Source organism: Dipodomys ordii, unplaced genomic scaffold (genome assembly GCF_000151885.1).
Source record: "Dipodomys ordii isolate 6190 unplaced genomic scaffold, Dord_2.0 Scaffold13, whole genome shotgun sequence".
Taxonomy (NCBI): Eukaryota; Metazoa; Chordata; class Mammalia; order Rodentia; family Heteromyidae; genus Dipodomys; species Dipodomys ordii.
Window position 1 is genome coordinate 12,129,150 of NW_012267229.1, and position 58,262 is coordinate 12,187,411.

Genomic DNA, 58,262 nt, shown 5'->3' on the forward strand with positions numbered 1-58,262 from the left:
CGCGGACGCGGCGGGCCGGCTGGCTGCCGGGGCTTTCTGCGCGGAACTTTGGGTATGACAGCGTGGACCTGCGTGTGCGTACCCGCGCGCAGGAGGCTTTGTGTACAACTCATGCGTGCGTGTGTCTGCCGATTGGATTTGTGAAGCTTCGCCCATCCTCGCTGGGCTTCTGTTTCCCTGGGTGCTAGGGTACCTACGCCATGGGCCGGGTGTTGGGGCCTGGGCAGGTCTGGGGTGGACATGGCTTGGATCTCAGCCGTCCTAGGAGGACCAGGGGAATCTTTCTGAATGGTCTGTCTGTCTCTCTGTCTCCCTTTCTCTCCTCACTCTATTCCCTCCTTAGTACCAGAGTGGCCCGCGGGTCACACTGCTGGCTCCCCGTACCTGGGGGTGTGCCTTTCAGGACCTGCCCCACTGCAGATGTGTATGGTGGTGGTGGTGTGTAATCAATGGGCACCAGAACATGGCATGGCATGGCCTTGAGTAACTAACTGGTGGGCACCGGGACCTTAATGAGAAAAAAACATATTCTAAAACTGAGGGTGGAGGGAACCCCCCCCACACACACACACTGTCATCCTATGGAAAAGTTTTGGGTTCTTGCAGGGTGAAAGAGAGCCCCAAGCCAGGAATTTGAGCACCCAGATTTCCTCTGGGATATAGGGTTATCAGGGAAGAGGTAGGATATTCAAGGGGACTGATGGGTGGGGCACATCTGAGCACCTTAGCACCGTGGACCGTACCGTGGACCGTAGCTTATGGTGCTAAGAATAAAAAGTCAGCCAGCTCTCCTGTCTTTCCTGAGCACTCACCAGGGAGTGAGAGGGCCCTAGGCAGGACCTTCGGGGCTCTATTACAGTTGGACCAAGTGGAGGGCAGGCAAGGAGCAGGATGAGCTGGGGAAGGAGGGTGGAGTGCTGTCACCGCACACGAAGCACAGCTGTGCAGGCTTTAGGGTACAATCATCTTAGAGCACCTGCATTCAACTGGCTCCCTCATGTGTGCCATGGAATCTGGGCATGTTTCCTGTTCCCTGTGAAGATTAACCAAGATATTCTTCATCCTGAATGGAGGGTCCAGAGTCCAGCACATAGTGGGTGCTCAGTGAACACTTATTAAATGAATGCTCCGGAAAGAGGGACAAAGTGACAGAATTGTCTGTAGAAGCAGGTCTTGTGCTCAGATGAAAGGCCCAGTGCTGCCCGTCCACATGGTTCGGAAGGTCAGAAGAGGAAAGCCTATGCCTTCTTGCATGGAACCTCTTGTCCTCAGCATGTAATACTTCCATTTCATTCATGCTCACTTCATTCATTTGCTCAGATTCACACATACAACTGCAGAGCATGAGAGAATAAACACGAGAATGCACAGCATCAGGTATGTGTGCATGTGAGTGCATGTGTGCACATGTGACAGATAGCAGCACAGAGCCATTCTGAATCTAGGGGATGGTGTCTCTGGGATGTGTGAGCACTTGTGTGTTCAGGGGGCCTGAGTATCTGTGCCCAGGGCCCAGCAGAGCTACCTGCTGTGTGGCTTTGAAGTGAAGGAGGGGCCTGTGGGAAAGAGACAGGATCTGGGTGAGACAGGACTAGGCTGATAGCTGTCCCTGGGTGTTAGGAAGGAATGGCACCAGAGTGGGCTGATTCTTCCATTGTTCAAGAGAAGAAAAAGCCAGGCATCCAAAAAGTAAAATGGGCTTTTGCTATACATATAAGTGTGTGTGTGTGTGTGTGTGTGTGTGTGTGTGTAAAACTAATTCACTGAAACCAGACTAGAAATAAAACAAAGCAAAAATTTGTGTGAGTCAAATCTGGCCATGGGACTGTAGATAGGTATTGTTTGACAGATGTGCCCGTGTGTGTGTGTGTGTGTGTGTGTGCGTGCACACACACACATGCATGCGCACTTGTTTGAGCATGGTGGGATATCCCAGCTATCCTAGCTTTGCAGCTTACGGAGTCCCCCTTCTCCCTCCTCCCCCTTTTCTTCTTCCCCCCTTCCTTCCTCCTCCTCCTAACCTCTCCTATTCAGTTTCAGTCCTGACTCTCAGGTCTGCACCTCCCCGCCTCGCTACTCCTTATCCCAAGGAGTGAAACACATAGCTTGTTCTAGCCCCAAGCAGCCTCCCTGTGAGATGAGCCACCACAGGGCCAGTCCGTGCTCAGGGACCAGTGTGGTGTCAGCTCCCCCAGCCCCCTGGCTTCCTGGTGGACCCTGCCCTCCATTCTCCTTCTGCTTCCTTTCCTACTATCTGTCCTGCTGCCTTCTGAAACTCACCTGGATCTCAGCCCTTGGAGTTCTAACGCCATACTCCCCTGACTCCCCGGCCTGGCTTTCAGAGCCCTCTGAGCTGCCTCTGGGGCCCTTCTTTTCCTTTCCTGAATTCCCTCCTAGATCACCTTACTTATGGGGAGCTCCATAAGTCTGGCCCCAGGAACAGCAAGTCTCAGAGGCTTCCCTGGTTCCTCTCCTTTGTTCTCACCCCTCTCCATCCTCACCACAAATAATGATGCTCATGCATTGAACCAGCCAGGGCCTCATGTGCATTGTACTTGAAATCCTCACAGCCACCTTGGGAGGAAGATGTTTTGTTTATTCCCACTTTACACATGAGAATAGTTAGTCTGGAGAGCCACCCACACCATGTGCCTAAGCTCAAGATGGACTTAAAGCCTATGGCTGCCCTAAGTCCCTCCATCGCTGACACTTCTGTGTGTTGCCTCCATCCCACACTAGGCCTGTGCAGCAGGGAGTGCTGCTATCCTGTCACTCCATAGACGGAGACACAGAGGCCTAGAGAGGCTGAGGGACTTGTTCAAAGTCACATACCAGCCAGTGCTGGAGAGGATCTTTGCGTGGACCATACTGCTGTGTCATTGTTCTTGTCCCCATCTCCTCCTCTGTGTGTCCAGCCAACCCCGGGTGGAACCACACCCATGGACAAGTGTGACGTCCCATCGCAGCAGGCATTTACTTGGCAGAAGTCGGCTGAATTCAACTAATGTGCTGTTTTCTCTTCTAGCTGCCAAGGGGCCAAGGGATGAACTGGGGTCTTCCTTCCCAATGGCATCGATCCCTGGACTGGAACTGAAGACATTGAGCAATGGTCCCCAGGTCCCAAGGCCACCCAGAGTGGGTGTGGATAATGCCTGTTTCTCCTCTGAGGAGCATGAGACTCGATTCCAGTACTCTGGGGATGCCAGACTGGGTGGCTCCCCCAGCTCCCCAGGGCATGTTTCCTCACTGCCCCGGTCTCAGAGGGACGATTTGTCCCTGCATTCAGAGGAGGGGCCAGGGTTGGAGCCCATAAGCCGCCCGGTGGATTATGGCTTTGTTTCTGCCCTGGTTTTCCTGGTGAGTGGGATTCTCCTGGTGGTCACAGCCTATGCCATCCCCCGTGAGGCCCGCGTCAACCCAGACACAGTGACCGCGAGGGAGATGGAGCGCCTAGAGATGTACTATGCCCGCCTGGGCACCCACCTGGACAAGTGCATCATCGCGGGCCTGGGGCTACTCACAGTGGGCGGCATGCTCTTGTCTGTGCTGCTCATGGTCTCCCTGTGCAAGGGTGAGCTGTACCGCCGGCGGACCTTCGTCCCAGGCAGGGGCTCCAGGAAGACCTACGGCTCCATTAACCTGCGCATGAGACAGCTCACTGGGGATGGAGGCCAGGCCCTGGTGGAGAATGAGGTTGTCCAAGTCTCAGAGACCAGCCACCCCCTCCAGGGCTCTTAAGTAGGATCACACCCTTGGTGGCTGCTTCAGCTGCAGGTCTAAGGCCCCCAGAGGCCTGAGCTCCACATAGTGCCCATGGAAGGAGTCTTGGTGCCAGAGAAGGAGACAGAGCCTGGGCCAGGCCACATACATGCAAAGTGCTCACTGATCTGTTTTGCAGCTTGAGGTTTTGCATAAGGTTTTGTTTGGAGGGGGATGGCTTCTGCTGCTAAAAATACAAAGTTTGGAAACCACTGCTCTTGGAAGATGAGGTCTCTTGGCATTTCTGAGGGCTGAGAGTTGTTTGAAAGATTGCCCAGGCCTGGGGGAATTCTGAGACCTCCACCAGCCTCTTCTGCCACGGTTTGATCTTGGCAGGGTAGGGTGGAGGGGGATTTTGAGCTCTGGCCATCCACGGTGGCAGATAGCTTCTTGAAAATGGGGATCCCATTCAGCATTGGGGTGACTCCTGAAGCATTCCACTGACTGAACTATAATCTCCCCCACTACAGACAGCTGTTAGGCTTGTCCATAAAGTGAGAGGTTAAACTGCACAAACCCTTAGGGCCAGCTCTGCCCTGGAAATGAGAACCCCCCAACTCTGACCTGGGCCATTCCTCCAAGGACCAGCAGGCACGAGTTATTCTCAGTGACACATTCTGGCCCACCCTTGGTGATCACCACTTGGTGACTCAGGAGTGGTGATCTTAGGCCTTCTAGAGTCCTTTGGTCCAGTTGGGCTAAATCTATCATTTGCCAAAACCTTAGTTTTGGTCTTGGGGTATCACTTCCCGTAGTGCAGGTGAGTGGGAGGCCGTGAGGGCTTTGCTGTGTCTGTGGCACAAGGTGGGCCATTGTCACTTCCTTTCGCAACCGTGTGTCCCTAGGAATTGACCTCATCCTGGTAGTAAAAAATGTTGTTTTTCTTTTAAAGAATTTTTTTAAATGCTGAATTTGTAGCAAACTATAGATATGATCCCTGAAAGTATACCCTGAAGGTATAAATGCTGAATTTGTAATCTTTATTTCTCCTCTTAGTAGTTAACATGCAGCCACATTTGGGGAGAAATCAGGCACTTTTAGGTAGATACTCCAGCCATATTGATCACTGTTTGTTTTTGGTCCTGTGGAAATTTTGCCCCAAACTCCCTTTAAACTTCTAACAGGGAAGGGACACAGATTCTAAGGGCAAGGGGCTGTGGGTGTGTAAGGATTGGGGGCTTCCAGAGCCCATACCGTCTAAGCCACTGGTGAGTTGTTTTGGTGATCCCCTAGGGGCTGAGGATCTGGGCTGTCATGGGGTATGGATGGGGTGGGTGGTGGGGGGAGGCAGGGGGAGTCTGTGGATTGGAGATGTCCTGAGTCCCTGTAACAAGAGCCTTCAGTCTAGCGAGTTGAGCCTCTGGGGCAGTGTAATGTCACAGCTTCTGAGACAGATCAAATATCTGCTTCTGCTGGCAGTCTTTGCCCAGAGCTGAGGGCCCAGTGATTGCTGAGGGGACAAAGATGGTAGAGCTTGGCCTCCCAGGTTTGGAGGTAGTGGTGGTGAATGGGTGGAGCTTGCCCAGCATGTGCGGGAGGATCACAAGTCCTGGGCTTGTGTAGACAAGTCAGTCTCTCTCCCTCAGGCTCCAAGCAAAGGAACAACGCAAAGAATTCCACCCCTGGTGAACCACAGTGGAACTGGACCATCCCAAATGATGGGCCCAGGCTTTGCAAATCCATAATGATAATAATAAAAATGTGAACCTAAGCCATACTGGTTCCTGTGACAGTGGCGGGGGGGGGGGGGGCTTATTTGGTTCTTAAACCTGTGAAGAAGCTGAACCTGAGATCATCCACTCACATCCATTGAAATGCAATGAATTGTATTGAGGGGGGAAAAAATCCATGAGAAGATTAAATTCCAGGAATCTCAGGTTTTTCTCTAAACCACAGAAGCCTGCTTTGCATGCTGATGCGGAAACTCCTTTAGAAAATGTGGATAATGGATCGAGGCAGTCATTACCTTGTCAGTGAATTAAGAAAAACGTGAGAGATGCCAAAAAACATTTCCCTAGATTGCAGCTGAGCTCTCCCAAACTGGCAGATCCCAGACAGAAAGGAGTCAGGTAGAGGGTAGATGCCTAAGAAGGTCCTTTGTAGGGTTTTTCTCTCCCACACAACAGGCTACCATGGTTCCAAAAGCCGGATTTTCCTCGCAGTATCTGAACACATCGCGATTTTGGAGAGCAAGCCCTGGGGATACTCATGGCTAGCCTTCGGCGCCTTCTCACTCTGTACCTCTGGCCCACTGGCAGATCATGCTGGTTCCACTTTTAGTCTCATCACAGCTCATTCCTTGGCCACTGATACCCATCCAGGATACTCTCTGGGGGTCTTGGCTTTCTTTCCTCCCCCTCCCTCCCACCCCGTGTTCAGCTAGGTCAGGTCATCCCTCTGCCCTAAGCCCTGCTAAATGTCTCTTGTTCTAAGCAAAACTCAGCCAGAGGTGGATGGAGGCAGGACTAGCACAGCTCATGCGTCCAGATCCCTCCCTTGCACAGCCCCCTTCTGAGGCCTTCAGAGGCACCCAGTCCTGGGCCTTTGGAAGTCTCCACTCACTCATCTCAGGTGCTGGCTGGGATCCACTGCTGTTGCTCCCTTTCTCAGGAATATTACCTTCCCTGGGATTCCCTTTAAATGCCCTCCTCCTTGCACACATGCATCTGCCTACATGCATGCAGGTGCATATGCACATACCGTTGTGTGTACACACTCACATCCTGTAACACACACACACACACAGCTTCCTCTTGTCTGACCTTGCTCAGAAGCCAAGGACACATGCTCTGGGAAAGCAGCACCAAGCCAGGGCATCTTTTGGATGATTGACGATGTTTGCTTTCTCTGCCAGCTACAGGCTGTGCGGTTCCCAGCATGCCTCCCTCCCCACTGTCAGATCTGCCCTTTCCAGGGTGGGCCGCCATCTCCTTCCATACTCTCTGCACTGCTTCCAAGCCTCTTCCCTTGGGGAGAAGAGGATGATGTCTAAGACGTTTACCTGGGCACTTTGGGAGGGGACTAGGTGAGCCAGGTCCTGCCCAGTGTTGACTTTGGGCAGGTAGGTCTACCTCCTTGGACTTCCAGAGTAAAACTGGGCAGGTAGAATGTGGTTCCTTGAATGTCAAAGGGCAGAAGCAAGAGGAAGATGGAGTGTCAGTAGCACTGAGGAAGGCAGAGACACTCAGAGGAGAGAAGCTTGCTGAGATCGCTCCCAGATGCTGGTGGTGAGTACCTCATCACTGAAGGGATGTTAGCAATCAGGCACTGTATATTCAGGCATGGAGCTTGTAGAGTCTGGTGAGCTCCCTGAGCTTTTACACCTCCTGTGAGAAATGCCAATGCTCCATTGGCCAGAGCCTGGCTAAAGACAAGGACAACATTAGCCCAAACACCCTCTTCCAGGCCTAGTTTGCCCAGGGACAGATGGGCAGAGGTACCAGGCCACCTGTGAAGTGCAGAGTGTGACAGGATGGCCACCTCCCTCCTCCGTGTGTGTGTGTATGTGTGTGTGTGTGTGTGTGCGCGCGCGTGTGCACATGCGTGCACATGTTGTGATTCCCCAGGGGAATCTAGGCTGAGAGCAGAGCCTTCCAGAAGGACTGCATGAGATCTGTCTGATGGAAAAGTCAGTCAGTGCCTCTAGACTGCCAGGGTGCTGAGAAGGTGCCCAGTGTCTTGTAGACTGTTTCCTGAGCTGTGTAAGTGACAGTGCGAATCTCAGTACCTTCCCCAGAAGCCTGTCCAGGAAGCACTTAGCACGGTGCTTACTCACTTGATGCTTTCTGCGCCGGTGCTTCCTAATTGTTTGGTAAATGTCAGCGCTCAGGTTCATTTATTCAGGCACATCTAATCTCCATTCTTCACACACAGCCCCTGTCCTGGAGCCACTGCCAGGCTGGCTGGGGAATAGGGCAGTTCAGTGGTCCCTGTGGTGATGTGGGAAGCAGGGAGGCTTGTGCATGGGGGGGGGGTGCGGATGAGGCAGCTGTGTGAGCTGGAGTAAGGCTGTCCTGGTAGGGGAAGGCTTAGTAGGAATCTCAAACAATGAAGCAGCACCCATGTGGGATGAGGAGAAAAGACACCCCAGACACACACAGAGGCCAGCGTGAGCCAAGTCCTCCACAGCAGGCAGAGTGGGGATGGGGGGGGGGTAAGGTCTACAGGTTCTGTGCAGGACGGAGTGGGAGATGACATGCTGGAGTATGGGGGGGTGGGGGTGCGGGTGGAGTTAGTAACTGGCTTGCAGGTTACTGTGAAGACTTCTACAGGCTCCAGGAGTAGCAGAAGCTCTGTTTGCCCTTGGATGGCTACAGATGTGTGTACCAGGAAGGATCTGCAAGGGCAGATGCAGTGGGGGAGGACTGTAGCACTGTGGCTTGCTGGGGGAATTCTCCAGGGCTCCCGCTGCAGTCCTGACCCCAGCATGACCTCAAGCTCCCTCGTGTGACCTCTTACCTCCAAGGTCAAGACACAGCCACTTTCACTGAGTGAAAGGGAGCTCACTAACCAGCTCTGCTAGCAGGAAGACTGGCCTCAGGGAGCAGGGAGGGAGCCGGGAAGGTGGCGGCTGCCTTGTCAACCTCTTCCCAGGAGGTATGGTGTCTGGGCCCTCACTGACTTAGGGCCAATGACCTTCAGCCACTCCTTTCCAATCATCTCTTTCTTCTTCTCTTCTACTCTCCCTACATCCTTTGATCCCTGTCTCTGTGTCCACCTCTCTTTCACTGAAGCTGCTCAGGAGCGGCCAGGCATCCAGAGGTGAGCTGTCACTTTTGCTGACTCTCCTGCCAGCCGCCAGCCACTCCTGAGCCCCCACCAGATGAAAGCTGGGACCAAGTGCAGATGTCTGCAGGGCTTGGCAGGGACATCAATGAACGCAGCGGGTGGCTGTGGCAGTGGTGGCAGGACCAAAGGGCATCTGTTCCAGCTCTGGCCAGCTGTTCCCTGTGGTCACCAGAGCCCCGGGTTTCTCAAGGGCAGCTGAACAGCTCAACTTTTAAGTGGGCGCAGAGATGATGCCAGGCATTATCACATTGCCGAGGCCACAGCTGGGGACAATGAGATAGCACATGCTGGGGCTAGAACAGCACCCACTCACAGTGATGGGGGCACAGACCATCTGAGGTGCCCAGCCAAACACCATTCATTCATTCATTCTCTGGTGCTTGGAGATTCAGCACTAAATAGACAAAATCCCAGTGAGTTTGTTTGTTTTTTCAGGGCTTTGTGCTTGGCAGGCAGAGGCTCTACCACTTGAGTCATGCTACACCCCTTTTTGCTTTAGTAATTTTCTAGATAGGGTCTCCTGACCCTCTCCCCCTCTCACCTAGGCTGATCTGGACCACAATTCTATTTATGCTTTCCTTATTCCTACCACTCATGAGTAGTTTCAGTGAAAGAAATGTGGACATGGAGGAATCCAAAAGGAGATTGAACACCTGTCATCACCTCCATTTCACAGATGAGGAAGACCAAGGCATCTGCAAAAGTCCACACAGCTGATGAAGCAGGGACAAGACTTTTATAATCTCACAGGTGGCCAGATCCTAATCAGCTCCATCCCTACCTTGGTTTTACAGATTGGCAAGCAAAGGGGACAGGACTTGCCCAGGGTGTCTATGGCTCAGGCCCATCCCTTTTCATGAGCTTCTCATGGATGCAAGAAGCCTGAGGATGAATCTGCTCCTGTAGTTCTGAGGCAGGAATCCTAGGCATAGTTTTCCTCCCTTCAGGGATGCCTCCCTGTTCTTAGGAGTTGGACAATCTGGGTTCTTGGGTAGACTGGTCTGGCATAACCAGGCTCAAAGTTCTCCCAGGGCTTTAGGGCAGGCAGGCGCTGGCCAGGGTGCTGAACTAGTACAATGCTCTCCTAACTACTCAGGAGAGCATCAGAACCTCCATGACTGTTTTGGCCAGTGTTTGGTGGGAGAGCCTTGGAGTTGAAGCCAAGATTTTCTAAGGTCAGTGTGGCTCTGGGAAGGTCATCCTTACTCATCTGCCCTGGACTTGCTTTTTCACTTGTTCGTTGAGCTTCCATCTTACTAAACTCAGAAGGCTGAGGTGAGCAGCCGCTGGGGGCAAGTGATTGCTATCCTTTAGAGCCCAAACCTGGTTTTGACACCCAGAGAAGCCTCCAAGGAGTTTACCATCCAGAGGGCTCTGGGCTTGTCTCCTCTGCAAGGTGGAGGCTGTGCTGGGTGGACCAGAGTCCCCTTCTGCTCCAGGCATTCTGGAACAGTAGCTGTTAAGATTAGGAGTATGAGGAGCATTTTGCCAAAGAATGTTTTTGTTTATTAGGATCGCACAGCATTGTCCTTTTTCAGACAGGCCTTGATTCTTCCCAGCTTCTGGGATGGGTTTGGCCAGGGCATGAGGTCTAGGACACCTCTATTGAAAAAAAAATGCTACAGCTGTAGAATCAATGATCCCTACTCTGCCACCCCCCTGGGGACATCTGGCACAACAAATGTCACTAGGAGGGTTTATCTTGGGTTTAGGGAGCACTCCTTGAGATGGTATGCCTAGCATACTGGGCACCATATTAATGCTTGTCCCCTGCATTGGGGAAAGCGCAAGGTTCCTATTCTTTGGCTCATTGAGTCTCATCTCACCTACCCATAAGACCTTGGTAATAATTGTGACTGGCACCCACTGGGCCACAATTACCTGCTGATATGACACGTTTGCCACACACTGGCAAAAGGAATGTGGGGTCACATTCACGCCTGCCTTCTAGGGTCTGTCCTATCACCAGGGCTGGAACACCACACTGCCTCACCCCCAGTGCTGGCTTAGACTTGCCTTATAGCCTACTAGCAGAGGCAGATTCAGGGCTCATCCTAACTGGAGTGAGCCAGGGTGTGTTTGTGGCAAACAAGGTCTGGGACCCAGATCCTGCCTGGGTCTCTCTGGAGCAAGAAGTCAACACTACCCAGCAAACATGCAAGTGTTAGGACAGCAAAAGGTAGAGGTATGCTTGTGGGGTAGTGAGTCCTGTGTTTACCAGAACTGCACCACAGTGTTTGAGATTAGGTGACAGAGAACATGACCTACTCCCTGTGTCCCAGTTGTCCTCCTGTGAAGACAGCCATGGGTCTGTAACACAGTGTTACTAATGAAAACAGATAGGAGGCCCCAGGGAGGCTGGGCCCTAAAGAATGAGTCTGTGTGGGACTCGCCACACATTCTTTAACTGCATCCACAGGCACTGCTCAGCTTAAGAATATACTCGGCATTGCAAACACTATGCATTCTTGGGATGGGGCTTAAGAGACTCATGACTTGGATTGGAGGTGTCCTGAAGTTCAGGATGGAGAAGGTAACACAAGGGGCCACTAATCTAAGAATGGGAAAAACCATCCAAAGAAGAGAAAGTGGAATGCGGGTCAGTACAAGGTCTGCGGCACTTCAGCACCACTGGAAGACAATGGTTTAGAACCAAACTCATATTCTACTTGTGTAAGCCTCTGATGAACTATGATATTTCAAACCATGCAAGGGTGGTGCTGTGGACCTCACTGTATCAGAACAGGTCATAGGAACTCACCTGAAGGACTGTCCTGTATCACATCTAGCCAAGAACCATCCCCCAAAGTCACAACTTCTCTGTGTCTCACTGGCAATGGCTTGCCCCAAGATGGCTGTTCAAGCCATGATCTGCTCCCTGAGGGTAAATGCTCTTCTTTCTTGCATGACATAAATATAGGTAAAAAACAAAACAAAACAAAAAACCCACACAACCAAAACCACAAGGTGAGCTGAGAACCACTAGGTTGGCTGGACCAGAAGCTGAATAACAGAGCTGGCGAGAATGACTGGAGTTCTCCACACTTCTGGGTGTGAGGACGGTGCGGTGCTGTGGAAAACAAGAGTTCCTCACCAGCAAGAAGACTCCTTCACTGCCCAGACAAACACAACTCATCTGCCCACATAAAATCTTGTACACCACTTTTCATAGTAGTATTAATTGTAATAGCCAAAAAGGAGAAACTATCCAACTAGCCATCAGCTGATAGATTAATAAAATGTGATATAGCCCTATAATGGATTATTCAGCCACAAGAGGAATGCAATAGGCTACAACAGGAATTAATCTTGAAAAAGCCGGACTGATTCCATTTATGAGAACTGTCCAGAATATGCAGATTTTTAGATAGTGGACTAAGAGTTGCGGGGACAGAAGAAAAGGGTGTAAACTGCCTGTGGGCATGGAGCTACTTTTTGGGGGGCAGTAAAATGTCCTGTCGGCAGATGCCTAATACTATAAATATACTACAATTCACTGAATCACAGTACTTTAAACAGGACAGCTTATAGGTAGTTTCTCTCTCTATAAAGCAGCTACTTTGAAGGAAACAAAGAAAACAGGCTATTAATGCTGATGTTTATTGTCAAGGCTGTTTTAGGTTCTACAAGACATGGCCTGAAACATGCCACTGCTGCTTGTTACCATTCATAGCTCAGACAGAAACAGCAGCAACAGCCTGCCGGGAAATTCAAGCCCCACTCACTGCCTCCCTCCCCCCACCCTCCTCCCTCCCCACCCAGTCCCACGGCATTGCCAGTGTCCTTGATGCAAAACCACATGAAAAATGGCTGATTCTGCAAATGAATCACTGTCTTCAGAAAACAGGACTTTATATATGATTCTTTTTGACCTTTTGCTACTAGAAAATCAGTGGCCAATTTATTGTTTACATTTCCTCTTTTCCTAAAATCAGAGTTCTAAAAGTTACCTATATTTGCTGCAGATATCTGTCCAATGGCCTTTAATCCAATACTCCTCTAAATGTTCCTCTGATTGAAATGGGTATGTTTATGAGGAAATTGCTCCTTTAAAGCCCCGTTAGCTGCAGGTATGGTCCAATTCCAAAACAGAGACAGACATTCCACCCATCCACCAGCCCTCAAAGGCAGTTAAGAGCAATGATGGCATTTGCACTCATGCCTTTCTTTCTCCACAGCATATGTTCTAAAGGCTTCAAGGTGGTCAGCACTCTGTCTCCAGGATTTGTGCTAGTGTCTGATGTGGGAACTGCCAGAAATACCCGGAAGACCAAAGCTGAGATTCAGCTCAGGTAGAAAAGTTTGCCAGATTCCAACTCAATGGAAGAAGCTGGAGTGGAGTATACTTCTCAGATGTGTGGGAGGCTTGAGATTGGGAGGATCATAGTTTGAGGCCAGCTTGGGCAGAAAAGCATGAAACTCCATCTTAAAAGAAGCTAGATGTGGTAGCATAGGTCTGTCATTGCAGCTACAGTGGGAAGCCAAAAATAGGCAGATCAAAGTCCAGGCACCAGCCATGGCAAGTAAGACCCTATCTTTTATCAAAAATAGTGCAGAAAAAAGCTGGAGGTACGGTTTAGCAGTATAGCACCTGCCTAGCAAGCATAAGGCCCTAGTAGTTTAAAATAAACACCAACAAAACCCCCCAAAAAACCCAAAACAGATTCAGGGAGCCCACTCATGCTAGCCTGGTCTCAAGTCAGTTTCTACCTGAGACTAGCTCTGGACTTGTTCAGTTTTTCCTGCCCATTCTTGGGCTGAGCAGACAGGCAGTCCTAGGCTATAGAAAAAAGCCTGCAGCGCTTCAGAAAAGTGACAGCAGCCTGTTGCTGCCTACAGGAAATGCTGTGTTTCATTTTCAGGGAAGGAAACAAGGAAGTGAAAAGTGGAAGGACCCACTCAGCCGACAGTGCCAAGCCCACACCTGTCAGCTCAGGCTGCCAAGGATCCAGAGATGGCCAAAGGTCAGGAGGACTGGACAGAGATTTCCAGAGGCTCCCTGAATCCCAGGGTGCACGACCACACTCAGATGGAGCCTATGTTCCTGTGTTCTCCGCTGAGCCCCAAGAGAGACAAGAGACACAGATGGACTTAAGGCCTCAAACTTTTACTCTTTTCCTTTTGTTCCAGCTCCTAGGGTTGTTGCTATCCACAGAAAGAGACTTCATAATGTTTCAGAGTAGAAAAGGCAACTCTGATTTTACATGGGGCTACAAGGCTCAGAGAGGACTTTTTTTTAAGGACAATACAGAGCAAAAGTAAGATCAGCTTCAGGTCTGTTCTCATTATTCCTCTTCCTGAAGGCTACCGCTACCGAGGCGCACATGTACCTAGAGGTCTGCTCAGAAAAGGAGCATTTGGGAGGAGAATAGAAGCAAATGGGAGGATTCTGCCCTCATGTAGAGGGAACAGTATTTCCACATTGTGCTTATCCTGGTGACAATCATCCTGGTGGCCTATTGGGGGTTCCATGCATGCCACCCATCTGGGGCCCATTTTAGTAATGTCAGGAGCAACAGCAATGTATGAAAGGAAGGTGCTTGGGAAGCAAGAATGGTTCCTGGATAGGCAACAAGTCCTTTAGCCCTACAAAGACACAGAAGTCTCACAACTGGACAGCACTGTGCATTAATATAAATAAAAAAAGTGGAGTCCGGCAACATGAATTCTGTATTGACATTTGGTTCTTAATTATAACATCCAAAATGCATTTTGTTCTTATACCACAGTGAGTGGGACTGCATCGGGACTGCTGCCGGAGTCTCCCTTGGAAGAGGGGAGGAGCTGGTGGTGTGTGGACATACTGATTTCTCTTTGGGACCTATATGCAGCCGGGTGGAGAGCTGCGGCAGAAGCCTCGGCTGTGACAAGGGAGGGCGAGGCAATCCCAGCCAGCCTGCAAACATATGGGCAGAGTCCCTTGCTCCGAGCCTGCCAGAACACTGTTGCTGACAGGGCCAGTGGCGGCAGCTCCTGGACAGTGGAGGAAGGACTGGGATGTTACATTCTTGAGGATCTCACAGGTACATGTCATCGTAGCCAGGTGGGGGGAGATGGTCTGGGTTAGGTCTGAAACGGAAAGAGGGGACTAGTGAGCATGAGGAGATGCGAGGGAGGACCGGGTGCACACACAGATGCGACCCCCTGCCAGCTCTCCAGAGTGTTGCCTGGATCATGGAGTTTCAGTGCATGCACTCTACAACCAGAGGGCCTAAGTGTGAGCCCCTTTGGCTAGGTTATCCAATCCTTGGGGGCTTGATTTTATATTTATAAAATGTGGATCGTTGTCATCTACTAAGCCCATCACAGCAGCATTCAGTGTTTCTGCCACACTGTCACTTTCGGTTAAGTGTAGTGCCTCCTCCCCGAGGGGAGGTTAGGGAGCAGGCATGGAGGGTAGGGGCTCCCAGAAGGCTCCAGGGAGGCAGTAAGCAGGGACTGGAGGATGCGCCGCCCTCTTGGCAGTGGCTGGTGGTAGCAGTGGTGACCATGAGCTGGATGCAGACATCTCAAAGGCTGTTGTGTGGGGTGAGCTGAGCTGCCTCCAGGTCCCACCACTGGGCATGATGGAGTAAATACCTACCCGGATGGGCTGGTCCCAATGGGTCCAAAGGGGTCAAAACGAGCTCCTGGGGGCACAGCGCCGGGAGGAAGCCGGTTTGGGAGGCCCGAAGATGGGTCAATGAGTGCTCGTGGAAAGCCAGATCTCAGGGGATCCACAATCATGCCACCTCTCCGGCACCTGAGGCAACAAGGAAGCTGGTTAAGCAGCTGGGCAGGGATTGCGCTGGATAAGGAGGTAAAGAAGGTGAGAAGGGACCAGGTGGATGTGTGGGGCTCAGCTGGAAGTGGGCCAGAGCCCCAGCACAAGAGTGTGAAGGGTACACTGTTACTGTACAGACACCTAGCACAGTCCAGGAAGTTCTGCAGGGATGGTTCCACAAAGTACTGCTTAGCTTTAAGGACTAATAGCACAGAGACTACAATGCCAGTGCTTTTCCTTTAGGGTGTCAGGGTGGTAGCTTCTGCCCAAGTCTGGCTCTACACAGCATCTGTCCCTCATGGAGTTCCATGGGCCTGACTACAGGCACTTGCAATGGCAGGGATGAGCCTCACGTTCTCAGGTCATTGGTGGTCAGATGATATAGCTGGGTCACTGCAGCAGGGATGACAAGCTCATCTGAACCTTTCAAAACACACACACTGCACAGCCGAGGCTGTAATTCCTTTGCTAAGTGCATGACAAGGATCACAGAGAACCTAATGGGACTCAAAGACTCCCATTACAGAGGAAAAAAGCACTGAGGCGGCTTGGGCTGCCCTCAGGCCTGTGACCCACTGAGTGCTCTGCACTATATACCCAATATCCTTCCATCCAGGGGAGGGCTGCTGTCCCCTGGGTGGGGTGGGGGTAGGGCATGACGGAGGACCTGAGGTCCTCCCCAACACTCAGGGCTCTCCTGGCTTTTCCACGTATGGCAGAACACAGAACATGGCTGTGTTTTCTCAGCCACTCAGCAACAATGGCCTCCTTCACCTCTAAGGAAGACACTGACGAAAGCTCTAAAATTAGAAAATGAGCTGGGGCTGACAGCCACAGAACTAGTTCTGTGGCTGTCACCTTGCCAGCAGTACTCACCCAAAGGGGTCTAGGTCTTCTCCCCCGACAGTAAATGGGCCCAGGGGATCACACCTGAAACAAACAAGGGACAATTACTGCAAGTCCCTCAACAGCTGGGCGCCTGGGCTCCCACAGGCTCGAAGCTGATGCCGGCGGAGTCACAAATGCACGCCCACGCATAGGAGGCAGGGAAGACACCCACCCGCAAGAGACCATAACACAAGGGTATTTTAGCACAGATTAACAGATTAACACTGATGGCAATTACAGAAGAAGGGATGAGGCAAAGCAAAGTTACGTAGAGGATGACAATCTGTATCAACAATGGTTACCCATACGTACATTGTGTTTTATTCGCACTTACCTCAAGTTCCTAAACTTTAAAGAATCAGAATGTTTACATCTGAAAAGTATTACTCTAAAGCTAAAACCCCAAACCCCAAAGCTGAGATTTACAAGACAGGCATGTGCTGGAAAGCTGATGATCCTCAGTGCATTACAGTTAGTCTCACAGGGGTCCTCTACACTCTGGAACCTGGTTGTGCAGGTAGCCTGTTAGATGACCACAGGCCAAAACCTCAGCAATCTCCAAGATTTTCTCCTCTATTTTCCTTCACTGAGATGCCTAGGCTAGGAGCATAAACATCATGCATTCTGGAGGGCATTTCTGATTCATCTCAACACACACAAAGTATCATCGATCTCTTTGTCCTTTAGCTAAATAATTTTGTGCTTCAGTATCCAAAATATATCCACAAAGGACTTTAATGAGAAAAAGTGGACTCAGCCTAAATGGGGACCGTCAGGTTCTCCATGGTTTAGCCTCTAGGTAGCCATGGAAACAACAGAAACAAGGTTTTGAGAATGCAGAAAGTACTCATGCCCTGGTGCTAAATGTTGAGGAGCGCGTGCGGGGGCGGGGTATGAGTGTGTGTGGGCGGGGCCTGAGCACAGGGAGGAAACTAGGCAGCAGCACACTCTAGCCGCAACTGTGACAGGCACTTCTGGGGGTGGGTTTCTCTTTATACTTTTCACAAGGGATGTACACACAAATGTAATAACGTAAGAGAGATTCAGTATTTAAAAATGTGTGCTTGGAACCCTGGCAAACCACATAACCCTGACAGTTCTGGGGCACAGGCAGCTTCCTGCCAGAATAGAAGAGCCTTTTCAGCAGCAGCTAATCCAAGCTCACAGGTAGAGAACTGGGAAGAAACCCCAAAGTGCCTCTGCTCCCAACAAGTCGCACCTGCTGGGCTGGAAACCAAGGCCAGGCTCCAAAGGAAGGAAGTAAATTGTTCCTGACCTAGGTTAAGTTGCCAAGACATGGTTCACAGAGCCAGACACAGTTTCTGGTGCCCTTATACTCCTCCCCAAACCTGGCCTTTCTGGAGACAAGCCAGATGGTGCCTGAGGGAAGCTCTTCCTAACTCTATGAAGTGCTTGGCCAGACCAGCAGCTGCAGGGGTTACTAGTGTCTGGGCAGATGTCTAGAGTAGAGCCTAAGTGAGGATGAGAGAAGAAACAGCAAAAAGGCTAGCCAGGCGGCTGCAAGGCCGTCCCAGCAAGTTACACACTTGAAACTGTCACAGCACATTCAGTAGGCTCTCAACAGTGTCACTGCTACCCATGCATACTTGTGGGAACACATTCTGTACACACTGCTCCTTTAAAGCAAATGGGCCAGGTTCTGGTCTTCCTTTCCACAACTCCCTTAGCCAGTCTTAGTCCTAAATGTGCTCAATGGGGCTCCAGGGATGGGGAAAAAAAAATCACTTTCATACAAGGCTCCTGAATTCAAGTCCCTACTCTTTTCTGGTGAAGACCTGTTGACAAGATCTTCTGGATCTGTAATGGGCTCTCTTGTTCTTGTCCTCTAGCTAATGAGGCACGAATGACATTAGTTTCTTCCAAAGGTGCCCATGAGACACGCAGATGTGTTCCCACTTTTTAAGTAGATGAGGTGTGTGGCTCTCCCTACACACCTCATCTTACCACACCTCTGCAGCAGCCCTCTCAGTGTGTCTCTCATCCCTTGTCACAGAGGACACAGGCCCATAGAGGCAGTTGTTTTTTGGTCAGTTGTGGGGCTTGAACTTGGCCTGGGCGCTGTCCCTCAGCTCTTCAGCTCAAGACTAGTGTTCTACCACTTGAGCCACAGAGCCACTTCCGTTTTTCTGAGTGGTTTATTAGAAATAAAAGTCTCATAGACTTTCCTGCCTGGGCTGGCTGTGAACTGCTATCCTCAGATCTCAGCCTCCTCAGTAGCCAGGATTACAGGCGTGAGCCACCAGCACCCAGCTGGCAGTTTCTTGTATGAGGCCACAGACATTAATAAATGACAAGATGGAGCCAAGCTCCACAGTGGCTCACACATGTAATCCTAGATACTCAGGAGGCTGAGATCTGAGGATTGTAGTCCAAGCCAGCCCCAGCAGGAAAGTCTGTCAGATTTTTATCTCCAATTAACCACCAGAAAACCAGAAGTGGAAGTGGGGCTCAAAGTGGTAAAGCACTAGCCCTGAGCAAAAGAGCTCAGGGACAGAGCACAGGCCCTGAGTTCATGCCCCAAAACAAACAAACAAGGTAGGGGGGCTGGGAAGGTGGCTCAGTGGTAGAGTGCTTGCCTTGCATGCATGAGGCCCTGGGTTCAATTCCTCAGCACCACATAAGCAGAAAAAGCTGGAAGTTGGACTGAGGCTCAAGTGGTAGAGTGCTAGTCTACAGCTGAAGAGCTGAGCAACAGTGCCCAGGCCCAGAGTTCAGGCCCCACGACCAACAACAAAAAAAAAACAACAACAAGATAGGAATCATATCAAGTCCAACTTCAAAAATCAAGCTGGGCTGGGAAGTTGGCTCAGTGGTAGAGTGCTTGCCTTGCTATGCCTGAGGCCCTGGGTTCGATTCCTCAGTACCACATAAGCAAAAAGAAAAAAGCCGGAAGTGGTGCTGTGGCTCAAGTGGTAGAGCACTAGCCTTGAGCTGAAGAGCTGAGGGACAGCGCCCAGGCCCAGAGTTCAGACTCCACGACCGGACCCAAAAAAAAAAAAAAATCAAGCTATTTTAACTGGGCTGTGGAGACTGTTTAGCTTTATGTAATTATTGTTTAGATTTTGATGTCATTTTATTACTGGATTTCCTAATGCTCCCTCTCATTTTTATTTTCCCCTTCCCATTCCTCCATTTTAATTTGTTGTGGTTTTTGCTATTTCTCTTTGCAACAGTTTTGTTGGTTGTGTTTTTTTTTTTCTTAGTGGCTGCTCAAGAGATTGAAAGTTATCAGTCTTCTTAGAAATAATCCTTAGCCACTTCAAGGGGAATGCAGGGACCTTATATATTCTCTGCTTCAGCTCTGACACACATTTTAGAGAACCCTAGAGAACAGTCTATTATGCTTTTCATTTCTTTCACTCTTCTTCCATTCCTGATGCTTCCATCTTGTACCATTTCCCTTTTCCCTTCTGTCTGAAGAACACTTCTCTTTGAGAAGACTTACTAAATTCTCTTAAGCTTCTTTCAAAAAGGAGACAATCTTTAGAAATGAAGGTGAAATACTCACTGGAATCTGGGTTGAGGATTCTTTATTCTCTATACTTTAAAAAGGCTGTTTTACTTCTTTCTGGTTCCCATGGTTTCTGATGAAGAATTCATAACCATCCAAATATGTCATTTTTCCCTAGCTGCATTCAAAACTTTTCTTGGTCTTTAGTGTTCAACAGTTTATGAAATATTTAGGACTTCATTTGTTTGTTTGTTTTTTGTAGGTCGTGGGGCTTGAACTCTGGGCCTAGGCGCTGTCCCTCAATCCTTCAGCTCAAGGCTAGCACTCTACCACTTGAGCCACAGCGCCACTTCCAGCTTTTTTCTGTTTATGTGGTGCTGAGGATTCATGCGTGTGAGGGCCTCATGTGTGTGAGGCAAACACTCTGCCACTGAAACACCTTCTCAGCCTCCAAGTTTATCTTATTTAGGATTTGCCAGGCTTCCTGGATCTGCTGGCTGTTTTATTTTTGCAAGATGGAAGGAGTTTCCAGTCATTATTTTCTTCCATCATTTCTTCTGTATTGTATTCTCCCTTCTTCTTGGACTCCAATGGCCCCAGAGTTAAGATCTTTTACAATTGTTTCCCAGGTGCTAAGAATTTTTTTTTTTTTTGGGTCCGGTCGTGGGGCCTGAACTCTGGGCCTGGGCACTGTCCCTCAGCTCTTCAGCTCAAGGCTAGCGCTCTACCACTTGAGCCACAGCACCACTTCCGGCTTTTTTCTTTTTGCTTATGTGGTGCTGGGAATCGAACCCAGGGCCTCAAGCATGCAAGGCAAGTGCTCTACCACTGAGCCACCTTCCCAGCCCAGGTGCTAAGAATTTTAAATCCTCTTTTCTCTCTTGTTCAATTGGATAGTTTGTTAATTTCTAAGTTAATTCTACAGTCAAATAAATTCTATTAATCATTCAAAGAGATTTAATCTTAATTCAAATTCATTCTGTACATTTGTGGAGACTTTTATCATTCCAGTCGTTTCAAGATTGGCAGGCTGAGAGTCATGGAGTCATAGCTGGAGAGTCATAGCTTGAGCCAGGAATCCTAGCTACATGGTAGGCAGAGGGTAGGATTGCAATTCAAGGGCAGCCCAAGCAGAAACACAGAGACTTCCTTAGAAAACAAACTGGGCATGGTGGTACAAGGCTATAAACTCAGTTATACAGGTAGGGTGTATAGGAGGATCACAGGCTAAGGCTGTCCAAGACAAAATAAAAGATCTTACCTGAAAAACTAAAGCAAAAAGGCTAGGGGCCTGGCTCAAGTGGTAGTGTAAAAGCTTGCCTGTGTAAGGCAAATCCTAGTGTACAAAAAGCAAAAGCAAAACAAAAACCTGTCCTCACTCTTGTAGTAGGTTTATAATAGTTGCTTTGAAGTCTTTACCAGGTAATTACGATATCCTAGTAATTATGCCCAGTAATTTTGGACTTTAACCCACACATTTCTTGTGGTCTTGCTGCCTGCTGAGTCTTCCAGCCTTTGCAGTACTTGTAAGCTCTGCACCCAAGTCTGTGCTCTCCAGGAGCTGGTCTGGGACCCAGGCAGTGGCTCTCCTATAGTCCTATGTGCTATTTAGAATCAGATACATTCATATACACTTTGAAGGAAGGCCAAATGTCCAGAAACAACTTTAATGGAGTGTTCCCTGAGCTTCTTCCTCTCTGTGGTCTCTCCTTGGTAATTCCCATTGTCCAAGGGGTGAGGAGCATTTTGGTCCTCCAGAAAGCTAGGGGCTTTATTCACCCTGTTCTGCCATGGTGGCACCCATGTCCAGCATCAAGCATTATTACTATTTCTACAAAGGAGACAGCTATGCTGGCTTACCTTTTTGAGACAGATTGTGCTATGGAATCCAGGCAGCGTTCTTGCCCTGTGTCACCATGCCTGGCTCTGCCTTATACTCCTGAGGCTCTAAGCCCTCCCACTGGAAGGCAAGCTACTTCACCCTTGGCTGAGGTGTCTGTGCATGGAGGGGAACCAGGAAAAGAACACAGGAGGTTCCACCTGGTGCACTCTGTCCAGGCCCACGTCCACTTCCTTCACTTCCGACTGAGGGCCTGCCCCCAAGTTTGATGGTGCTTCCACTCCACATGAAAGGCAGGATGGGCTGCACTTACTTGAGCCTAGGGCTTTCTCAGCCAGCACAAACACGAACATGCTGCCTTCAACACAGCTGCTCTGGCACCGATGGCCAACCCATCGCTGTGTGCGCACTCTGGGCTTTCCAGGGGCGCTAGCTGTGGTTTCATGGAGGACCAGCAACAACAACTTGGCATTTCCAGACCTTCTTCTGAAGACTATGGTGGTGTTTGATTTGTCTAGGCCTATGTTGCTTAGGCTGTCTCAAGCACAAGAATCAGTGGAGGCTCTTGCTAAAATATAGGCTCTAATTTAGAAGAGCAGGATAGGACTAGAGACGGTTTTTTGTTTTTGTTTTTTTAAACTATAAGCTCTCTGAACTGGCTAGCTTCTTTTCCAGCTACTGTATAAGTCTGGCTTCAGAATTGTGGAGATCTGGGTTTACAGGCCTTGCTTTGCCAAGTATGCAAGGAGTTCTGGCCTTCTCCTTCTGAGGAGAGCCTGTGAGTTCAAAGACAAACCAGGAACTCTGAAGGACTCAGAAATACTGTGTTTAGGCTAAGAGATCAAAGATTCTTTTTTTTGGGTCCGGTCGCAGGGCCTGAACTCTGAGCCTGGGCACTGTCCCTAGCTCTTCAGCTCAAGGCTGTGCTCTACCACTTGAGCCACAGCGCCACTTCCAGCTTTTTTTCTTTTTGCTTATGTGGTACTGGGGAATCGAACCCAGGGCCTCATGCATGCAAGGCAAGCGCTCTACCACTGAGCCACCTTCCCAGTCCCGATATCAAAGATTCTTAAAAGAGAAAACATCTTTATGAATTAGACTAAAAAGTATAGAGCATTCAGAGAAAAACAAATGTCCCCCATATTTGACTATCACAGTGACTATTTCTGTTATCCCTTTTAAGTCTTCTTTCATAAGCACATTTTCTTAATCAGTTGTAATCACATTACAGCCCACTTTTTGTGTGTGTGTGTGTGATTAAGTGATTACATGATTTCCCAAATTTCACAGGATTCTGGAATAATGATGCTCATTTAAGGTCACAAGCTCATTCTAACTTTCCTGGAGCAAATTGTCTATCATGGTCTATAACATATAACGGTGTACACATACACACCACACATGTGATCAGCAGCATGGGGATATTTAGTAGTGGTTCGACCAGATGAGGGAAGTTCTTTGTTTCTTAAATCCTGTTAATTTTGTTGTATCACCTAACATTTTGATTTAACATCCACTTATCAGGGAGACCATGTGCCGTTTGTCTCTTTGCTCTTGGCTTACCTCGCTCAACATGATTTCTTCTAGCTCCATCCATTTCCCTGCAAATGCCATTATTTTGTCATTTCTAATGGCTGCATAATATTCCATTGTGTATAGATACCACAATTTTTGGATCCATTCAATTCTAGATGACTTTTGAAGTGAGTTGTAGTAATGGGTAAAACTTGGAAACGAGGAGAGAGAAGAGCTGTGTTTTGCATTTGGCAGGCCAAAGGCTAGACTGCAACAGGTAGAATTTGGCACAATGCTGTGATCCTAACTACTTGAGAGGTGGAGATAAGGAAGACAGTGGTTCAAGGCTAGCCTGAACAAAAAAGTATGAGACCCCTTTCTTCAGCATCTGGATGCAGTGGTCCATTAGCTATCCTCCTAGCTTCACAGAAGGCATAGAAACGGTGCATCATAGTCCAGGCATGTGCCTCCACAGAAACTGAGACTCTATCTCAGAAAAAAGGGCCAGAATTGTGGCTCAGTGGTGGAGCAACTGCCTAGCAAGTGTAAGGCCTTGAGTTTAGACCCCAGTACTTCCAAAACAAAAACAAAACCCTGCCAAGAGCCAGTGGCTCATACCTGTAATCTTAGCTACTCAGGAGGCTGAGAGCTGAGGATCATGGTTCAATGCCAGCCCGGGCAGGAAAGTCCATAAGACTCTTATCTCCAGTTAACCACCAGAAAACTTAAGCACTGTTGCTTAAGTGGTAGAGCATATACCTTGAGCTGAACAGCACAGGGACAGTGCCCAGGCCCAGAGTTCAAGCCCCATGACTGACAAACAAAAAAACAAACAAAAACACCTTTAAAAATAGGCTTAATCCTTATTGCAATGTTTGCCAAGGGACTATTCTGAGATGTGCCCCAAGTTGCATGAAGAGTATCTCCATTGAAGCCTATGCTATGGTAGCCCCAAATTAGAAATGACTTAGGCTAAAAACAAAACTTGCACCATCCTGAGTTTCTCTCCCTTCATTTAGTCAACCCATCAGCAAGTCCTGTCAGGTACACGTCCAGATATATACCAGCTCCATTCACCACCACCTACTGCCTACCACCATGATTTCCTGCCTGGAAGCCTGTGTCGGCCTCTTCCCTGGTCTCCTGTTTCTACTCTTGTCCCTCTATAATACCTTTCTATAAAGAAGTGAGGGGACTGGGGTTTGTATTTTTTTTAAAACTGTATGCCAACACACAGTAAAGACTCAAAATATATACCATCTTAGAATCTTAGCTGTCAGACTCTTACTGGGATTCCTTGGAAGAAAAAGTCACTTATTTAAGAGATGGAAATCAGGTCACTATTGAAAACTTTCACTAGGAGCAGTAGCTTATACCTATAATTTTGGCTACTTTGGCAGGTATTGAGAGAATTGCCAACACAGGCAACAAAACAAAACAAAAAACCACTTGAGAGACCCCATCTTAATCAATAAAAGCTGTCCTGCCAATCTAGCTACATGAGAAACACAAATAGGAGGATCATGATCTAGGTCAGCTGGAGCATAAACATAGGACCCTATTAAAAAATTAACTAAAGTCATAAAAAGGCTGGTGGCAAGGCTCAAGAGGTAGGGCACCTGCCTAGCAAGTGCAAGACCCTGAGTTCAAACCCCAGTATTACAAGAAACAAAACAAAAAGCGTGACTCCTGAAGGACCCCATCACCCAGGGTTAGCTCCTGTTCTCCAGCACACACTGGCCCTTGATGGCTTTCACATTCGCCTCTTCTCCTGTCCAGGGGGATTTCATAGCCCTATTAGCACCCACCATTCCCTTGGTTATAAAACCCAATTACCCTCAATACCATGACATTTTTATTGGTCTTTCAAAACTTTGGCATCATCTTTGTGAAGCCGTCCTTCCATCCTGTCCTACTGAGTTCTTCAGAGCAACTGCTGTCCTCTGTGCTCAGCACACGTCAGGCACACTTCAAGACTTATGATCTAGACTAATAAGGGTAATTACCCTAACTATCTGGAAACAACTTTTTTGGCAGTAATTAGGGGGTGAACTCAGGGACTAGCATTTGTTTGGCTAGCACTCTACCACTTTAGCCATACCTCCAGACATGATTTTTGTTGTTTATTTTGCAGATGGAGTCTAACAAACTTTTCTGCCCAGGCTAGCTTCCAATCATGACCATCCGATTTCAGTCTCCTGATAGGATTACAGCTGTGAGCCACTGGCCTTTGTTTTTTTGTGGGTGGGGGGGAAGAAGGGAAGGAAGTACTGAGGTTTGAACTGAGCCTTACACTTGTTAAGCCACAACCCAAATGGCTTAGAAACTTCTCTAAGGTTGGTCCACATCTCCGTGTATTCCCAGAGCCAAGTACAGTATCTGAGAATTAGAAAAACAAAAGCTTCTAAAAGAAAATATGTGAGAATGTCTCCAGGATCTTGGGATAAAGTAAAGTTTTTTCAAATAAAGAAAACAGCAATATACTGCAGAACTATTGATAAACTAGATTATATAAAAATTAAGAGTTTTATTAAAAACACCTTAAGCCAAGTAATTAAAGAGATTTACAAAGTTAAAATGTTACTCTTTCATAATAGTTTGTAATTTATGTTACAAAATGTATTCTTTTAAAACGATGAATGAGCATTTGAAATTGTTCATTTTAATTCCCAATGCATTAAATATTGCTAGATATAACCTAAACAAGAGCTCTTTAGGGTCTTTAATAACTCTGGAGAGTGCAGAAAGGTTCCTGAGGCTAAAAAGGTTGAGGTCTGTTAATCCATGTTCTAACAGACCTCAATCGATATTTGCAACTGTTCTACTTAAAATTGGAAAGTTGGAAATACTTGAAAAGGTCCTCTATGGATTCATGGAGGTTAGACAACCACATCATGCCAATAAAATAAAACTATCAAATACTCAAAAGATATGCTCAGTGTTTTTACAAACGGAGTACAAAAATTTAAAAAGAAAATGTAAAACACAAACTGGAACATTAAAAAAATTACAAGTCAAGATACAGGCTGATCAGGATTAAAAATAAATTTAGAAAGACACAAAGAGCTTTATGTAGAGATTTACTTTTAGCAAACCTGGTTAAACATAGGAGAAATTAGTTTTTCTAAACAAGGGACAGGATTTGGGGCAAACGTTTTCCTGGCTGTGAGGACAGATGGTGAAAGAGAGGTGGCTAGATTTATACAGTAGGGACAATAAAAAGTTAGGCTTAGATGACAAAACAACCCTTCCCTAGACAGGCTGGTTCAGTCATTCTTTCCTACAGAGCTTGGCGGTAGGACTGACCCATGCCCCTTATTTCTCCTTTGCAATGGGATGTCCTCTCTAACTGTATGCCCAGCACAGGACCCGTATTGAGCCAGCCCACCCATTACCCATTCACATACTCTGGATATACTTTACTACTCACTTAGGAAAAGACATTAAAAACATTTTTTTTTTGTGGTACTGGGGAATGAACCAGGGCCTTGTGCCTATTGCTGGATGAGCCCTCTACCATCTGAATTATATCCCAAACCCCATATAATGTGCTAGGGCAGACCTTGAAAGTTTCCAGGTCTAGAATGAGCAAAATGCTGGTGTGGCAGGTAAGGGGTGAGGGGTGGCCTGCATCAGGGCAAAAGGGGTGGAAAGGGGCGCAGAGCACCTGCCAGGAATGGAGATGTTACTTTGCTACCCCCAAACCTTCCCCGACTTGACAGCTCTCCTGGGCTTATGCTTGTATCTTACCACCACACTTCAATTTGCAGGCAGCCAGGATGCCTGGCTGCAGTCCCAGTTAGGCAGGTCAATCTTACCTCCAGTTGCCTTCTATGAAATAAGGTTGTATCAGTAAGCTGTTCCTAACCATTTTAACCACTTTTTTTTTTTTTTTACTATCTTCCAATCTCTATAGAACCTACTGTTTTTGCTAGACTACCAATTATCACCTACAATAATTGATCCTCGTTTTTAAAGTAAAGCTATACAACTGCAAGCCAAAATAAAATGTTAGTTAACACCTTGAGCACTTACTTCCTCCTCTAGCTCTGTCAACCCCATCCTTTCTACCACACCTCATGGGCCCCAAACTGGGAAGTGCTAGAGACTGAGGTCCCCTGGTATTGTTCCCCATGCCAGAGCAGAAGTCTCCAATTCTAGTTAGCTGCCACCCCAATCTGCAAGGACTATGGCTGTGACTCACTCCCACCTGCAGCGTGCTGCTTTGGAAGACTTCACAAGTTGCCAGAGTGGTCCGGGCACCTCAATTGAGTGAAATGGACAAGAGCCTGGAACTACACTCTTCCTGGACAGTGCACTTCTGCATTTTTTGCATTTTCCCAAAAAATCCAGCTCAGAGTCCTACACAAAGAGGTTTGGAATGGATAACTGGACAGTATCCCTGGGCCAGGGGCCAGTGTCAGGATGCTGGATAGTTAGAATGACCACTAGTACAAGAATTCACTGATCTACTCAGGCCTCCACTTTCTACCCCACTCACTACAACCTTGACAGCTGTGTTGAAGACATGAGGGGGCCATGGAGGGCGTCAAGTGGCAGGAGAGGACAGATGGCAGGGCTCCTGCCACAGAAGCATGGGCTGCGCTCTGGAGGCTGTGTACTCACCAGGGAGGCTGCCGGCTGGTTTGGGGGTGGTGGTGCGGGGGAATCCGGAGGGGGTCTACCTCTCTTGCAGTGGCAGGTGGGAACTCCCTCGGGACACTGCTTACACTAGGCTTGTCCCACTGCTCATGGATGGGTGTGAGGATTCCAGATGCAATTAGAGACCGGAGCTCCTCGCTGTTTCGGTAAGTCCTGTAGGAAGGAGACGAGGAGTCAACTTCTTGAGGCTGGCTGGCACTCTTGGGTACAGTATTCCGACGGCGACAGCGACGGTCCTGAGAGCCCTTGTCCTTGCACTTGGCCTGTTTACAAGGCTGGGAATGGGCCGTCCGGCGGACCTGGGTGAGGGGGGCAACGGCCCGGCGCTGTCTCCGAGACTTGGGCCTAAGCTTCTTAGGCATCTGAGTTGCCCCTCCTCATTTACCACCCCATTAGAAAGAGGTGAGGGTGTAGGGGCACAGGGCCTGGACTAGCTGCTCCTGTCCCCACCACACCCCTCCTCAGCATCATTGTGTGCTCATCACATGTCATGGGAAAGGTCATGGATGGCAAAGGCTCTGTGAGAGGACGGTCTAGCTGCCTGGTCTGGGCAGGCAGGGATCTCAGAGCTCAAGGCCCAGTTCTGCCACAGGACCTTGAAAGGCTGCTCCACTCTCTGTCCTGTCTTGCCTTGCTTCTTTTCTCTACCAGTGAGGTAATGTGAGCTTCAGCTGAGGTAACAGAGAACGGGCAGGACACTAGGACTCTTGTCTTAAAATAAGCCAAATCCTGAGCCATAAGTGAACCTCAAGCTAAAATCATATGGAGTATATCCCTGACCATATAGTCACACTGGTAGTCAAAACTGAGAGGAAGTCTCTGAATACATGACCAAATAACCTAGAGATCAAACAGGAAGTCCTAAAAAAACCACAGCACTGAATTAAAATGAAAATATAACATTAAAGTATGTAAGATATAGCTAAAGCACTGTTGAAACTCTAAAATTAAAGACAGATGTTAGAAGTGGGAAAAGGCCTCAAGCCAGTGAGGTCAATGTTGACCTCAAGAATCTAGAAAAGAGCAAACCAAACCAAAAGCAAGCATGTAACAATGAGCAGAAATCAGTAAAATTGGAAATAGTAAAATGCAAAGAAATCTGGCTTTTAAGAAAGTGAAGGATTGGCCGGGCGCTGGTGGCTCACACCTGTATCCTAGCTACTCAGGAAGCTGAGATCTGAGGATCGTGGTTCAAAGCCAGCCCGGGCAGGAGAGACCGTGAGACTCCTATCTCCAATAAACCACAGAAAACCAGAAGTGGTGCTGTAGCTCAAGTGGTAGAGCGCTCGCCTTGAGGTGAAGAGCTGAGGGACAGCGCCCAGGCCCAGAGTTCAAGCCCCACGACCGACAAAAAAAAAAAAAAAAGGAAAGTGAAGGAAGCTGACAACCTCTAGTAAAATTTACAATGTATAAAAAATGACAAACTAATGTCAAAGTGATATTTGATACAATAGATTTGTAACCACTGAAAAGATAAAGAGAACGTACAGAACAAATTCAGTAACTCAGAATAATCAATTATTCATCAATGATAAATTACAACTCAGTCAAAATAAAATATATAATATGAACAGTTGTATTAATGTGATTGAATTCACAATGAAGTACCCTTTCCCCCAAGACAGGCTTCTCTAGACCTAAATACAGAGAAGTCTACTAAGTAGAGAGAAAAAGACAATTTGACAGTCATCACCAGGAAACAGGAAAGAACATTTCCCAATTCACTTCATGATCACTCTCAGGTCAAAGCTTCAAAAAAAGCAAGAGCATAGAGCTAACAATCCATTTCATGATGACTGAGTGCTTTACTCCTAGTCTTGGGTGAGACAAGCATGTCCTCTCTCACTATTCTCATGTGACACAATACTGGAATATAGGAAGTTACAGGCACTGTACTAAGGCAGAAAGAAAGGGCATAAGGATTAGAGAGAAAAATCCCTCATTCACTATTAGGGTAATTACAAATTAGAACTATGATGAGGTATCACTACACACTTACAAGAGTAACTAATATAAACTGAATGCTAACACAGACACAGAACTGGGCCACTCCTATATGAGTTGTGGATGTGAACTGCTGTAAACTTTCTAGAAAACAATTTCTTAGAACATGAAACTACCACTGTACTAGAGAATACTTCCTGCAGAGGAACGAAGACTATGGCACACAGTTCCCAATTGGACATAACACTGTCCTTTATCCTTTAATAGTAAACAAACCCAAAGCTGGACGCTGATGGCTCATGCTTGTAATCCTAGCTACTAAGGAGACTGAGATCTGAGAATCGCAATTCAAAACCAGCCTGGGCAGCAAAGTCTGTAAGACTCTTCTCTCCAATTAACCACCAGAAAACCAGAAGTGGAACTGTGGCATAAGGTGGTAGAGTACTAGCTATGAGCAAAAAAGCTTGGGGAGGGGGGGCGGGGGGAAGGGGACGGAGGAAGGGGGGGAGTGTAGTTGAGGAGGTGGGAGGGAAAGGATGGTAGGGGAAAAAAAGCTCAGGGACAGTGCCCAGGCCCTGAGTTCAAGCCCCATGACCAACAAAAGAAAAAAGAAAGAAAAAGAAAAGAAAAACCCCAAAGATTAGGACATTGTTGGCATGACAAAAATTAGAATATGGACAGAATATTAGATGCCTTATTCCTAAGTGTGACAGTTGTATTGATGTTAGGCCCTTGTGCTGCAGTATTAGGGGTGAAGGTCCATAGAGTCTAGGAATACCCTCAGATGATTAAAAAACAAAAGGTAATATGAACAAATTAAGAAAGAGTGGAAAATGCCTTTTTTAAAAAAACAACAAAACTGTACTGGCAACTGTACATGATAGTTGTGTTCACTGTGTTTTTACAAGCTATCTCTCTCATGTGTTGAAAATTTCAAAATAAGAGCCTCACATACCAAGTGAGGGCTGGAGCAGTGATAAGAGCACCTGTCTAGCAAACATGGGGGTCTAGTAAGGGCCCCACGTTCAATCCCCAGTACCACAAAACAGTCAAGAAAAGAAGAAGACAAGCAAGACAGAAAATTTTTGCAAAACACAGATCTAGTAAAAACACAGATCAAGTAAAAAACCCATTGTTTAAAACATACAATGAACTCTTAAAATGCAAAAAGAAAATAAACCCAATTATAAATTGAGCAAAGAAGGAATGCAGATGGCAAAGAAGAGCAAAAGGAAAGATATTCCATATATTCTAGGAAACTACAATGAAAACAAAGAAATACTACTATTTGAATGGCCTACATTCAAAACACTGGTATTGTCAGATGCTGGCCAGGATGCCGAATAAGAGAAACCCTTCTCCACTGATGGGAAAGTAAAAAAGTACAGACACAATGGAGACAGCTCATATGAAATTTTTTCCAACTACATGATGTTCCAAAAGGGCAAAACCATGGAGACAGTGATGAGATCAGAGTTTCCAGGCATAGGTAGGAGAAGAATGTGAACAGGTTGATCACAGAGAATTTTATGGAGTGAAACTGTCACTGTCCACAGAATGTAGGACACCAGGATGAATCGTCATGTGAATGTCAGGTGGTAAGTATTGTGTTCGGTCATGAATGGTAACAGATGTGGACTCTGTTGCCAGGGGCTAAGGGGGAGGGGTTCTTCTTGCTCAGGGGCAACATAGGGACTCTGTCATTTCTGCTCTATTTTACTATGAACCTAAAAGTGCTCGAAAAATAAAGCTTATTTAAAAAAAATCTGGGCCTGTCACTCATGACTCTTGCAATGATCGTAATCCTAGCTACTCAGAAGGCTGAGATCTGATGATCAAGGCTTGAAGCCACCCTGGATATACAAATCTGTGACTTTTATCTTCAATTAGCCAGCAAAATGCCAGAGCCACTGAAGAGGTGATGGAGTGCCAGTGTGAGCAAAAAGATCAAGCTAGAGCTTGAGACCCTGATTTCAAGTCCTGTTACGGACAAAAATTAGTAAGTAAGTAAATAACGTTAAGGTGGAGTGGGGACCTGATTTGGCATACCTCCTCGCCAGAAGCCCACACTGGACTGAACCAGCTGGCCTGGCCTCAGCTCTGTCACCGCTGTTGGGCCTGCAGACATCTGATTAATTCCTCATTTTAAGTCCTGTATGGTTTTTTTTTTCCTCTTCAAGTAAATGAAAGCAGAAAAGAGAACTAAAAAAATGACTGTTCCCCGGAAAGCAAGTTCTTCCACTCACTTGCCTTGGGCACTTCAACCTCATTTCTCATTCTTGCTGTTGCTTCTCTTCCTTGCGCTAGGTTAAAGACATCATTTAGAAGTACCTGTGGAAGTCACTCAGATCTTCATCACTGATATAATCATCTAAGTTCAGAGTCAAGTCTGCCACTTGCTGTGAGCCATATTCCTAGAAAAATGAAAATAGAGAATAAGAGATGGGGATATTTCTGGGCTAAGGTGTACAGTGTGGATAGGGAGGACATACAACTTGATTTACTCACTTATGTTCACAAAGCAACAGATATAAGAACTGTTTCTAATGTGTGAAACGTTCTCACACTTAGGGACATCTGTGGTTTAGGAATATTGCCTTTCCAACACCAAATTCCAAGTATGTCCACATCATGGGCCCAGGCATGTAATCAAGGTGCCTGATGGATGTACCACAGTGACTTCAGTGACATGGAGAAACAGGCATCACAAGAAGTAGGCATCTTGCTAATAAGGGTAGCAGTGGAGAATATAAGGGTTACAACAGTGGTTGATACAAAGCACCAAGCTGGCAGTACTAGATAGCACCTAAAGCTGGAGGCAGGTAGGAAGCAGTGGTTTCTAAGGTGTGGGGCACTGCTTTCTGTAAGCCCAACACTGACCTGTTTCAATGGGCTATCTCAGTTCTTTAAAACACTTTCTTCTTACACTAACCTGAAGGGATTCTGTTGCTTACAAATAAGAACCCTGTTTACAAGATCTCAGTGCTCATCAATGAGAAGGTATAGTGAAAATATTTTATAGTAGCCAAAGCAAATGAAGTATGTCTTAAATATGTTCTTGTGTAAAGACTTGCAAAAAAAGCAAAGTACAAAATATGCTGTATAATACAGTAGGCCTGCCTATTTGCAGTTTTCACAAACACAGTAAAATTTTTTTTAAACCAATCCAATAAAATTCAAAAGAATAAAATAAAATCTCTGTATGCATTACACAGCTGAGTTGATGTGGAAAGCTTTCAGTGAGTCTAGCATTATTTGTCAGTTGTGTTTAAATCACTGTGTGATCTGCCACATGGGCCTAGCCTTTCTCTGAATTTTATGAAAATCTACCTCTCCAAACGCAAATGGTATCAAAAAGGAAGGTTAAAAATTAATGTAAGCTGGGTGCCAGTGGCTCACACCTAAATTCTAGCTACTCAGGATGCTGTGATTTGAGAATGGCAGTTTAAAACCAGGTAGGGCAGGAAAGTCCACAAGACTCGTATTTCCAATTAACCAACAAAAAAAGCAGAAGTGGAGCTGTGGCTCAAGTAGTAAGGTACTAATCTTGAGGGGGGAAAAAAAATCAGTGACAGCACACAGGCCTTGAGGTCAAGCCCCAAGACCAGTACCAAAAACAAACAAGCAAACAAACAAATGAATAAATAAATACACTAATGTACCTAATTTAAGTGATAAAGTGAAAATGTTGAGATTTGGTGAAAATCAGGAGGTCTTTAGCAGGAAAGTTCAGTGGCATTATAGAGAAAGTGAATGGCACGTGTACAGTACAGCAGAACTCTGCATCCTAACCATGCATGGGCTTTCACTTGCTCTCTCCCTGGAACACTTGCAGATATCAAGGAGTTACCTTACTTGCATATTAACATACACAGACCACCATGACAGATTTAACAAGAAAGCAATTGCCCTCAGGGTGCTTATAGTTCAGTGACAGAATTTAGACATTAAAGCAAAGCACAAATAAAAGTGCATAATTGCAAGACATGCTGGGTACCCTGCAGGAAGTACAATGACAGTGAAGAGACGCATCTTCCTGGCAGCTGGGAGTGAGGTGTCAGGACTGAACTTTTTGAGTAGTGAAAAAAGAGAAGAAATTATGCAGCTGAAGGAATGAAGGGACAGTGAAGTATGGGAGGAGGGGGGAGGAATTAGCATCTTTAGAAATATGAAATGTAAACCCTCTGAGGTAACAAAGAATGTGGCTGACTTAAAGTAAAAGAGCCCAATGAGGTACAAGCCATTGCTTTCTCCTACGATGTCACTGAATGGGTTTAACATTGCTTTGTGGACGAAAGCCCTTGCTTTGTCACACCAGCAGTGAGCATCTCTGTAACAAAGCCTTTCTGCATTTAGGGGTCTCACCTTAGGAAAACGCTCCAGAAGTGAGGACACTGGGTACAAGCTTCAGGGATATGCCCTCTGTTAAAGGTGTTTTTTTTTTTAATTTTTTTTAATTTTAAAGATACTATACAGAGGGTTACAGTTATATGAGCAAGGTAATGTGTTCCTATTAAGCATTGTTACCCCTCCATTGTGTTAAAGGTGTTTTATCCCAATTCTCATACCATGGACAGACCACACAGACCTGACTCACCAGCACGTTGATGATCATGCTGTTCTCTATGGTGACGGCTTTCATCAGGAGCTTTCTGGAGCCATCTTTGGACTCATACCGGAGAACATATAGGTCTTTGTTGCTATTCCACCCAGCTGGCAGCAGTTCTGACTTCTTATCATTGGGACCTGGCTGGAAGACACCAGTGTTGACAGGAGAAAGATGAGAACACAGAGCTCTAAAGGACCTTACAGATATCTAGTCCCACCCTCACGTCACAGACAAGGATACAGAGGCCAAGTTACATTCAGCAAGATAGATGCCTTGGACCCAGGGCTCTCCCAGGTATCTGCTGCCTTTAGGACACAGCACAGGACCTGGGGAGAACCTACAGCCTCTCCATCATCCTGCTGGGAATAAAACCAAATGGCTCTATGCTGGTGGCTCATGCCTGCAATCCTAGCTACTTAGAGGAGGTTGAGATCTGAGGATCTCAGCTTGAAGCCAGCCTGGGCAGACAAATATGAGATTCTTATTTCTAATTAACCAGCAAAAAGCTAGAACTGCAAGTGTAGCTCAAGTGGCAGAGCACCAACATTAAGCAAAAGAAACTAAGCAAGAGCCTGAGGTCCTGAGTTCAAGCCCTAGTACCAGTACAAAAAAAAGGGGAGGGGGGGAAGAGACCAAGTGTCTCAAGGTGGGGCTACATCTTCCATGATGAGATCTTGGGTCATCTGTAATAGATCACAAAATGTTGACAGTGGCTTAAGAAAAATTATGAAAAAATTTATGTACACTAAAACGTGCACTTTTTTTAAATTGTAAGACAGATCTCTGTAGCTACCACTAGGTGATGATATAGATTACTGATCACCAAAAAAGATTACTGATCACCAAACACTGACATCCTCACTATAGCCTGGCATAGCATATTCCGTGAACCTGCTTCTGCTCCCTTGACAGTAACCACTACTCTTGACATTTTTTTTTACTTTGTCCTGGAGTTCCATTAGTATAGGAGCAACCATAAAAAAGTCTCAAATGTTTCTGAGTAAACAGTATCACCTCTGCCAACTGTCTTCTTGATCTAATTATTGGTTTTGGAGATTCATCCCACAGTGCATTTAACTATGACTGACTGAATTCACAACAGCATCCCACTGAATGACAAAGCTGACACTCATGCTCACTGGATGATGGTGATCAAAAGTGCTTCTAGTCTATTTCTTTTGCCATTATAAAGAATGCAATGAACATTCTTGGACACATGTGGTACAACTCCCAGAAGCTTTTAATTTCTACGGTGCATGCAAAAATACAATGTACTGTGAGTTGTGGTATTTTCCTTCTTTTAGTACTGGGGTTTAAACTCGGGGCTTTGAATTTGCCAGACTCCTCCATTAGCCCTTTTGGTGTTGGTTATTTTTTTTAAAAATAGATTCTCATATATTATGCCTGGGGGCTAGCCTAGACAGCAATTCTATTTGTACTTCCCAGAGTAGCTGGAATAACAGATACTCACCATCATGCCTAGCTTTTAGTTGAGATGAAGTCTCACAAACCTTTTTTTGTTACTGAACTATAATACTCTGATCTCGGTCTCTGCTATCATTTTAGGCTTGAGCAACTATGCTCTTTCTTTTTAAAATCCTAAAACTTTCATGTAAGAAATCTGAAACAGTTCTCAAATTGTCTTGATGTTAAAAGCAAACACAGTTGACTTCTAGGTGGGGAAAGTATTCTTACACAGGAGCCATTAAAGAAAAAAAATGCCACTTTTAAGACAGTCTATAAAAAGCTTCTGCTCAGGGCTGGGAAGGTGGCTCAGTGGTAAAGTGCTTGTCTTGCATGCATGAGGCCCTGGGTTCAATTCCACAGCACCACATAAGCAAAAAGAAAAAAGCCAGAAGTGGCGTTGTGGCTCAAGTGGTAGAGCGCTAGCCCTGAGCTGAAGAGCTGAGGGACAGTGCCCAGGCCCACAGAGTTCAGGCCCCACGACTGGCAAAAAAAAAAAGCTTCTGCTCACTGACAAAATGTGAAAGTAATATCTGTTAAGAACAACAGGAGGCCATTAATTGAGAATAGCTGGCATCGTTCATCTCCCTCCTGTTTGAGAATCCACGTGGGGAAAATGATCCCAAGTAAAATTCAGGAGGTAGCAACTGGAATAATTTAAACCTGGCTAATGACAGTGAAATTCACTGGCCCCAGTGAGAAATAAAAACAACAAAAAACTAAAAGTGAAACTAATCAAACCACACAGCCAGGAAAGTGAAACAAACCCTTTTCCCAACCCAGGCTCATTTCCTGTGACACTTCAGAGCTATGAATGTTTAAGGTTTTTCTGGACAGGTGGGTTTGATCACAGGTTTTATTTTTGTTCTGTCAAAGGCCTTTAACTTTCTCTTACATCCTCTGAAAATTCCACACTTACTCAGTCCACATAAATTCTCTCGACATAAAAGTGATTTGATCTTCTTGCTACCTCATCTTTGGCTTCCAGAGTTGAGTGAATCCCTGTTCATGTAAGATGGATGGCCCTCACTGCTGTTCCCCAGAAAGCAGTTAGGACTGATGGGACAAACCCTGGTACAATCGGGCCAAACAAGGCATTTGACTGTCCTTTGGACCCAAGGTCCAAAAACCAACCAACCAACCAACAACACACACACACACACAGACACACACACACACACCAACCAACACACACACACCAACCAACACACACACACACCAACCAACACACACACACACCAACCAACACACACACACACCAACCACACACACACACACACACCCTAAGAAAGCTCCAGTTGAAAAGACACACACACACACACACACACCCCCTAAGAAAGCTCCAGTTGAAAAGCAACCAGGACACAGGTGCATAGTTTAACTCCTTTGGATGACAACTAAAAACTGGAAAGCAGCTAAGACTCACAGCAAGTGAAGTGCAGAGCTGAATTCCTGCCTGCCGAGGCTATGGCCGGAAACTCTTCTCAGCCAGGTCCACTAAAATACCCACCACCACCCCAAAAAAGAAGATAATTGACGTTTTAGGCAAAACGCTGGGACTGAAAACATTCTTAATGGCCCCGAACTCATCCTAGTGTCTCTGGGTTAAAACAAAAGAACCCAAACAGATAATTTTGGGGTATTTTCTCTTCCTTCTTAATCCTTAGATTGCCGCAATAGAAAGCCACGTTCTCTAACTCAAGTGTATGGCCACAGAAAGCTCCCATGAGGAGTGGCACCGAATTCAAATGGTGGATTGTTGTTGAAACCAGTGGATGCCTTGTTCTTCTCATCGTTTTACACACACACATACACAGTATGTAAAACTAAAAGGCAGATCAATAGATTAAGAAGGAGTCCTGGATTTCTGTGGGGATGTCAAGGAGTCAGAATCCGGGAATGGGGAAAAGAGGGGCTGTCCTGCAGGGGCCAGCTTTAGAGAGGACCCACACCGCCAGGGCGTGGTGGACTAGTTGCGTGTTGGGGGCGTTGTTTCCTGGAGCTGAGCCAGGTGACAGCAGCTAGTCAACTGTATTGCCAGCGTGATAACGGGTGAGGGGGTGTGTGTGAGCTCTGAACGGTGAAGAACCGGCCCTTGACTGGGGCTGATTAGGTCCCAGCTCACCCTTTAAGACCTGTGCTTGGGCTCAGATGTCTGGGAGGCTGGGTTATCAGGGCTCAGATGTCTGGGAGGCTAGAGCTGGGGATCAGGGCAGTGTCGGGGCGTCTCCCTCATCCCGCTCCGTGCCCGTACGGAGCTTGGCGGGGATCCCGGGAGAACTACACCGGTCTCGGTGCTCGATCCACCGGCTCTGGCCTGGAACTGCCGGGCAGCGCTGGTACGACGTTATCTCGCGAGCCCCTGGGCTGTGAACTCGGGCTCGGGCGTCCCGCACCAGACAGGCCACCAGGCCTCGGGGTTTGGGCGGAGGATGACCCCAGCAGGCTCGTGGCGTACCTGGTCGCCGGCGCCGAGGCCGTGGTAGCCTTGGGTCACCACCTCCCAGTGTAGGAAGCAGACGAGCGCGTCCTGCGGGCAGGTGATGGACGGCGCAGCCGACGTATAAAGGACTTCTAGACCCGCCATGAGCGCCTTGGCTTCCGCGGGCCAAAGAGGAAGGGGTCAGCGCCGCGAGCCGTTCCGCTCCGTCCCGCCTGGGACAACCGCGAGCCCGCAGCACGATCCGCGGCTTCCGGCCCGCTCCGCTCCTGCAGCCAAAAGAGAAGCAGCCCAGGACTAGTGCCCGGCGCCGGAAGTGCTCCACGCGCAGGCGCACTGCCTCGAGGCGTACGCTCTCTAGGCGCACCGACTGGAAACGCGGGTGCGACGCTTAAAGTTCCGCCAAGCAGTGCGTGGGCCGGGACAAGCCGGGCTGTGGAGGCCCTCCAAGCTGGGGGCTCTGATCTTACCTGCCACTGTCAGGACTGTGACACACAGGGTGATGTGTCCTCGGGGAAAGACCACCTGTCTGGGAACTACAGACTTAGCATCCTCAAAAAATGTGTGTGAGGGGAGGGATCTAAGCTAGGGAAACACTTAGGAAATGTGTCTAAGATACATTCAGAATTGTTAGCACGCATGCAGTACTCACCCTGTTCTACGTGCTTTACTTGCTCAGATTTATTGAATGCTTCCTATTCAACCGTATGCAATTGGTATTGATGATAATGACCCTCCACAGGTGAGAAAACTGAGGCACAACCAGCTAGTGAGCGGCAGAATTGGGACCCGGTGGTCTGCCGCTTAGGTTAGCAAGAACCCCTTCACTTTGTTTTTCTTGATATTGCCTTAGTCTGTCCCTTCTGCTTCTAATGTCCTTTCCCAATTATGGAAGATTCCCATAGATTCATTCATTTCTTTAACACACCTTCATCGACTAGGCTGCCATGGACAATAGTGTAGGTTGTGAAGTGTGCATCTGCCCAGTGGCAGCTCCATTCCTAAGTGCCTACTGTGAGCTAGGCCTGGATGGACAAGGCATATAGCTTCTGTCTCTATGGAGCTCACCCCAGTCTGAAAACTTCCATGCTAGATGAGAAGAGGGGGAGGCCATTTGCAAGCCCACAGGAGGCATCTCTGGCTTGGGGGACCAGCAAGGATGTCTTTGGGGAAGAAATGAACTTTAATGGACAAAGGAACAAAAGGAATTACAGTAAAGGGACAGTGTGTGCAAAGGCCCCAAGGTGGAAGAGGTGGGACAGGTTCTGGGAATGGAGTGTCAACGCCACCTTTCCTTCATGTCTTGCCTGGGATTGATTGCCCTTTTCTCAGTGATCTGAGTCTTGATGGGGTGCCAAGAGCCAGGTTTGGCACAGTAAGAGCTATCAGCCCCAGTGAGGAGGGAAAGTTCATCATTGAAGTTGGTGAGAAATGCTGGTTTGTTCATCATTGAAGTTGGTGAGAAATGCTGGTTTGTGGTGATAATAAAAGGCAGATCAGCCTTTCATCCCTTTTCTTACTGCTTGTAAGGTTGTTGTTGCTGTTTTGTTGTTAGTTTTTAACAAACAACACACCCTTGCTGCCAGCCCCTGTGCAGCTAGCTCCTGCCTCAATCCTGCCCTGTGGTGCCACACTGCCATGCTTACCAATCATGGCTTGCATCTCCCAGAACTTTGGTTGCTTGTTAAACCTCACCACTCCTGTCTTAGCCTAGGCTGTCTCAGAAGGCGATTCAGAGGTGAGGATTTGAGTGGCTGTCTGGGAGCAGGAGGGAAATGGGGACAGAGGATGGGGGAGATAAGGAGGTGGCACTGCCACAGACAGCTAGAGCTCAGCTGCTGGGAACTCCCAGAAGAAAGGTCATACAAGGCAATTCCACTCACATCCCTTTGCAAAGCAGTGCAGAATTCAGAGACTATGGCTCTGGTGCTGACTGGTGGGTGACTGTGGTGGGGATCGAGGGCATTGAGTGCTACCTGCCGTTCTCCTACCTCCAGCTAAGGGTGACCCAGCAAGTCTGCTTCTAGTAGCCAATGCAGGAGATCCATTAACACCTTGGAAAAGGAAGTAACCTTGTTTTCCTGCACCAGGCTGAGAGTTCCCTGGGGGGCAGGGCTGGGTTCTGTCCATCCTGCACCCCAACATCCGTGGATGGGCAGGACTGAAGTTGTCTGCGTCATGCCTGATCCTGCCATTGCTTGCTGTGGACTTACCTACATCAGCAAGAGTCCCAGGATGGCTGGGGAGGCCCGTGGGAGCTAAGAAGGGAAGCAGGTGGATGGTGCTTCCCTGGCTGGCCCCCTCTACCTGACCAAATCAGAGCCCATGCCAGAGCTGAGGGCCCCGGGAGTGGAAAGGACTCGGCCGGTGGCGGCAGCCACCAGTTCCTTGTTGCCAAGTGACAGCAATGCGGGTATTCCAAACTCCCTGTCTCCTTGGAAACTGTGAAAACATGAGCTAAGGCTAGGGCCCATATAGGCACTATGGCAGGATGATTCACTATGGGAATCTCCTCTTTTGGCTTAACCTAAGCACAACCATCTCACCTCCTCCAGGAGGCCCTCTGTGATTAATACGAATCTTTATTTATACCAAGTGGCTAAGAGGTAGCTAAGAGTTCCCAGCATACTTGACACCAGGAGCAGAGAACTTCTTTTGAAATATACATTTAATATAATATTATTACTTAAAAAATCAGTTGAAGCCATTTGATGGTGGCTCACGCCTATAAAATCCTAGGTACTCAGGAAGCTGAGATCTGAGGATTATGGTTTGAAGCCAGCCAAGGCAGGAAAGTCCTAAAACTCTTATCTCTTTTAACCATTAAAAAAACAATGCCTATAGTACAGGTTTGTCTCAAGGGGGAGAGCACCAGCCTTGAGCAAATAAGCTAACTAGCAATGCTAAGGCCCTGAGTTGAAGTCCCAGTACTGGCACAAAAATGCATTAAAATATTTGTAACACAAAATTGACCATCTTAATCATTTTTAAGTGGACAGTTCAATGGCATGGTATACATCACACCCTCTAACTCTTCATCTTACAAAACTGCACTGTGAAAACATTTATTGTTTCCAGTATTGAGGATCAAACCCTGGGCCTCAGGGTATTCTAGATGAATGCTCTATCACTTGAGCCATGCTCCCAGCCTGCAAAACTGAAACTCTGCACCCATTAAACAATAATTCCCCACTTCCCTCCTCTTTCAACCTCTTCACCTTCTATAATTCAGACTATTGCAGGTATGCCATGTAAGTGGAACTCTATAGCATTTGACCTTCTGTGACTTGCTTGTTTCATGGATCACATCATCCTCAAAGTCCATGTTCAACGGTGTAGCATGTGACAAAGTTCCTTTTTAGGAAGAGTGGTTTCCCACTGCCTGTAGCACATGACAGTCTGCTGATTTATCCAGGCATCAATGGACAGGTGTGTTTCTCCCTCATTTTGGCTATGGTGAATGATGCTGCGATGGACATCCATGTACAAGTATCTCTTTGAGACCCTTCTTCTCATGCTCTGGGGGTCCTAGAAGGATGGCTGCATCATATACTAATTCTAGGTGGGCTTATATTAGGGCTTGAACTCAGGGTCTTGCACCTTCACTCTCCTTTTCCACTCAAGGCTAGTGCTCTGCCACTTGAGACACAGTTCCACTTGCAGCTTTCTGTTGGTTAATTAAGATAAGAAGAGAGAAGAAGAGGTGAAGGAGCCACGACTGAGGAAGTGTGTATGTGTGTGTGCATGTGCACACACATGTGCACACACATACATACACATATATGCTTACACACCAACACTAGGGATAAACTCAGGGCTCTGTCACTTGGCTTTTTTGCTCAAGGCTAGTGCTCTGCTATTTAAGACACAGCTCCATTTTTTATTTTTTTGGTGGTTAATTGAAATAAGAATCTTATGGACTTTCCTGACCTGGATGGCTTCAAGCCAGGCTTCAGCCATCAGATTTCAGTCTCATGAGTAGCAGGGTTACAGGGGTGAGCCACGGGTGTCCAGTTTGAGGCCCATTTTTAAGGCCTCAGTTGGGGTCAGAAGAGTCTAGATAAAGGATCTGGTGGGGATGGAGAAATGATGATGGTACTAGAAGCCTCTGGGAATCTCAGGAGCCTTGCAGGGCCTGTGCAGAGACAAGAGAAGCCACAAGAGGGCACCCAGGCCCGCCCAAATATCCACACAGGGCAGCACTGCAGGGGAGAGGTGTAAACCCCACACTGCACCTCTGACTCCAGGTGGAGTCAGGGGAGCCCTGGACTGGAGCCCCAGGAGGCTGTGTGCCTGACAGTGCAGTATGCACACCTGGGCACACCTGCTTTTCTCTCTGGGCATCACTAACCTCTGGGAGGGACAGGTGTGAGACAGCCCTGGTGTGTCCGAGAGCATAGGCCTTCCAAGGTCCCCTCTGGGAAGATGAGCAAGGGGGAACGTGAGGCCTGGTTTCCACAGCTACCAGAGTAAGATTCGGGCAGTGGTTTCTAAGGCAGGCCCCGTTAAGTGATCATTTTCAGAAACAGACTAAAGTCATGACTCTCAGCGATGAAAATGACCACATGTTAGGGTTTTTATTTTGCTTGTTAAACAATGAGGGAACCACAGATGTTATAACTGGTTAAAAGGAAAAGTAATAAAAGCATAAAATTCTATTGAATGGTGAATAAAGGCCAACCCTGACTTTCCATGAAGGGGAGGGAGGAGATTTTTTCCAAGGCAGCACAGAGTTTGCAGCACTATTGTTGATCTGCAATCTGCAGTGTAACTTCAAGACAGGGAAACAGGGATAGAAAGCCTGGAGATTCTAGGCCTCTTATCCTGGACCAGTGCAGCCTTCTCAACCTTCCGAGGTCTCAGTTTTTCCCTTCTGTAAAACAAAGTTGCTGATCGAATTCCTCCTAAGGTGAATGAGAGGATGAAATGGAGCCAGTAGAGTGCTTAGAAGGAGGCTTACTTATACCACGCTGTTATCTCTCTGTCTCTGTCTCTGTCTTTCTGTCTCTCTTGCCAATCTTGACGCTTGAACTCTGGGCCTGGGCACTGAACCTAAGGTCCTTTTGCACAAGGCTAGAACTCTACCACTTGAGCCACAGTACCACTGCTGGCTTTTTCTGTATTTAATTGGAGATAAGAGTTTCATGGACTTTCCTGCCCAGGCTGGCCTTGAACCATGATCCTCAGATCTCAGTCTCTTGAGTAACTAAGATTACAGGCATGAGCCACTGGTGCCTGGCTCTGTTATCCCTTTTTCAGGGTCCAGCACTGTCCTTACCAGGAGACTCATGTCTGATCAGGCACCATTTTGTGTGGAGCTTTGCTTCAACCTCTCTACAACTATATGTGAGAAAAATTGTGCTTAGACTCCTGAGGTGGCAGCATCTGACCAAGGCCATTTTGCAAGTAGTGATAAACTGGCTTAAAACTCAGGTCTGTAGCTGGGACCAGCAGTTTATACTTGTAATCCTAGCTACTCAGGAAGCTGAGATCTGAAGGATTATGATTTGAAACCATCTTGGGGGCGGAATTTCCTGAAACTTTATCTTCAAAGAAACTTTATCAGCAAAAAGGTGGACAAGAGGCATGGCTCATGTGATAGCACACCAGCCCAGCAAGCAACCCTGGGGAGTGTGAGGCTCTGAGTTTAAATTCCAGTAATACTAAACAAAATCCAAGCAAACAGCAGATTAAAAAAACCCACCCATAACTGTGTGTTCTCATGAGCTGTTGTGATGTTTGTTGCTGACTTTCCCCCCACCCCCTCTCTGTGTTCTTGGGGGTCTGCTCCACTCCCTCCACTATGGGGGGAGGACACTTCATGACTGTCAATCAAGTCAGGCTGGAGGCTCTGGGAATGGTCTGGCAGGCAGGTGGCATGGGTGTGGCAGCTCAGGAACCCAGCCTGGCAGGGATGTTGTCCAGCCTCTAGCACGCAAACTTCAGCCTGTCCAGAACCGCCATACTTTCCACCTTGCTCACACAGCCTGGTGGGCAGGGCAGGGCAGGCCCAGCTGCGCTTTAACAAGAGGGAAGGAAAAGCCATTTCCCAATCACTGGGTCCAACCCAAGCGGGCAGCGAGGGTGGGCAGGATGGGGCAGAGGCCAGGCCCATCTGTATCCACAGTCCCTGCCTTGTCTGTGGCACAGCTGTCTCGCCATCCGCTCAGAGCATCCCTGTTGCCAACGCCAGCAGCTGGCAAGGCATCGTGTCATGGGCCAAGGCCGCTGAAGACCAACTTCCATCCAAAGCCTACAGCCGGGCCGAAGGAGGAGCCCTGATCCTCACAGAGGCTTGGAGGGACAACTCAAATGAGTTTGGACAAAAGAGTGACTTATTGGTTTATGTAACAAAATTGTATCAAGAGCAAAAGCAAAACAGAGAGCAAGGCAAGTTTGTTTTAACTATGGAGGCTAGCGAAGGCCTCACTGACAAGGGACATTTTAGTAAAGACCTCAGGAAGGTGAGGGAGTAAGTGTTCCAGGTAGAGACTGGCAAGTGCAAAGGCCCTGAGGTGCAGTGCTTGGCATGGATGTTCAGAGTCCAGAGAGGGAGAAAACCGGTGGAAGATGAAGCCAGGGAAAGAGCAGGGAATCCAAATATTAGGAGAACCTTGGAAGTTAAGAAAAGAAGGAGGAAGGCAGTTTTTAAAGACATCTTTTGTCCTACAGGTTGATAGTAGAGTCTGGTTCCTACAGGCTTGGGTGGGGAGGGATTAAGGGGAGGAACAGAAGTCAGGAAGAGAGGGATGAAATAAGAATCACCTATCCTAGACCCACCCTCAGCCTCCACAGGCCCAGACAGGGAGTCAAAAGAGAATTCATGATGAAGGCTCTGCTGATGCTGAGCATTGGTGGCTCACTCCCACTACCTACCTAACTCACAAGGCTGAGATTTGAGGATTATTGTTCAAAGCCAGCCGGGCAGGAAAGCCCATGAAACTTTTATCTCCAATTAAACACCCAAAACTTCTAGAAGTAGAGCTGTGGCTCAAGTGGCAGAACACTAGTCGAGCAAAAAAACAAATGCTCAGGGACAGAGCCTAAGCTCTGAGTTCAAGCCCCATGACCAGCATAAACACACACATACAAAATTGACAGGTGAACCAATATCTGAGTGGAAAAAAAATAAGGGACAGCACCTAGACTCTGAATTCAAACCCCATTATTGGATGGACAGATAGACAGACAGGGATGGAGGGAAGGGAAGGGAAGGGAAGGGAAGGCCTGCAGGAGAGAGAGAGATGAATGATAACTGTAAGCCATTGGTAGAAAAACTTCTGGAAGTTGTTAGGAAAGGGAAAGAGAAGGCAAGGAAAGGGAAATGAGGACAAGGTAAGGTGCCCAGGAGTCATACATACCTGTACGTGCACACACACGCCTACCTCCAGGTGTGCACACCCACCCACACACGCACACATACCTGGGTACACACATGCACACACACCTGGGCACACACACGCACACACATTCATGCAAGCAGCAAGGTGGTCTGCTATCACAGTATCCAGAGAGACCCAGAGGTCAGTTCACTAAAGTAAAGGCTGCATCATTTATGCAAATCCCAACTCTATTCATAGACTCATTCATGTCCTATTATGCTCATCCCCCACCACCCATTTTCACCCATGGAAATAGGGAGTGACACTAGCTCCCCCTCTTACTTGTGTGACTACATAACCACAGCCCCTAATGCAGCCTCTGATAGCTAGAAGTCCTCGCTGTCTTCTGGATCCTTCTTCCCAAATCAATCTTCGAGGTCACTACAGTTGTAGGAGACATCAAAGGACTCCAGTTTTAGAGAAATCCCTGAGCAAATGAGATGCCGCAGTGCTTCCTTAGTGAAGCCTCACTGGCCAGAAGACCCTCTCCTGCCCTCTTTCTGTGGGGTGTCTTGAGAGGAGCCCGCGGAGGTAAGCGGTCAGCAACTTGGTAGTGTACAGAGAAGAGCTTGTTTGGACTCCATGGCCCTGCATGTTCCAGCTGAGGATCATTGGTGCTTTTGCTCTGGGCCTCTGGCTGGAGCAGCACATCAGGGTGGGAGCACAGGAAGGAGACCAGAGAGAACAGGAAGAGACTGGGGTCCCAGAATCCCCCTGATTTTCCTCCAATGACTCAGGAAGATTTCTCTTAGGTCCTTCCCACCCCCCACAGCCCACACTACATAGCCAGACCACAGCAGCACCACCTGTGTGGCAGATAAGCGTCTGAGGGATTTTGCCCTAGGAAGATTTGAGGTATAGCCAGTCACTCCCTGGGCCTCTGCTGCCCATATATAGAAGGGGGACAGGAACTCTTAGGCTGGACAGTTTCTAAACCTCCTCCTTCAAGCCTGACTTAAAGTTTCTGAAGTGCTAGCGGAAAAGGGGAAAGAAAGGGAGAGGAAGAAGGGCAGAGTGTTAAAGGGGAATGGTTTGGACGACAGTTGTTCTTTTTAAGGTCCTAACAAGAAGAGATTCAAGCCAGATGTGGTCTTGGGGACTTGCAGTAGCCAAGAGGGGAATTGTGGTGATAATCCCACATTAGCATGAAGCAATCTGTCCATCTGCAGCCCGGGTCAGGGCACAGCAGTTGGCATTGGCATGACAGGATGTACCCTCATTGGATTTCAGCATTTGAAAGGACCGTAGACCCCAAATGGACCTCGAGACTCTTCCAGACATTGCCGAGTCTTTCATGTGCCGTGCCCGGCTCTCACTCACACCTCACTTGTGGGGCACATCAAGGACTACAGACACTCACTTGGCTACACATTTGAGGCAGCAGGCTGAGGAGGCAGGAAGAGCGGCAGCTCGGCTGAGCCAGGCCAAGTGGGGGCTGATGGAGCGGAGCCCAAATAGCCCACAGAGTCACAAGCTACATGGTTATTACTTTTTAATTAAAATGGCGTCTTTCCCCCTTATTACAAAAGCCATGTCTGCTTATTGTAACAAAATTAGAAAGGACAGACAAGGACCCAGAGAGAGCCATCGTGAAGAGCCAAGGGGTGGGGGTCAGGAACCAAATGCCCCAAAGTGCCAAGCTGTTAAATGGAAATGTGACATGGATTGATGGTATGAAATTGATACATGTGTGCATAGCTCATAATAATATAGATATGATTATAAATATTTATGCATGATGGGGGTGTTATAAATATACCAACTATGGTATTAAAACCATCAGAAAATTTTGAATCAGTGAGTACAACAGGCAGAGTAATGATATTTACAAGTCAAAGAGGGGCTTGGGTGTGAGGGCTCACACCTATAATCCCAGCTACTTTGGGAGGTAGAGATGGGATAATCACGGTTCAAGGCCAGTCTGGGTAAAAGTTAGTTAGACTCTACCTCAAGCTGGACAAGGTGGTATGTACTTGTAATCCCAGCTATTCAAGATCCAAGGCTGGCCTGGGCAAAGTTAACATGACACGCTTATCTGAAAAACAAGTTGAAAGCAAAAGGACTGGGGGAGAGCACATGCCTAATAAGTATGAGGCCCTGTGTTCAATCCCTAATACCCCGTGCTCCCCCAAAAGTCAAAACATTTAAAATACTGATTTAGGCTCCATTGGACCACCACTTTGAAATTCCTGCTAAGAACCATTCCACATTTTTATATACAATAATATACATATTTGTAAACACACATATATGTACTTATAGGCCTATATAAAATACAAATACACATTTATACACATGCATATATACCTATATATGTATTTACATGCATATATACATATACACACACGTAGGCCCACACATGCATGTGCACATGTATATACACGTATCTCTAGGCATATATATGCACACACATATATGTATATGAATCAAATAGAATTGTGTGTGTATGCTGAATATAATGAAATGCATCCATATGTCTTCTTGCCAGCCCTGGGCCCAAGGACTCCGCTGGGGACCATTGCCCTGTGACCTTCACACTTAACCCCCACATCTGGTCTGGCTCTCTGCCAGCCAGCCCTATGCATTGTCCAAAACATACTCAGGCCCCTTTAGTAAGTCAAGGAGTGGCTTAGTTAGATATTAAACACTGTACTATAATGATATATACTGCATTGTGTATACTGATAGTATATTGTGTCACAAATTAGAAAATATAATAGCTTAAAATAAAGACTGACAAACTATCATCCTTAGGCCAAATCTGACTTGCTGCTTGTTTTGTAAATAAAGTTTTATTGCAACACAACCACCCCCACATTTGTCTGTGGTTACTTTTACACCTAGTTGAATAATGGTGTCAGAGGCTATATAACCCACAAATACCAAAATATTTACTGTCTGATCCTTTACAGAAACTGTGTTGGTTCACTCCTGCCTGTGTCCTGCATGTGGGAGAGCCAGGTGGCTCATTCAAGACCTGGAGGTGGGGGGGGAGGGTGGGGGGGTTGGGGAGGGTGGCAGAGTGACAAGACAAGACACACCCTTCACAGGCATGCCCCAGTGACCCACTTCCTCCAGTAGCTCCACCTCCTCATAGCTTATTCGGCTATGAACTTGTGGCTGCGTGAAGCCATGAAGAGGTAGTGCCCTCATGACTCTATCAGTTCTCAATAGCTGGAGATCAACTCTATAATCCCAGTCTTTGGGGGAAGTTCCAGTCATAGCACTTGCCCGGTAAGAGACATCTTCCTTGAAGGAGTACTCTGCTCAGTTTACTTAGTTCTTGTAACTTTATCCTCCACAAAGTAACGCGTTATTTACTTATTTATTTTCTGCTTCTCCCACAAAACAATCAGCCCTGGAGCTTAGCCCAGTGTCTGCAAGTGAAGAGTTGAGGGAATGAACCATCTGTGAAAACGATGCCCTGTGCTCAGCACCATGCATGATGTGAGCCTGAATGAATGAATAAGTGAATGAGTGTATGAACAGACTATAGCTTCCCCATCCTTGGTCATATTGGCTGTGGCTCCACTCAAAGACAGCACAGGGCCTGTCTAAGGGCCTGTTTTTGTTTCCCTTTCTGCAAAAATCTCCTGTGACTGTTTAGAGCCAGGAAACAAAATCAAAGGACTTTGGGTCCAAAGGATGCTAATTACCTTTCAAAGAGTTCCCCTTGGCTCTGGCCACATGATTTGATTCCTGGTCAGAGGCTGTGGGAGTCTGTGGTTCTTGTGTTGGGCTTTGAAATGGGGAGGGATTAATGGGGCCTTGATTAAGCCACAAATGTCAGGAAGTGTGGAGGACTACTAGGAATGCTGGCCACCTCCGCCCTGGAGTGGGTAAGGTGGTCACTGACCTCCGCTTCCTACACTGGGCTTAGGGGGAGAGTGTCTCCCTCCACCCCATGACTCTCCAGGGTACCACATCCAGGTTTATGATGATGCTTGTGGATGCAGACATGACCGATGTGCTGATGGGAGAATTTGATTTGCCTTTGAAATCCTCCCACTAATTTTCCATGGTCTGACGTCTTGATAATCAATCATTTGAAGAAAAAGAAAAAAATCTGTGTCTCAAAGGCTCACGGTCTGCATAGGCCTGCTAAGGGTTCTATCCTCACTTGACTCCAGGAAATACTGAGTTCTTTAATGTGCTAATACTGGGGGCAGAGCTCAGAAGAGAGTAGCCTAAAGCACCCCTACACACACATAACTTTGATTAGCTCACAAAATGCCTTTTAAGGAATATGACCTGTGGAAATATTTTGAGGAATTAACATGTCCTAACAGAACAATGAAAAATCAATGTAAAGCACTCGTGTGTTGTTTATAAAATGTCATGTTTACCTTTGTGAAGTATAAAAAAATGTCAGTACTTAGCTAGGTGAGGTGATGCACACCTGTAATCCCAGCATTTTGGGAGGCAGGAGGATTGAGAGTTCACGGCCAGCCTAGGCTACATGTTGAAACCCTGTTGCTTTTGTTCCTTCAGTCTCTAACATGAATTTTTAGGATACAGCTGTGTGAAAGTTTAATTTAAAAGTTGTATTGGGATTTTTCTCTGAGTAGTATTATAAATGGAAAGACAAAATGCTGTGTGTATGACATGGACCCAGATTTATGTTTTTCCCCTGATATTTTGTTAGATTTGCTTCTAGGGACTTGTATAGATTCTGTGGCTGGAGTCAACTGAGTCTCATATATATATACACACATATATATATATGTTTTCTATTGGCACATAAAAATACTGCTGATGTTTGCATATTGGCCATCTATGTGGTCATTGGATCTCTCTCCCTCCTTCTCTTCCTCCCTCCCTCTCTCTCTCTCTTTCTGGAAGTACTGGGAGACTTAGTGCCTCTTGCTTGCTAGGCTGTCCCTCTACCAATCCAGCCCTGTCTCCAACCCCTTCCCTTTTGAAGGGAGGGTCTTGGACTGTGACCCTCCGGCTGTGCTTCTTCATATCCAGTTGCATGGCACTGCATTCAGCCATTGTGTAGCTAGGATAGAAGGCATCTACCACCACACCTAGCCATTGGTTGAAATAGAGTCTCCTAAACTTTGAGTTGTCCTTTAACCATGATTGAAGAACTCAAGTCTCTCAATTGGGGGCTCTTGTAAGAGTCACTGGGGACACTGTCCCTCCCTTTGTCTTGGCTGAGCTGTTTTGTTTATTGGCTTCATTCTCAAGCAGGCATTCCTCACATGACAGTAAAGACATATGCCAGAGGCTTCTTATTAGAGGCAGCCTGAATTTGTCTCTCCATCCCCTAACAAGCACTCTGATTGGTCGATCTGGCTATGGGCCATCCCACATAGGATCACATGATTGACAGTTCCACTTGATTAGCAGAAGGGAAAGAAGATAGAGAGTGGTATTGCATGGCCTGAGTGAATGGTAGGTGTTCACACTATCCCACCAATTCCCACAGCCCCTAACTGGGCCAGGGGTGTGCTCCAGAGGCCACCCCTGCATTCTGCACTGGCTTTCCCACAAGTCCTTTGCATGCGGTGACTTCTAGAACTCTTACTATATATCTCTAATAAATGAAGAGCCGAAATGCATGAGTGGGAACCAAATGGGAGCTGCATGGAAGACTGGCTCTGTCAAAGCAAACTCTTCATCACTCTGCACCATCATTGGCCTTCAGTAATGGAGGCATACCTCAGCTCCAGAATCTTGAACAGTTCCCCACTATCTGATTCATTGAATTCATGACTGTGGAGTTTGCAGGGCTCTTGAGTGAGGCCTCACCTGGTCTACCTCCACTGTCCCTAACCCACCTCCTCCACTCAAAGAAGACTAATCTTCATGGTTCTGGCCTAGCTGTACTTCAGAGTCAGTCCCATGGCTCCTCCCAGAATGAACCCTTTCCTGTACATTCCCAGACACTCAGTTCACTCATCTCTTAGATGGGACCAGTCACTCCACAGGCTCATTGTATTGTGGGAAAGAACAGAGGTCAGGAAGATAGCATAATGTATACTCTTCCATGCAGAGGTTGGGCTGTGTCCCCTTTCCCTGGAATCTGGGTGCATCTGTGGCTATCCTGACTAGTAAAATACAGTAGAAGGGAACTTGGGGACCAGAATGAAGGTTACAAAAGTCTATATGTGTCAAGCCAGGTGCCAGTGGCTCACGCCTGTAATCCTAGCTACTCAGGAGGCTGAGATCTTAGGATCACAGTTTGAAGCTGATAGATATGTAAATGAGACTTTTTTTTTTTTGCGGTCATGGGGCTTGAACTCTGGGTCTGGGCGCTGTCCCTCTGCTTGTCAGCTTAAGGCGAGCACTCTACCACTTGAGCCACAGCGCCACTTCTGGTTTTCTGGTGGTTTATTGGAGATAAGAGTCTCACGGACTTTCCCACCTGGGCTGACTTTGAACCACGATCCTCAGATCTCAGCCTCTTGAGTAGCTAGGATTACAGGCATGAGCCACCAGTGCCTGGCTATAAATGAGACTCTTATCTCTAATTAACCAGCAAACAAAACAAAACAATTTTAAAAAACCCAAAAAACTGGGGGTGAAGCTGTGGCTCACGTGGTAGAGTATTAGCCTTAAGCAAAGAAGGCTCAGGGACAGCACCCTGAGTTCAAGAATCAGGACCAGCACACACACACACACACACACACACACACACACAAGTATATGTACATTCCATCTGGTTCTCCTGCCTTGAGGATGGTCAGACACACCATCCCAGAAGCCAGCATCATGCACAACAGGCCCAGGCCAACTGAAAAGCCATGGCAGGAGTGAGGGGATAGTGGACAGTCCCAGCCAAGCCCGGCCTGGCCACCAGCTATGTGAGTAGAGAAGCCTCCAGAAGGTTCTAAATCCACTTGTTTGAATCGTCCCAGCTGAAGTCCCAGACACAACAGGGCTGAGCTAAACCTGACACAGAGCATCTGGGGACATCATAAAATGCTTGCTTTATATCATTAGATCTGGGGTGGTTTGTAACATAAAAATATTAACAGTTAGCAACATTTAAAATTGGGAGCTCTTACATACATGTGGGTGGCTTCTGGGTTTTAATGGGAAATCAGAAAATCTGCATACTAGATCTGTGTGCATTTGGCAAAATTTGGTCAAGTATACTCAAGTTTTCTCAGGATCCTTGATTCTCCTGGATGGCTTTGGGTACTCTGACTTCTCTGGTTATCTGACGCCCCCCTCCCGCCATCTTTTCTCCCCAGAGGGACCCACAGCTATTGTATCATGTAAGGTTCCATTCTTCCCTCTGCGGAGAGAATTGCTTATGGGAACTACAAAGCAGGCAGAGGCTGGAGTGGTGATGGCTGTGTCTGGAGCTCACTTGTCCAGTAAACAATTTCCTGGTGATAATCTTTTCAATTATGCCCCCCCAACCTCCCCAGTCCAAGCTGGAGCTGCTCTGTGAAATGAAGCTGGCTGCCCTTGGCTTCTCTTGGGCCTCATGGCGTCATTACAGTCTGGCTTTCAATGTCAGGGTGAGCAATCCAGGGCCACAAAGGCCAGCATTGCCACCACCCTTGACACATATGATGGTGTCAGAAAGCTTAGAAATAATCACGGGGCAGACAGAGGCTGCACAGACAGCAAGACTTAAAACCATTTTTTTTCTTAATACCCAGCACACCTAAGAGCCAGGAATGTATCCTGATATACATATTTTTCCTTGCTTCCTCCTATACAAAGAAATTCACTAGATACTCATCTATCTATACAGGTAGCCGATGTTTCATTAATTCAACAGATGTTTATCAAGGGTTCTATGTACCAGGACTTGGATTTTTTTATTGGCTAGGGGTGTGTAGTGGGGAGGACATAACCATAGAGAAGGTACCTAAAAATCTCTGCTACTGTGGAGTTTAATTTGCAATTCAGTGGACAAGACTGATGAAAAACAACATGAAAGAATGTTACAAGTGCTGATAAGCACTCTAAAGAAAATTGAAGCAAGTGGAAGGGACAGGTATTAATGAAGGAGTGTTACTTTGTACAGGATAGCCAGGGAAACTGTCCTTTTGAGATGACATTTATGTAGTGACCTAGAAGATTTAAGAGAACAAGAACCAGAAGGCCCCAGAGGAAAAGGGTCCATCTATATGAGGGAACAAGACTTGCAAAGGCTCTGGGCTGGAGCAGCTTGATGAGACATGAGAGTAGGAAGAATGGGAACAAGGAATCTTAAGCTGACTGGGGCTTCAGATTCCTTGTTCCCACTGGGTGAAGCCTATTTCTGGAGGGGGAGTAACCCCTCCCAATACGATGGCACACCCAGTCCTACACACACCCCTTGTGCTGGCAGCTCCTGTCCTCATCCATTTCATCCAGGAGTGTGGGCCTTTAATGTGTCCTCTTGTGTGTGGGTCTTGTTGGCACCACTCTGAGCCTGAGGAATATGTGAAGCATGAAACTAAAATTAATTGTTGCATCAGATTGAGGTCTCTATTATCTGCCGATTGATTTTGTTTTGGCACTCCATCAGTCTCTGACCAGGAGCTGTGATGTAAAGAGAGAGCATCCTATAGCACTTTGTAGCTCAAGAAAGATCAAATTTGTTTCTTCTCCTTTGCTTTCCCCTTCCCCTTCCCCTTTCCCTTCCACTTTGCTTTCCCCTTCCCCTTCCCCTTCCTATTCCCCTTCCCCTTCTGTCCGTCCCTCCCTCCCTCCCTTCTCTTTTTCCTCCCCTCCCTCCTTCATTCCTCCTCCTCCTTCTTCTGATAAAGAATGGACCCAAAGCTTCATTCATGCTTTCTACCATCAATCTACACCTCCAGCCCCCCACCTATTAAATATCTACAGTGGCTCTACTTTGGGAGTCAAAGTTTTAGCAGACAGGCTTTGAGGATAGTACTGTAGTCACACTGTAGCATAAGGTTACCATATCGCCCTGACTCATGACAGTCCCTAGCTGGACTAAGTTGCTCATTCCACTTTGTGCCTAGCTGAGGGTGAGTCTTCTCTGGAGGAATTTATCATCTGGAGTCTCTGTGTAATGTACACTGAGTGTCATTTGAATAAAGTGATTAGTCATGCCATAACCAGAGCCATGTATCTGAAAATGGGGTGAGTTGGGACTATATAGAAAGCAGGATCAGATACACAGTCATGATTTATAAAATACTAGCATTAATCTGGAATGGAAGCCAAGAATTGGAATCCCTGTGGAAAAGAATGCAATGGCACCTCTAGAATAGAAAATCTTAGTGACTGAAGATAGAAATCCAACAGTCAATTAAATACACAGAAGATAGGATTAATGAGCTTTTTAAAAAAGTGAAAGTTGCAAAACTGAAGTACATAAAGAAGAATAATGGGAAACACAGGAGTGTTCTATGTAGGACACTAGCAGTAATAAATGCATGTATTTGGAGTCCTACGAGGAAAGGAGATGGAGAACTAGGAACAGGCTTGCAGAAATAGGATTGAGAATTTTTCTTAATGAAAGACATCAACCCACAGACTCAAGAAGCTCTACAAATCCCTACTGGGAAAAACACCAAGAAAAATTTGTACAGAGAAACATGAGAGGAAGGAAGCTGGAAAATAATGACAAAAAGAAACCCTAAAAGTTCTGAGAGATAAATGACAGATTGCCATTGAAAGAGCACTAGTAAGACTGACAGGTAACTTGTTAACAGACATGATGAAAGCTAGGAGACAATGAAATGCCACATGGAAAGTGCTGTAGGAAAACAGGCCAAGGTAGAATTTCACAGCAGTAAATACATCCTTCAAAAATGAAGGCAAAGGGGCTGGGAAGGTGGCTCAGTGGTAGAGTGCTTGCCTTGCATGCATGAGGCACCACATAAGCAAAAAGAAAAAAAAAGCCGCAAGTGGCACTGTGGCTCAAGTGGTAGAGCACTAGCCTTGAGCTGAAGAGCTGAGGGACAGCCACAAGGCCCAGAGTTCAGGCCCCATGACCAGACCCCCCCCTCCCCCAAAAAATGAAGGCAAAAATAAAGGTGCTTTTACAATAAGAGGATTGTGGCTGAACAAGACTTTACTAACAGGAAACTTGCTTTAAAATAAATACACAATAAAATGAGTTCTCAAAGGCCCAAAGAAAATGACCCCATTAAAAAAAAATAACCCAAGCAAACAAAAAACCTCCAGGGAAGAATAAAGTGGTAGAAAGGAAAATTTATTATGCTCCTCATATCAAGACCCATGATCAGAGACAGATGCATAAATGTTCTCATTTGTTTTATTTTCCTTCTCTTATTGCTGAGTTGACATTTCTACTCACCTTCCTCACCCTTTAGTCCTAAGAAGGCACCCACCTTGGAGTGTAGGCTGTGTCTTCCTGATGTAAGAACCTGAAAATTTGGTATATATATATATATATATATATATATATTTTAAGTATGCAAGTGATACTGGGCTGCAGTTATCAATGTAAATATATATTATCCAATGATAAGAAATACTCTGAGCCGGGCGCCGGTGGCTCATGCCTGTAATCCTAGCTACTCTGGAGGCTAAGATCTGAGGATCAAGGTTCAAAGCCAGCCCGGGCAGGAAACTCCGTGAGACACTTATCTCCAATAAACCACTAGAAAACTGGAAGTGGTGCTGTGGCTCAAGTGGTAGAGCACTTGCCTTGAGCTGAAGAGTGCAGGGATAACGCCCAAGGTCAGAGTTCAAGCCCCACAATGGAAGAAAAAAAAAAAAAGAAATACTCTGAGCAGGGTGCTGGTGGCTCATGCCTGTAATTCTAGTTACGCAGTAGGCTGAAATCTGAGGATCAGAGTTCGAAGCCAGCCCAATCAGAAAAGTCCCTATGAGATTCTTATCTCCATGCTCCACTAGAAGTGGAGCTGTGGCTCAGAGTGAGAGGGTGCTAGCATTGAGCCAAAAGAGTTCAGGGACAGCTCCCAGGCCCTAGTTCAAGCCCCACAAGTGACAAATAAAGATGACTCTGAAGAAAGATGAAGTGGAATACAGAGTCAGTGATTAAGAAAGTGTCTTTGAAGAGGTGGTGTTCCAGCATGATCCAAATGTCTTTTGAGTTGGGGGAGAAGTAGTGAGCTCAGTAAGTGCAAAGGCCCTGCTGCAGGAGCACAGTCACTGTGTTTGGAATCATTTTCATAAGTTTATTGGAGCCACCACCCATCAAGGCCTTACTGGATACTGTATCTTAAGCCCCAGTGACTCATTTGGTTCTAATTTTGATGATTTGTAGCACCTGCTGCTAGGGCGGGGCTGCCTCTGGAGTTGTTAACGCCTTGTAAATCTGTCCCTATAAGTGGCACCATATGCATATATTTTGGCCCAGTTATAATTACAGTGTTGGTTTTCATTAGAGGAAATCCCCTGGAACCTAGCTGGGTGCTAGCAAAGGCAGTTGGGCATCTTTCCGCAGTGCACCATGTCATCAAGGCTCTGCTCAACCCACCAGGGTGGGCTATTCCACAGGGGTGGGGGTGAAGTCACCTTGGAAGTCCAGCCTTCACTGTGGCAGAGAGATGCCCAGCGGTGGAGGTGGCACCAGCCCTTTCCCTTGGGGTGGATTTCTGTGGATGGGGAATCAGAACTGCTTGCCCCATTTAATGGTGGGGCATTCTCGTATTTCCTTCAGTTAAAGGGAATTGCTGTTTGAATGTCAGACGTGTTGTTCATGGAGCACTTGCTGAATCCCTGCTCAGGGCTGGGTCCACATGAATGCCCAGGGTGAAAGGCAGAGCGAGCCATAGTCACTACTCTCGAGGACATAGTGGCATCTCCTCCATCTGGGCTTAACTCTGGGATATTGTGTTCCTATTAGAAGCAGTTCTCAGCCATCATGCCGGATGCTTAATATCAAATCTCTAACCTGGACCACTACTGGGGTGGAAGCAAGGGCTGTCTGCTGGGCAGTTTATAGGCTCTTAAGTATTCCCAGGCCTTCCTTCCTCCTCCCCCTCCATCTTCTCCCTTTTTTTCCCTACCCTCTCTGCTTCCCCAGCCATTTTGGGAGCCCACCCACCCACTGTGTCCCAGGTGCCTTCAAGGAGCTCACTGTCTAGAGGTTTTCTTAGAAATAGACGAGAAATTCACAAATCAAATGATCACAGACTGTGCTTACGTGCTGGGAGGTGCCGAGTGGGATGCAGAGTGTGTGTCAAAGAGTAACAGATGGATCAGGGACATCCTTCCCCAGAGCTGACATACAAACACACCTGAAAGATGAGCAGTAGCCACGTAAGCAGAGCCCCCAGGAACAGAAATCTTAATGCATGGAGCTGCAGACTTGAGAAGTAACTGCATGTGTGTAGGGGAGAAAGGAAAGCCTGCATGTTGGGGGCATCTAAACCAGGGTAGGGCAGGGGTGGGGGGACTGTATAATGTTGAGAAGGGTTCAGGACCTCATCAGCCATGAGCAAGAGCTGAGGTCTTATGCCAAGGATGATGAGAAGTTTTGCAGGACTTGAGACGGGCTTATCAGCGTCTGGTTTATGATACGAAGAGCTCCCTCTGGCTGCTCTGTAGGGATGCTTTGGCCAGGGAGTGAACTGTGGAAGGGCAATGAAGGTCAGGTCAATTGTGGATGCCCCGCAAGGCTAGAGCTGATGGCATTGTGACCCCAGAGGTAGCCAGTAGGGCAGGTAGAGAAAAGACAGGGTGGGAATAGGGATGCCCTGGGATGCAGAATGGACTGGATCACCAACCCTGTAGGTAAGATCTGACCAGAAAGGGACCAAAGACAGTGGCAAGGTTTTAGCCTGAGATACTGGAGGAGGAATGGAGATGCCATTTGCTG

At 47.1% G+C, this 58,262-nt stretch overlaps 3 protein-coding genes across 3 annotated transcripts in view; 1 reads left to right on the top strand and 2 right to left on the bottom strand.

Annotated features, from left to right (window-relative positions):
- LOC105981464 (chromosome unknown open reading frame, human C20orf202) overlaps window positions 1–2,312 on the bottom strand; it is a 15,908-nt gene extending 13,596 nt beyond the window's left edge. The window contains exon 1 of the mRNA XM_013010654.1: window positions 2,281–2,312. Coding sequence (XP_012866108.1) covers window positions 2,281–2,312 — 32 coding nt within the window. The remainder of the gene's footprint in view (window positions 1–2,280) is intronic.
- Window positions 2,313–3,029: 717 nt separating this feature from the next.
- Window positions 3,030–5,000, top strand: Tmem74b (transmembrane protein 74B). Its single transcript, XM_013010790.1, has one exon. The coding sequence runs from the start codon at window positions 3,067–3,069 to the stop codon at window positions 3,736–3,738; it is 672 nt and encodes a 223-aa protein (XP_012866244.1). The 5' UTR covers window positions 3,030–3,066; the 3' UTR covers window positions 3,739–5,000.
- A 9,199-nt stretch (window positions 5,001–14,199) lies between these two features.
- On the bottom strand, window positions 14,200–38,446 carry Psmf1 (proteasome (prosome, macropain) inhibitor subunit 1 (PI31)). The gene is made up of 7 exons (XM_013011110.1): window positions 38,163–38,446; window positions 34,229–34,381; window positions 31,963–32,045; window positions 27,652–27,840; window positions 16,187–16,240; window positions 15,131–15,289; window positions 14,200–14,616 (listed from the first exon to the last, which is right to left on the bottom strand). The coding sequence occupies exons 1-7, from the start codon at window positions 38,289–38,291 to the stop codon at window positions 14,565–14,567; spliced, it is 819 nt and encodes a 272-aa protein (XP_012866564.1). The 5' UTR covers window positions 38,292–38,446; the 3' UTR covers window positions 14,200–14,564.
- Between the last annotated feature and the right edge of the window lie 19,816 nt (window positions 38,447–58,262).

What these genes read in the sequence shown, in the direction of transcription:
- Tmem74b (XM_013010790.1), top strand. Translation starts at nt 3,067, where the DNA reads ATGGCATCGATCCCTGGACTGGAACTGAAGACATTGAGCAATGGTCCC.
- Psmf1 (XM_013011110.1), bottom strand. Translation starts at nt 38,291, where the DNA reads ATGGCGGGTCTAGAAGTCCTTTATACGTCGGCTGCGCCGTCCATCACC. An exon ending in ACCAGCCGGCAGCCTCCCTG is followed by an intron (nt 16,241 to 27,651) that starts GTGAGTACACAG and finishes TGTTTGTTTCAG; the next exon opens with GTGTGATCCCCTGGGCCCAT. An exon ending in ATTGGGACCAGCCCATCCGG is followed by an intron (nt 14,617 to 15,130) that starts GTAGGTATTTAC and finishes TTTCCGTTTCAG; the next exon opens with ACCTAACCCAGACCATCTCC.